Genomic DNA, 72,089 nt, shown 5'->3' with positions numbered 1-72,089 from the left:
ATACTAAAGATCATCTTGGTAAGTTTGATTCCAAAGCACAAAAATGTTTCCTTCTTGGATATTCTGAACGCTCTAAAGGCTACAGAGTATACAATACTGAAACATTGATTGTAGAAGAATCAATCAATATCAGGTTTGATGATAAGCTTGGTCTTGAAAAACCAAAGCAGTTTGAGAATTTTGCAGATTTTGATATTGATATATCAGAAGCAGTAGAACCAAGAAGCAAAGCTGCAGAAGCTGGCAGTCTCAGAAGCAATGAATCAGAAGATCAAGCTGCTGCATCTTTAGAGAATCTGAGAATCTCTGAAGAACCTACAATCAGAAGATCACCTAGACTTGCTTCAGCTCATTCAGAAGATGTGATCCTTGGAAAGAAAGATGATCCTATCAGAACCAGATCATTTCTTAAAAATGACAATCAGAAGCAGTGATCAGAATCAATAGGCGTAAAGTCTATTCATATTTTACAGTTGTCATCCATTATCTGATGGTGAACACGTGTCTGTACGGTTAGTACAAAGCGTGCAGTTGAAAAGACGCCGACCTAGGTAACTGTGTTAAATCATTTCATTTACCATGTTCTCTCTCCTAATGTCATTTCTCATTAAATGCATAATGATTTCTTTATTTTCAAATCATTTAAATAACCCGCTTCATCTTCATTCCTTCTTTTTCTCTCTTTCTCTCTCTCTTGTGCATCCCCTTCGTTGCATTTTTTTAACCCTAGTTTTTGATTTGATCTCAAAGCATAATCATCATGAACTCATCTTCTTGTTCATCGAACTCAAAAGAAAGGCCCACTTCTACACAGATCCTTCTACGCAAATATGAGTATGCTCCATTGAAAACATGCTTAATACCCACGAAAGAACTGGAAGTTCTATGTGAATCTGCTGTGGACATCAACAACTTAAAAGCAAATGGCTTTAAATGTGATGCAAGAATCTTTGAGCAAGGATGGTCTAAGTATCTTGATAGATTGGTTGGTCCAATTTATCCTGAACTTGTGAAGGATTTCTAGGTACATGCAACGGTTACCCCAACTGCCATCATTTCATTCGTGCTAGGGCATGAAGTGGTTATCACTGAAAAGCTCATCAGGAAGCTGTACAATCTGAATGATGAAGAAGGTTGGTCTGGTTTTCGACATGCATCAGTTGATTGGTCTAAAGTTGAACATCAAATCTCTCAGACTTTTGGAATTGACTCTAATAACACAGGCACCTTAAAGCCGTTTTATTAAGTATGGGCTGAGATTATTCTGGGTTCCCTTCACCATAGAAAAAGGATGCTCTCCTCCTCCTACATCAGTCCAGATCACAAGTACACTCTTTTCTGCATTGGCAAAAAGACTGAGATCAACATCTCTCATATTCTGTTTGAGAATCTGAAGACTTCTATCTTTGAGTCAAGAGAAGACGAAAGGGCGAAGTACCCTCATATTCCAAGAACGACTATTCCTTTTGGAAGAATGATTTCAGACATTCTGATTGAAAGCAAAGTGCTGGACTCCATCAGAAAACTCAATGCGTCCCATTTTCTTGGAGTAGTTCAAGGTCCCATTTTCAATGGCGTGGATTTGTTCAGACTGGAACTCATTCAAAATGTACCTTCTGTGTGCACAAGCTTTCCTGACATTCTGTCAAGAAGAGTTGCTGTTGAAGGTTTTGCCTCTTTGTTTCAAAAAGAATTGCATCAGGTTGTCAAGCTTTACCTGGAAGATTGTGTTAGGAAGCAATCAGATATTGATCCTGCTTGGATCCGTGGCAGAGTACTTCCGTCCAAGGCTGATCTTCTGAAGAAGGATCAGAAGGAACTAAAGGCTAGGCTAAAAAGAAAATCCCGAGAAGATGAGGCTGAGAAAGCCAAGAAGTTGAGGGTCACCTATGATCCTGACAAGGTGGACTCTGACAAACGAAGGGATAAAAGGATCAGAGATTCCTTTCGCAGAACCAGATCTTCTTCTTCTGTACAAATCTCCAGGCAGGTTTTTACCCCACCTCCTTCTATCCCTAAACCACCTTTCCAATCACCTCCATCTGAACCAAAAGTAAACTTCACTTTACCAAATCCTTCTCCATCATCCTTCTCCTCACCCATTCTAAACCCCACACCTCTAAGTATTCTTCCCCCAACTCCTTCTGATAAATCTTTCTCACCAATTCCCTTTACAAATACTTCATCCTCTTCTCAATCTATCCTTTCTGATATTCCATCCTCATCAATCATTCTCTCAGATATCCCTTCTTCCTCATCCACCGCACCTCCACCTTCTATATCCCATCCCTTACCTACCAAAAAATCCAAACCTTACTGTCTTCTCTACCCTGACTACAAATTCACCTTCAATCCACCTGAACCTGAACCCTATACCTACCTGGAACTTTTCAGACATGAGGTGATTAGCAGTCTAGACCTTCTGAAGGATGCATTTCTAAATGGTTTGGATGATGTTTCTACAAGAAATCTCTGGAGAAGCTTTCGCAAGGATTTTCAAGTAGAAGCAATGGGAGTACAGAAAAGACTAGTGGCTGCTGCCCCTGGTTACCTTCTGGAGGATGATAATGGTATATACTACCATCCTCTCAGAAATTGTGTTGCTGCTGAGGAGAAGCCCCTTGTGGATGAATTGGAAGTAGCAAGACTCGCTGCTGCATTGGAAGCCAATCCTTGCAGGGAGATTGTGGTCTGGATACCTCAATATCCTGTTCTACTTGGGGATTTCAAGACCCTCTTTGACTTTCTGAGGGAAAACCCTTCTAAGGAAGACCCAAGCTCGGTCATTCCAGAAGTTGTTGACCCACCAGAAGTTGAAGGTCCTTCTGCTCCCAGGAATCTTGCTGCCATTCTTCAGGCACTTGAGAATGGAGATTCTGAGATTCCAGCTGCAGATTATGGAGATGCTTCTATGCAAGAAGCAGATGTAGAAAATCATGTTGCTGAATCAGTTCCTGTTGAGGAAATCCCTGCAAATGATCTATCTATGGAAGCTACAGATCACAATGCTATTCCTGTGGTTAGAAGCGGTGAAGCTTCTTCTGATGAATCTTCTCGTCTTGCAAGGACTCTGGAAGATATTCAGAAGAAACAGGATGAGCAAAGCTCAGCCAATGCTGAGTTTAGAGCTTTCATGGAGAGGCAAGATGGATACAACAATGTGGTTCAAGAGATGCTAGCTAAGATCATGTCAAGGCTAGGGCCGTCTTAGATTGAGTCTATGTTGTTTTTTGCTTTTTTGCTTTTGCTGCATCTGTTTTTGTGCATCTTGTCTTCCTTCTCTTCGTGTACTTCTGTACCTTGAACTTCAATGAAATCATCCTTTTTCCTCCGTGTGTTTCTTTTTGTTTGTATCTGAATCTTTTCTGTTTTTTTGATGATATGACAAAAAGGGGGAGAAAATATGTGATAAATGATTTGATTTAATCAGTTGCTTTACTAACAGAACTTGCAAAGTTCTATGTTTTTAAGTTGTGTAGTTGCAGGAATCGAAGATTCAAGATCAACGAGATGAGCAACGAGATGATGAAGCAACTCTTTAGAGAATCAAGCTCTTGGATTCTTGAAGCAAGCTGAGTGCTATGAAGCTTCAGAATCAGAAGCAAGAAGGAAGAATGATCAGAAATTCTGATAATAAAATATGATCCAAATCATTGTCTATTTGCTCTGATACATTGTCTATTGGATCTGATATATTCTATATGTCTTATATGGCTCTGATACATATTTTGTGTTCTGATACACATTTTATGTTCTAACTCATTCATGCTGACTTTTGTCGTTTAGTTTTGTTTTGTAACATTTCAGGATGTAGAGATGCTCTGATGATGCTCTGGTACATTCAACAATGTTCTGATACAATCTAGCATGAAGTGATGTAAGAAGAAATTCAAAGCTCTGAAGCTATCCGAGGGAAGCAGAAATCAGAAGCTGTGAATGTTCTAAAGATCACGAAACTCAAGTTCTGAAGCTGTCCTAAATGGAAGCATGAATCAGAAGCTGTGAATGTTCTGAAGATCAAAGAAATTCAAGTTCTGAAGCTGTCCTAAATGGAAGCAGGAATCAGAAGCTGTGAATGTTCTGAAGATCAAAGAAATTCAAGTTCTGAAGCTGTCCTAAATGGAAGCAGGAATCAGAAGCTGTGAGTGTTCTAGGGATCTAAAGAAATTCAAGTTCTGAAGCTGTCCAATAGAAGCAGAAATCAGAAGCTATGAATTATCAGAAGACAGAAGCTTATGTGATCGTCTCTACCGAAATAATCAGGGAAGTCTTTTATTATTAAAGTTCTTCGAGTATTTATTTCAGGGGGAGATTATTCATCTCAGGGGGAGATTGTTAATCTCAGGGGGAGACATATTCACATGCTTATGCTATAGCTGTGTAATTTGTCTTTAGCCGTCTGCTCTTTCTGATCGCAAATTCATATCATTTATATATGTTTTTGTCATCATCAAAAAGGGGGAGATTGTTAGAACAAGATTTGTTCTGATCAATATTCTTAGTTTTGATGATAACAAGGATATGAATTTTGTGTGAGATAATGTGGTACTCTAATACATTGCAATTTCCCTTTCAGGAAATATATAAAGAGTATGCACAAATCAGCGCTCAGAAGCTTTGTCCCAGAAGGTTCAGCATGCAACATCAGAACATGGTCTGGCAAGACATCAGAAGATGGTCAAGGCAGAATCAGAACATGGGTCTATGGAAGCATCAGAAGAACTTGAGATCAGAAGCAGAAGCACTGAAGTTCTCATGGTATCACGCTCAGAAGCACTTCAAGGTCAGAAGACAAGAAGATGCTATGCACCAAGCTGTTTGACTATGATGATATTCAAATATTTTATTCACAAACATCAGATCAGAAGAAAGTACAGGTGGCAGGCTACGCTGACTGACAAAAGGAACGTTGGAAGCTATTAAAGGCAACGTCAGTAGACACAGCGTGAACAAGGCTCGAGGTAGTTGACAAAAGCGTGAAACATTAAATGCAATGCTGTACGGAACACGCAAAGCATTAAATGCGCCCAACGGTCATCTTCTCAAGCGCCTATAAATATGAAGTTCTGATGAGAAGCAAGGTTAACAACTCTGAACGAATTCTGAACGAAATTATTCTGAAAGACTTGCTGAAACGCTGTTCAAATTCAAAGCTCAGAAACTTCATCTTCATCAAAGCTCATTACATTGCTGTTGTAATATATTAGTGAGATTAAGCTTAAACGTTAAGAGAAATATCACTGTTGTGATTATAGCTTTTCAGAAGCATTTGTAATACTCTTAGAATTGATTACATTAATTTGTAAGTAACTAGAGTGATCAAGTGTTGATCAGGATACTCTAGGAAGTCTTAGCTTGTGTCTAAGCAGTTGTAATTAGAGTGATCACGTGGTGGTCAGGATACTCTAAGAAAGTCTTAGCTTGTGTCTAAGCATTTGTTCCTAGAGTGATCAGGTTGTGATCAGGATACTCTAGAAGACTTAGTCGCGGACTAAGTGGAAAACCATTGTAATCTGTTGCGATTAGTGGATTAAATCCTCAGGTGAGGTAAATCACTCCGTGGGGGTGGACTGGAGTAGTTTAGTTAACAACGAACCAGGATAAAAATAACTGTGCAAATTGTTTTTATCTTTCAAGTTTTTAAGACTACACTTATTCAAACCCCCCCTTTCTAAGTGTTTTTCTATCCTTCAATATATATATATATATATATATATATATATATATATATATATATATATATATATATATATATATATATATATATATATATATATATATATATATATATATATATATATATATAGAGTAAGTGTAGAAGACTTACTCCAAATCTTAACCATTGATTTTCATTAATTTAACGGTTTTAATTGATCATTTAATCTAATTATTTTTTGAAATATTTTTCTACATAAAAAATTAATTACAGCCATTAGATTAATGATAATCAATGGTTAAGATTTGGAGTAAGTGTTCATCACTTACTCTTGGAGTAAATATAGAGGAGGGTTATATTTACTCCAGGAGTAAGTTATTATAACTTACTCCAAATCTAGACCATTGATTCTTTTCAATCCAGTGGTTAAAAATAATAAGTAATTAAATGTGGAGAGAGAAAACTATTACTTATTATTTTTAACCATTAGATTCAGAAGAATCAATGGTCTAGATTTGGAGTAAGTTATAATAACTTACTCTTGGAGTAAATATAACTCTCTCTCTCTCTCTCTCTCTCTCTCTCTATATATATATATATATATATATATATATATATATATATATATATATATATATATATATATATATATATATATATATATATATATATATATATATATATATATATATATATATATGAGGAGGATTATATCCAGGAGTAAGTTATTATAACTTACTCCAAATCTAGATCATTGATTCTTCTCAATTTAATAGTGAAAAATAATAAGTAATAGTTTTCTCTCTCCACATTTAATTACTTATTATTTTTAAGCACTAGATTGAAAAGAATTAATGGTCTAGATTTGGAGTAAGTTATAATAACTTACTCTTGGAGTAAATATAACCCTCATATATATATATATATATATATATATATATATATATATATATATATATATATATATATATATATATATATATATATATATATATATATATATATATATATATATATATACTCGAATTGTTTCACCACGAGTTATACTCGCTTAATTACATCACATCGGATAAATATTTGTTAAAATTAGTCGTTGGATTAGGGATGTCAACGGGGCGGGGAATGTTTGGAGGATGCTTCCCCGCTCTCTGCCCCACCACCAGATTTTTTTTCCATCATCATCCCCAATCTCCGCCTCGGGAAAATATTTCCCCCCATCCTCATAGATCCCCGCAGAGATTCACAGATATCAAATCTTAAAAAAAAAATCTTTATCTTTTGATCAAAACTATAACACTAATATTTTGTTTTTTTTCCTTTTTTTAGAATTAAAAAAATGCAAAAGCTCTGGTTGTTTCTAATTTTTTTTCTATAACAAATATAGATTCAACCGAACTTGTTGCTACAATGCATGCCCGTGTACAACCATGATGTAATGCCACAATACATAAGGAAAAAACATAACAATAACCCCTTAGGAGATGATGAATGAGGAGTCAAAGAGTTGAGAAAATAAAAGGAGGACACGATATGTACATTGTAAGTATTGGATGCACTTTTCTAAGGTTTGGTAATTAAAGTAGTGAAATAATACATTATACAATAAAAAAAACAAAAATGATTCATCCACTAATGACTCTCTATTTTCGAATACATTAATATATCTTTTTTATAAAAAAAACATGTTAAATTATATATATATATATATATATATATATATATATATATATATATATATATATATATATAATATATATTAAATAATATATAAAATATAAAATTAAAATAATATGTTCGGGGTCGGAGAATTCGCGGAGTTGATGATACTTTTTCAATTCTCGCCCCAAAGTGTCATTAGAAATTTTTTGTATATAGCATACCTATAAATTTTGAGATTTATTTATAATGATTTACTATCATATATAGCATACCTATAAACATATGCAAATTGACATCCTTACGTTGGATTGAAACTTACTATCACATATAGCATACCTATAAATTTTGAGATTTATTTATAATAAATTTCAAAGAATCTGTTCTCAAATTCACTACCATGATCACTTCTGACTTTTATGATTTTGCATTCCTTTTCAGATTGGATCTGATTACAGAAGTAAAAGAACACAGAATGTGACTCATCCTTGTGTTTTAAGAACTTTACCCAAGTCCATCTGCTATAGTCGTCTACAATGACCAATCCATATTTCTTGCCTCTGATTGATGCTGTTTTGACTGGGCCAAAAAGATCAATGTGCAGAAGTTCTAAAGGCCTAGAGGAATTTGAATGCAGGTTTTGAAAACTTCTCTTTCTGACATGCTTCACAAAGAGCATCTGATTTATATTTCAGATTAGGGAGTCCTCTGACCAGATTAAGTTTGTTAATCTGAGAAATCTTTCTCAAACTAGCATGACCCAATCTTCTGTTCCAGACCCACTGATCTTCGTTAATAGACAGAAGGCAAGTAACCTTTTGATTCTTAAGATCTGAAAGATCAATCTAATAAATGTTGTTCTTTCTTTTGCCTGTAAATAGGATTGAGCCATCCTTCTAACTAATAGCTTTACAATACTTTTGATTAAAGATTATGTCATAACCATTGACACTTAATTGACTTATGGACAATAAGTTATGAGCTAATCCATCTACTAAAAGAACATTAGTTATAGAGGGAGAATTACCAATACATATGGTTCCTGAGCCAATGATTTTTCCTTTCTGATTCCCTCCAAAATTTACTTCTCCAGCAGATTTAAGTTCCAGACTTTGGAACATAGACCTTCTTCCCGTCATGTGACGTGAGCACCCAGAGTTCAGGTACCATGACATGTTTTTCTTTTGAGCTGTGAAGGAGATCTGCAACAGGAATTATCTTTTCCTTAGGTACCCACATTCTTTTGGGTACTTTGGGGTTAGTCCTTCTCAAGTTCTGATTGGACTGAGATTTCACATAAGGTTTACCAGGATGTGCAACAGCATATTTCTTTGTGTATGTGATGTGGAAACTCTTAGAGTGTGATGTGTGTTTAATATCATGAGAGTGACCATATAACGGCTTATATTCAATTATCATTTTATCAACAGGTTCAAATTTGTATGGGGTTTCTCCCTCAAAGCCAATACCTATTCTTTTGTTTCCACTTACACCATAAATCATAGAGGCTAGCTGACTTCTTCCTATACCTCTAGATAAGAATTTTCTGAAGCTCAAGTCATATTTTTTCAGAATATTGTTAGTGCTTGGAATAGACTTTTCTGAACTTGAAGATGTTTCAACATCTTTAGTTAATTTTAAAACTTTTTCTTTCAGTTCAGAGTTTTCTATTTCAAGTCTCTTAGTTTCAGATGCAAAAAACTTCTTGAGCTTTTTGTATTTGTTGCTAAGTTGACTCTTGACTTCCAGAAGTTCTGATAAGCTGGAAACTAAGTCTTCTCTAATGAGTTCAGAAAATACCTCATCAGAGTCTGAATCAGAAGTGGATTCTTCACCAGTATCAACTGTTGCCATGAGTGCTATGTTGGCTTGCTCATCTTCAGAGTCTGACTCTTGATCAGATGAATCAGAGGCATCCCATGTAGCCATCATGCCTTTCTTCTTTTCAAACTTCTTTCTGGGATTTTCCCTCTGAAGTCTAGGACATTCACTCTTGTAGTGTTCAGGTTCTTTGCATTCATAGCATGTTACCTTCTTTTTGCCAGATCTTTTGTGTTCAGAAGATTCTCCCCTTTCAGGCCTCTTGAAGTTCTTGAATCTTCTCTGCTTGCTCTTCCAGAGTTTATTTACTCTTATGGATAAGAGAGAGATAATTCATCTTCTTCTTCTTCTGACTCTGACTGGTCAGATTCTTCTTCTTCTGCCTGAAAAGCGTTAGCACATTGTTTATTTTTAGATTTTAAATCAATAGACTTACCTTTCTTCTGAGGCTCATTTGCATCTAGCTCAATCTCATGACTTCTCAGTGCACTTATAAGCTCCTCAAGAGATACTTCATTCAGATTCTTTGCAATCTTGAATGCTGTAACCATTGGTCTCCATCTTCTGGGAAGACTTCTGATTATCTTTTTAACATGATCAGCCTTTGTGTATCCCTTGTCTAGAACTCTTAATCCAGCAGTTAGAGTTTGGAATCTGGAGAACATTGCTTCAATGTTTTCATTATCTTCCATTCTGAAAGCTTCGTACTTCTGGATTAGAGCCAGAGCCTTTGTCTCCTTGACTTGTGCATTTCCTTCATGAGTCATCTTTAGAGATTCAAAGATGTCATGAGCAGTTTCTCTATTTGTGATCTTCTCATACTCAGCATGTGAGATAGCATTTAACAATATAGTTCTTGATTTGTGATGATTCTTGAATTATTTCTTTTGGTCATCACTCATAGCTTGTCTTGAAATCTTGACTCCACAAGCATTCACAGGATATGTGTAACCATCCAACACTAAGTCCCATAGATCACCATCTTGACATAGAAAGTAACTTTTAAGTCTATCTTTCCAGTATTCAAAGTTTTCACCATCAAAGACCGGTGGTCTATTGTAACCATTGAAGCTACTGCTTCCATTGTTGCTATTGTTGTTTTGCTCAGTAGGATTTGAAGTAGTTGTTTCAACCATTTTGTGTTTTTCTCCCTGAATCTTTTCTCTAACACGGTTAAGTGTTTGCACCTAGAACCGTCGCTCTGATGCCAATTGAAGGAGTGAAAAACACTTAGAAATGGGGGATTGAATAAGGGTTTCTTCTAAAAAATGGTAGATAAAAATAAATCACACAGATATTTTTATCCTGGTTCGTTGTTAACTAAACTACTCCAGTCCACCCCTGACAAGGTGATTTACCTCAACTGAGGATTTAATCCACTAATCAAACTGACTACAATGGTTTTCCACTTAGATACCCTCTAAGTCTTCTAGAGTCTCCTGATCACAACTTGGTCACTCTAGGAACTTCCTTTTACAATCAATGTAAAATAAATATTACAAGAGATTCAAATACTTCTTAATAAGCTATAATCACAAAGTGATTTTTCTCTAAAGCTTAAGTTCTAACACTCACTAAAATATTACAAATTTGTGAGGTTGAAGATGAAGTTCTTCTTTGCTTTTTGTGTGATTTCAGTTTGACAATGTTTTGGTTCTTTTGCGCAAGAGTTGTGTAGCTGCTTCTGAATCAAAACTTCTATATATAGGCGTTGAGGAAAAGTGACCGTTGGGAGCATTTAATGCTTTGCGTGAATAGTACACTGATGCATTTAATGTTTCACTCTTTTGTCAACTACCTCGAGCCATGCTTTAACTGCTTTTTCTGACTTTGCCTTTTGTAGCTTCTAACGTTCCTTTTGTCAGTCAGAGATTTGACGTTATAACCTTTTCATCTTGTACTTGCTTCTGGACTCAGAATATGTAGAATAAACATTTGAATATCAGAGTCTTCAGCTTTAGTGCAGATGCAACTTCTGTCTTCAGACTTTGGAAGTGCTTTGGAGCGTGATATCATCCGATCTTCAGAGCTTTGCTTCTGACTACCATCTTCTGATGCTTTTCTTGATCATGTTTTGAATTCTGCAGGACAATCTTCTGATGTCTGTCAGACCATGTTCTGATGAAGCCATCCAGATCTTCTGGGTCAGAGCTTCTGAACGTTGATTTTGTGCATACTCTTTAAGACTTTTCCTGAAATGGAAAACGTGAATAATTAGAGTACCACATTGTCTTATAAAAAATTCATATATAATGTTATCATCAAAACTAAGAATATTGATCAGAACATTTCTTGTTCTAACATCTGATATTATATTAGAATTAGAGTTTTGTTTAGCTATTTCTTACAAAAACCGACTTGTAAGGTGAAAATTGTCACTCTATATAAATTCTTTGTAGATTGTATATTTAATCAATGTGGAACTTAAGTTTTTCTGATATTAAATCTAAGTGATAAAGAAAATTCAGATATATAAGTTAGTTTAGCAATGAGAAGGGAGTGACAAATCTTGAACTTTCACGGGAAGAAAGTAAGGAAAGAGCTCTAAAGTTTCTTCAGTAAAAAATAAGAAATGAAGAATTTTCAAGTCGCTCCAACAAAAAAAATAAGTAAAAAGTATTGATATTTCTATTTACACATGTTCAAATATTTACGATAGTGAAACTAAAGGATTTATCGGTACTTTTTTTCAAAGAAAAGTAAAATGACACGTGTGTTTTTAATAACAAGATTCTCAATTTAGTAATATGTTGTTTAAAGAAATTATTCATGTATATAGATATTATCTTACAAATGCATGTCAAATGTTATGGACTTCCATCCAAAGCACTTTGCTCATACGCACCTCATATTTGGAGAGTTGTGTACTAGTAAACGAACATGTTAATTCCATTTACCCTTATCCTACAAAAGCTCGCAAAAATTAAGACAGGCGGGGCATACTTATTTAAAGGTGCATGCTTAAAATCTTGGTCCGCCCGTAAAAAATGTGGCGGGCGGGAAGAACTAGCGTGCATTACACCTTTAAGCATAAAAATTGCAAATTTTATGTTAACGTTTATTATAGGGTGTTGACCTAAAACCTTGATGTGCCCCCCAAAGAAGTGAAGGTAAAACAGGCATGCACGACGCATCGCACCCATTTTACCACCCCTACTAGTAAGAATATTTTGATATAATAACATTTGTGTCTATTGAGATAGACCCCACAGATAAGAGTATGTCAATATCTTGAAGAGGACCTTTAATACGTGTGCGGGCTCTGGGTTATAAAAACGAGGTCAGATGACCTCTTCATAAAGAGACAAAGGCAGAGCCCCTTAACTTTAAAACCAACTCACCCAAAATTGAAAGATTTGCTCGCCCAATTAACCTAGCACTGAAGGCCCATTCAAATAGTTCAAATATTTAGGCAACATATTGAAGGGGATTTAATGGCCATGCCTAAGGAAACAAAGACATTGATGATCATTAAGATAACTTATTCACAAATTTTCTTTAAGACTAATTTATATCTCTAACAAAGAAATAATGAATGCATCAATTTATATTACGACACAACTGATTTGATGTGGGACTTGAAATTTTCGCATTACACCTTTCTTACTCCCACCACTCTTTTGAACTTGGTGCGTGATATAAACGGTGGACGATCCATAGTCTGATTGATAAGTCATAATACTATATTAGAGTTTGTGGGCGACCCAACTCACCCTTATAAAATTGGCTTGTAGGTGACGATTGCCTCCATTTATAAGCACATATTTAAGTCATATATTATTCGATGTGAGACTCTTAATACACACTCCCACGCTCATAATTAAACATCTGAAGAGTGAAAATAAATAAAGAGAGATTCAATAGAAAAAACATAATAGTAAGTGGTCCACCAAATCTTAAATCTAACTCTAATATTGTATTAAAATTTGTGATTGATTCAAACTCAACCTTATATAACCTAAAGTACAAAGGAATCTAATTAATAATTTTTTGAAATGCAAATGAATTTGATTAATAATTTTTCTTCATTTCATATAAATTACCGGTGGCAATTGCCTCCACTTATAAACACATATTTAAGTCATATATTATTCTATGTGGGACATTTAACACACTCTCACACTCATGACTTAACATATGAAGAGTGAAAATAAATAGAGAAATATCTTATGGAAAAAAATATAATAGTAGATGGTCCACCAAATTTTAAACCTAACTCTAATATTGTATTAAAATTTGTGATTGATTTAAACTCAACCTTATATAACATAAAGTATAAAAAAATCTAATTAATAATTTTGTATTTGATAGATATAAAGTAGTTTTTTACTTTAAAAAATGTAATTGAATAGATTGCCTTAGTTTATTATCATTATTTTTTTAATTATTTAAATTTATTTAATTAGTTAAATTTATTTTTTTATATAATTAATAAAAGATACTAATATTGTAAAACTTTTATATAATGATTTTTTTAATACGTGTTAAAATTTTTGGAAAATATACGATAGCTTGAACTTTTAAAGTCAAATTTTTTGTTACCTTTGGAATTATATTTGCCATATAACAATTCAATTTTTAGCACTTATCTTCGCATGCTTTGAAATCAAGCACCGGTCAATAAATAATGGAACTCCTAAAAGTTAGGTTTCCATTAAAAAAAGTTATCATAAAACGACAGAAAATGATATCGATAGTTTATTCTACAGAAATATTGATAAATTAAAATCAGAATAATAAGATGAAAGCATTAAACCATGTCATTCTCCTCCCCCCACTAAGTTTTAAAATTCATAAACTCAAACAAAAGCAACAGAAAAAAGCAACAGCACGGGAGAAAAGGTGCAGCACAAAAAGGAAAGATAGATTATGTTGAAGACTGTACACAGTACAAACCCACCAACACAAATTTAAATTTCACCCACATCAACATCATCTTACATAAAGTTTGTTGAATTGTTACTGTTTCAGGCCTAATTTTTTTCTTTTCTTTAAACAAAACACTACTTTTTTCTCTCAACTTTGATTTTTAAATACCGTTATTTTCCATCTTTTACACTGGTCATTATATAGTTCCTCATTCAAGGCGGCATGAGTTTTGAAGGATCAAATAGTAGTACTTGTCTTAGTTTCTAATTTAACCGCCAATCTTGAATTTGAGTTTAAATCTCTAAATGCTACGGCATTAAATTAAAGCTAGTTTGATTCAATACAACATCAATCAATTTGAGTGTCTCAAATTTTGTTATGGGTCATTCTAATAATGAGTGTCTTAGGGACATTTTTTAAGTATTTTATATTAAAAAAATATTTTTTAAATAAATTATTTATTGTAATTTTTAATATATTGAATACAAGTAATTTTAATAAAACAAACTTTGTTATTCCTTAAAAAATTAATTATTTCAATTTTCAAAACATAATACAAGTATTGTTTATCTTTTTAAACTTTTAATGAGTGTTTCTGGAGTAGTCGTTAGCATTTCTCTTTTGTTATATATTTAATCATGTATTTTTTATTTTTCTTATAAAAAAAGTCAAAGTCTAAAGAAAAAAATTACTTTATCCGTTTTACAATAAGTGTTCTCTTTGTAATTTTTACACTGTTTAAGATAATGATTAATTATGTTGATTTCAATGATAAAACGAATATTATTTACTAAAATAATTTTATTAATAATAGATAGTATTAAAATACAATAAATAAGGATAAGTTAGTGGAAATAAATAATAAATATCACATTGGTATTTTAAAATGACAAATAATTTGAGACAAATAAAAATATGAAAGAGGATACATATTGTGAGATGGAGGGGATACATAGCAATCAACCTAAAAATAGACTTCATTATAATCAGTTAACAGAACAAGAAAAATTTAAGTAGGAATTCGCTTATAATCATGGAGTGTCATCAAATTAGAACTTAGATCACACTCCATGATGACAAGTGGATCTGCACGAGTATTCGACTTACGCTAAATATGACAAAATCGCACCTCCGAATCTAGTTTAAGCAACTGCTGAATTCTTTGTACCAATCGCATTACAATTATACTATTTTGTCTAGAATTCAAAATATTTAGAACAACTACTTTGATATCTATATGAAGCTTAATAACTCGAAACTCATGATCTTTTGTTAATCTTAATACTTTTAGTACAACCCAAAATTTAGCGATATATGCACTATAAGAACCCAAATATCTTGCAAAGTCTTCAAGCCACTCACTCGTACCACCTCTTAAAAAATCACTACATTCATCTATCAAGCCATTTTTATTAGTTTCATCTGTGTTCAATCTCACTCAACTAGGAGGAGGAGGAGGAGGAGGAGGAGTACACCTTACTTGCTTAGCCTCTCAAGCCAACTCCACCTTGCTACTATGCAGCTCCATTGTCGAAAAAAAATACTTATGAGCAACTTTAGTAACATATCACCATTGAATTCTAGGTCTTAAAATTATCATGTTGTTCCTTATTCCTCCATATCTAAAGTGCATGACAAGAAGTTGCTTAAAGTTTTTTACCACGACAAATCTCCACTTATACAAAAATTCAAACACAAATTAGTATACACTCATTCATTAATATTGCTAGTGAAAAAAGTCACTCATATCGAACTTAACCACATTAGTCTAAATAACGAAAGTCAACGAACGGTCACGTAAGACATGTATAATGAAAACAAATGCTTTAAAATATCCACATTCTATTGACTATGTTATCCAATAAGTTCTCTAAATGCTAATAGAAAGTTGTATTGACATCACTATATTAATATCAATCAACGTCATACATGGTTTAACCCAACGATGATAACAAACATCTATATTTGCACCATCTCTCATAAACCAATACACAAATTGCACAAACTTAAGCCACAAGCTACTCAAATTCTTCCACAACATTGTTCCTCATATATTTTGCACGCGTAATTTCAAAGTAAAGAGATTGTTCATTACTTTGAATGATCCAATCAAGCTTCAAAAGATATACGTTATTCATAACATCCAACCGTCTAATACCCAATCTTCCTAAAAACTTTTGCAATGTCATTACATCTCACTTTACCGAATGAACTCTTTTATGCTCACCACTATCACCCCAGATAAAAGAGCTTTCATAACAGCTTAATAGAGAGCTATTTGACCTGGAAAACAAAGGTCGAGTAGTTTTTCCACAAGCCTTACTCCACATTATGAGAAATAAGATGAGAGAATTTATCCATAAAAACAACAAAGAGGTATGAAGAAATAGGGTCTCCTTGTCTGATATTTCTTCGAGGTTTGAAATTTTTTGATATAGTTCCATTATATTTGACATTAATGATCCCAATTGTAATAGAGACTGTAATAATAGTAATTAACTCCATAGAAAATTTCACCTCCTTCGAGATATTTCCAATTGAAAGACCACTTTAACATATCTTATTCTTTAATTAAATTGATTTTAATCACAAAATATCTTATTTTCTCTTTCATATTTATATGGTATGAGTCATTTTTTGTGTCATCTCAATATTATCATGAATACTTCTCCGTGATACAAAATCCATTTTAAAAAGAGACCATTTGATGAATAATAATTATCACCCTATTTACAAGCACTTTTTATTATATTAAATTAATTATAGATACAATTAATTATGTATTATTTATATTTAGTAATCAATTCCATTCATCCTACCAAAACTTATATTAAATCAAAGTAATTATAAAGAAGAAAAGAGAAAAGAAAAAAAGAAATACAAAATGACATGGCCATTAACTAGGACATCTTTGGAATGTTCTTGGATCGTTACATTCACTCACTCCCACTATATAACCAAACGTCCTCCTCTATTCTTCATCATCACAATTCACCATTTTCAACAATACACAAATTCTCTTTCTCTCTCTAACTCTCTTTCTCACTCTACAAGAAGGAAAAAAAACATTCACTCGAATTGCAGAAATGGCGGCTCTGTCCACATCACAAATGAACTTCAACTTGAACTCAATTGACACCAACTTCGAAGTTGACAAACTCACCTACGAAATCTTCTCCATCTTGGAGAATAAATTCCTCTTCGGTTATACCGACACCGAGAATCCAAAGAATTCCCTCTCAAAAGACGTCAAACAAGCTAAACACGCCGCCGGCAGAGTCAGAATTCTTTGCATTGACGGCGCCGGTTACACCGACGGCATCCTCGCTGCAAAATCCCTCGCTCACCTCGAATCCTGCCTCAAACGAAAATCCGGCAATCCTAACGCTCATGTTGCAGGTTTCTTCGACGCCGTCGCTGGCTCCGGTGTCGGTGGAGTCCTCGCCGCGCTATTGTTCACTCGTGGCAAAGACGGTCTCCCAATGTTCACTGCCGAAGAGGCGTTAAAGTTCCTAATCAACAACCGCAGCAAAATCTCACGGCGATCGGGGATTCTCCGACGAGTTCTACAATCGGAAACAAAATCGGAGAAGCTTTTCCGTAAGACGTTCGGGGAATCCACGCTGAAGGATACACTGAAACCGGTTCTAATCCCCTGCTACGATCTCGTCACGCGCGCTCCGTTCGTTTTCTCCCGCGCCGACGCGCTCGAAACCGACGGTTACGATTACAAGATGCGCGACGTATGTGCTGCCACGTCAGCTGATCCAGCGGTTCCTATCGAAATGAAGTCCATCGACGGAAAAACAAAGATTACGGCCGTTGACGGAGGAATAGCGATGAACAATCCAACGGCTACCGCCGTCACGCACGTGCTAAACAACAAACACGAGTTTCCTTTCTGTAACGGCGTCTCTGACTTGTTGGTGCTTTCTCTCGGTAACGGGGAATTGGACTTTAACGCCGTTAAATCTCCGTCAGGTTTCGTGAGAATAGCTGGTGAAGGAGCTTCCGATATGGTAAGCAAACAAATCTTATATTATATTTATTAAAAAAATAATCAATTATTTACAAATAGTATTTAATTAAATCGAAAACGACAAAGAAAATAAAGTTCCGAATCTCTGAATTATTTTTCCTTGATTATTTAATTAAAATAATTGGAATTGAATTGGTGGTGGTTACTAATTAGGCTAAGAGTAATGAATGTTTCACCTAACAAACACATCACTTTGTATTTTTAGAAATAAAAAAATGTGTAATGAATAAGTTTAATTATTGGCATAGATATTATGATTATTCTAAAATCTAATTAATAATGTGACTGAAATAAATTATATAATAATAAAAATTATACAAAAATAGCAGACAAATGATTCAGCTGTGACTAATGAATGAATATTATAATGCAGGTTGATCAAGCTGTATCAATGGCATTTGGAGATTGCAGGGTAGACAATTATGTGCGGATTCAATCAAATGGAGTGATGGCAAAGGCAAACAAGGGAAAGACAGCAAAAACGGTGTCGGATTTATTGGCTGTTTCGGAGGAGATGTTAGCACAGAAGAATGTTGAATCTGTATTATTTAAAGGAAGAAAGATTGCCGAGAATACGAATTTGGATAAGTTAGAGTTTTTTGGAGGTGAATTGATAAAGGAACAAGAGAGAAGAAAAACTAGCATTTTACCAACTGTGGTGTTGAAGAATGCTTCTCCTTCTCCTAGAACTTCATCAGCTACTACTTTGTCAACATTGTCTTCAAACTCTTGAAACATTGAAGAAAAAAAAGAGGATTAGATGGAAGATAATTAAAATTAGATTTATTGTGAGGTTGATTAATTAAATTTATTACAAGTGAGTTATTAAAACAAGTCTTAAGTCTTGTGGTTTTGGGTTAGCTGCCGCTTAAGATTGATTAAGGAAAACTGGTCTCAGCTGTGCAGTGACAAATCCTTAATACTACTACTAGTAGTACCTAAATTATATTTCTTTTTTTTTTTATTTTTGGGTTTTTGGTATATATTACTTGTATTTTAGTGATAGTGATTTTGTTCATATGGTATTTGTTCATATGAATTTTGTACAAGGTTAGAGTTGGGTTGATTTGTGAGAATTAGATTGTATTTTTCACTCAAAATGAATGATCTTGTTGTTGTGACGAAATGCTGAAACATTGATTCTGGGTTGAAGCATTACTATCAAAGATAATTTTATTCCAAAAAAACAGTAAAGATGATTGGCAAAAACTATTTTATCTAGCAAGCAAGATGATTACAAGAATATTTATAAGTTTAAAAATAAAAATAGAAACAATGGTGTCTTAGGCTTGGCTTAGCTATTGGGCCATCTTTTACTTGGGCTAACCTAACATGAAAATGGCCATTTGTTAAACATGACACCCCCCAAACACAATGATAACCAAAATGTCCAAAATGTAAATTTTACAAAATATTTCCAAATTTACGTGACATCTCTGCATTTTTCAAATTTACAAGAGATACCGGAAATTTGGAGGCGTTACCAGAAATTTCACGAAAAACAGTAAGATTTACGGTATATTCAAATCGGGAATTTCAAAATTTCCGGTTAAACGCCACCGGGAATTTCAAAATTTCTGATAATTTTAGAAAATCATATACCGGAATTTTTGAAATTTACGGTAGTTATAAATGTTACGAAAAATACCGAAAATTTTTCTAATTTCCCCCCTTTTTTTACTTATTTCAGTGAGGACCAGAGGCAGAGACGGTACAGTAGCCGGCAGGACCGTTGATAAAGCAGCAACGACTCGTGCTAGAGATGAAGAGACACAGGCTTCAGAGCTTAGAGCTGGACGTCGTCCTCCGACCGGTTCTCATCTGAAACGGTTGGCAGAGCAGTCGGCACAGTTCCGCCCACCACGTCGTTAAAGACATGCAGCTACCCAAGAGCCTGCTGTTGAGGAACCTATAGTTGAGCAGTTGGTGGAGGCTCAGCCTGAGGAGGTTGTTGTTACTGAGGTCGTGGATGAGGTGTCTCCGACCGATACAGACACCACTACCAGGGCGTTTACTGAGCCATCAGTGCACACTGATTGAGGGTTTCCAGGAGGACCTAGAGACATGTCTGTGTTCACGAGATATGCTGACCATATTGCTCACCGGATATGGCAGGGGGAGGTATATATATATATATATATATATATATATATATATATATATATATATATATATATATATATATATGTGTGTGTGTGTGTGTGTGTGTGTGTGTGTGTGTGTGTGTGTGTGTGTGTGTGTGTGTCTGTGTGTGTGTGTGTAACTATTTAATTATTAATATTTTACTTTATGGTACTGTATGATAGTTTGCTTATAATATTTTAATTTTGCCTATTACAGGAGCGAGGAGCACTGAGGATCGTTTCACATTGGTCGAAGCTGAAGGACTTCCCAAGGGATCATATGCCTGAGGCGGTTAATCGTATTATTAGAGACTTTCGCTTGTTGGAGTTTTCTCAGTGCTCCCTTACCATGCCGGATGCCTCTCTGATGCCTGCTTTTGTTGAGAAGTGGCACCCAGAGACATCACCCTTTCACCTTCCATTTGAGGAGATGACGGTGACACTAGATGATGTAGATGCCCTCCTCCACATCCTCATTGCTGGTACGTTCTTCACACCTCCTTACATTAACCAAGAGGCGGCGTTGTGCTTGGTTATGGAGGACTTAGAGGTATCTCAGGAGACGGTGTATGATGAGTTCTGGTATAACCGTAGTTTACTTCTTTGGATGTCTTGGCTCAGGGACATATAACATGATCATGTGGCTGCTCAGAGGTATCAGACTGCCGCTAAGGCGTACATGCTACATCTTATGACATGTACTCTCTTTACAGACAAGTCAGGTAACTATATTGATGTGCGGTACTTGTGTTTGTTCAGCTCCTTAGACACTCCCACTTAGGCGTGGGGAGTGGCAGCTTTGACCATGTTGTACACTGCCCTGAATGTTACTACACATCCGGAAATGAAACAGCTGGCTAGTTATCTTAGTCTTCTGCAGGTATATTTTAATTTGTTTATTTTTTGTTTGTATTTATTTATTTGCAGTGTTGGATATACAAGCATTTCCCTCACTTATGTGATCGGAAGACTCACTGTGTCGCTGTTGACTCACCGTGTGCGAGGAGATGGAAGGCCAGGCATGCCATTCCTGGAGGTGTGGCTGAGTACAGGTGGAGGCTCGATGCACTTAGTGTGGACGATGTGGTATGGACACTATATGTATCTCACCGCCCTCATCGTCCATTTGATGACGCTTCTCTGTACTCGGGGCATATCAGGCGGGAGACCCATGTGACTAGACACTTACCTGCGATGTGTCTACGTCAGTATGGCTTTATTCAGACTATCCCTCGTCCTATTCCTGTGGTTCCAACTGGCGGTATCGACAGATGGTTTCAGAGCCACATCATCAGCTCTGCACGTGAGATCAAGGAGAACTCATCTATTGTTCAGCATGCTTCTTAGTGCAAGGATGGATACCTGGATTGGTAACTCAGTGTATCACACCATCGGATCATACCTCCGACCGCTGCTTCTGACGTTCCTGGGCCTTCACGTACTAGGGTTTCTGCTGAGCCACCACCACCACCTCCATCACCTGCAGGGGATCAGAACGCCCGGTTAAAGTATATTGCAGTTCATTTAGTAAACCCATATGGTGACGTCTATACTAGTTTAGCTTGGTTGGCTGATGTAGCCTGTGGAAGGCCTATGTAGATTTTTTTATTTATATGTATATTTTGTAAAACCAAACATATTATTTATTGCATAATTTTGTTGCGTTTACATGGTTCAATTAGATGATAAACATAAAATTAACATAAAAACCTAAGCACTACCGGAAGATTCAGGACGTTTCAGCATCTTCATTATATTGTCAACGAATCTTTGGATTTGAGCATCCAACTCGATCGGACCTTTCGTTATCCTACGGCGAAATGATTTCCACATGGCCTTCACATCTTCATCATTCTTAAACTCGATTAGGCTGTATTTCACCCTTCCATTTGTATTAATCCAGTCCTCCCGAAACTCAATCTTTGTCACCCTCCTGTTATCCGAATCAGGCAACAATTCGTTCATCTTTTCTTTCAACCTTGCAAGAGATGTGATGTCATCTGGAATTTTGAATTCCACTACAGTGTTTCTTCCATTGAAATACACGTTCACACCAATCAGAAATTCAGGAATAGAAATTTTTGAAAGATGTATTACTCAACACCACATGCCCTATTTATACACATGACAGAGAATCCTAGGCCACATAATTTGTAGGTGCAATCGTAGCCCTTCAAAAGTGTCGGTAAAATCCAGACCGTTTAAAAGAAAAACCCTAAAAATGAAACTACCGGAAATTTCAGTATATCAGAAATTCTCGTATCACGTAAATTTGAAATTTACGGTATCACGTGAATTTGAAATTTATGGTATTCCGTAAATTTAGCAGGAGGTACCAGAATTTTTGGTTCTACCGAAAATTTTGTCCAGATATTGTTTGTGTTTTATTAGGGACATTTCTGGAATAAAAAGAAATGGGGGGTGCCATGTATAATTTTAGGGGTGGTGTAACACCCCATATTTTCTAATTTTAATTTAATTGAAAATTAAATTATTATTTAGAATTATTTGGTATTTTGTTGAATTATTTGGAGAATTATGAGATGGACTATTGGGCCAAGTGTGGTGTTAGTAAAAAGGGGGTGCTATGTTAGTAAGCTCTTTTCCAAAATTATAATCTATTTTGATAAAATAAGAAAAAGAAGGAAATTAAAAAATAGAAGAGGAAAACCTAAGAGGAAGAAGGAGAGAGCTCATGGACAAAGACTCATTTTTCGTATTTATGGTGCAGCCCTCACAAAACGAGTCATAACTTTCTGCTCGTAGCTCCAAATCAGGTAACTCTTGAAGATTCGGATTCTACACGAAATTTCCTTCGATTTGATATATTAATTCGTGTCAGGGAAGTTCTTGATGAGGGAGATAAGCGAGTTTTAAGATTGGAGATTCTTGCTGAATTTGGAGAAAGAGGGCTTACGGGTTTGATGGAGAAGAAGGGAAAAAGTCCAGATTTTTGGCTAAGGTAAGGGGGGACTCTTCTGGTTCATTTCTATTATGCGATTATAGGTAATAAAATAGATTGATATATGATTCGATTCGATTGATTATATTGGGATTGGGATTGTTAGGTTTGGGAATGAAATAGTTTGGGGAAATTGATGATATTGCATGAAATTATGATTGGAAAAATGTGTTTTAATGATGTTTGATGAGGTGTGATAATGTCTGCGATGTTTTTATACCTTTATGTGATGTTTGGAATGCATTTTGGGTGGAGAATGGGTGAGATCGCAGGTCTGTTGCAGAGATGAAAATTCTGCATAATCGCACGTCCGCTAAGCGGAGGTCCCAATGTAGTTCGCTTCTGTCTCACGTCGCTGGTGGTCCGCTGAGCGGACCCTGCTGGGCAGAAAATTTTCTAAACTTAGAAATTGCGTATCTTTTGATCCGTCTATCCTTTCTTGGTGTCGTTTTGGGCGTTGTAAAGCAAATTAAATATTTTATATGATGAATTGGTGATTGGGCGGTGGCTCGACTTATTTTTAAAATTGATTTAATTGCTTTGTGAAATGAAATATTGTGCATATATATGAATGTGAAAATATGACAATGTTTCGGTGAGATAATAGATGAATTATGATTATTGTTATCGGGATTATGTGTGATATAATTGTGGATGGTGTTGAAACCGAATATATCATTCAGTGTTGCCTTGGGAGTTATTGGTGATGATATTGTTCATTTCGATCCAGTGGTGATGTTGTGACAACATGCTTATAATGTTGATAATGTGTGTGTAACGTGATCATGTGGTGATTGTTTTGATTGTATGATGATGGTTGATTTGTTTTGAATGATGCCTGATACATGTACATACTTGTTGGTGATAACTATGTTGAGTTATGTGAGACGATGTGGTTCATCGGATCGGTGACATTTTTTAGTATGTTATATGTGTGCATTCATTCATGTGCATTCGGTGATGGATCCCGATGAGGTATGGATTAATGGTGGACATAATTCCCATTGTGTGGAATTTGTGTCGGTTGGGCCGTATCTTGGTGATGTTTAGATCGGTCGGGTGGATTAAGTCCACAGTTTATTGGTATCACATGCATAGTGTCAGTTGGTCCATATGCATATTGATATAACATGATTGAATGAGTTTCATTGTTATATTTTGGTGATGTAATTGTTGGTATGGTTACTTGATGATTGTATGAAAATCTAAATATAATGCAATCTGGGTGAATGATATGTATGTTATGATATTTGGTTGCTTATGAATGCATAACATTGATTAATTATGAATGAGACTCACCCTTACTTGTTGACATTTTCAGATTGAGGAGTTTATCCATTTATGTTGGGTCGTGTCGGTCATGCTCTGATCTTGTAACACTAGGGAACAATAATTTTAGAGTTTTATGAGATTACTCTATTTTATTTGGTGTTGAATTATATTTCCATTGGTTGTATTGACGATGTTTTCTTATTCCGCTGTGATAAACATGATTATGTTTTGGTAAATCGTTTCCTAATGAAGCATGACTTTCGACCATAGTTGGTTTATTTGTTTTAAATAAGGGTTAATGAACTTTTTCGTCCCTTTAAATATTTTAAATTTCGTTTTTAGTCCCTCCAAAATTTTCCTTCAAGAAATCGTCCCTTCAAAATTTTTCTTTCGAACTATTGGTCCCTAACGTCAAATTTCGTAGCTAATCGGTGGCTAAAGTCGTAGCTAATCTCTAGCAAATTTGACGTTAGGGACCAATAGTTTAGACAAAAAAATTTTGAAGGGACGATTTCTTAAAGGAAAATTTTAGAGGGACTTAAAACGAAATCTGCAATATTTAAAGGGAGCAAAAAGTTCATTAACCCTTTAAATAATTGTGGCACCCTTGTGTTTATGTTTTTACTCTGATTATTTACTTAATTGCCGCGGGGTTTAGAAGGGTGTTACAGGTGGCATGTTAAATCCTCCAAGAAATTTATCGGATATTCTTTAACTTAAAAAAAAAAACTGGCACCCCACCCCTACATGTTACTACGTAACTATTCTCTCTTTAAGTCAAATAAGTAAAATACTGTCAAATTTATTTATTTTTTATGAACTTTTCAAAATCTTCTATAAATTTTTGGATTTTTCTATATTAAGACACATATTCGCTAGTAAGTCAAGCATTTTTTTTTCAATTTTATCAAAATTTTGAAAATTTCGTATAAATCTAGTACATTTTTATCGAATATTTAAAAAAATTTGGTGTAAATGCATATTTCCTCACAAAATTTATGCAGTTATACCGGATTTCCTATAAAAGCAGTACAAAATAAATAGATTGTCACCAGTTTTGCCATATTTTCGGTATATGAATTGAGTGTCACTGGATTTTGGCATATTTTTTTAATTTTGTAAGAGTCTGGTATGGGTTGGTGTTTAAGCCACTGGATTTCTTGGAAAGTCTAGTATGCTGTAAGGAGTAACATCAAATTTAATGAAAAATTGATGGGTATGGAGAGGGGTTGGCACCAAAATTTGTTATAGGTCTTAGTTGCATTAAGGGATACATAAAAATTCATATGGGTTCTTACCATACGAGGACATATTGTTAGAACAAGATTTGTTCTTATCAATTATCTTAGTTTTGATGATAACAATAATATGAATTTTGCTTAAGATAATATGGTACTCTAATCCAATGCAATTTCCCTTTCAGGAAATATATATAAAGAGTACGCATAATTCAGCGCTCAGAAGATGTGTCTCAAATGGTTCAGCATGCAACATCAGAACATGGTCTGGCAAGACATCAGAAGATGGTCGAAGCAGAATCAGAACATGGGTCTATGGAAGCATCAGAAGAACATGAGATCAGAAGCACTGAAGATCAGAAGATGGTATCACGCTCAGAAGCACTTCAAGGTCAGAAGATGCTGTGCACCAAGCTGTTTGACTCTGATGATATTCAAACGTCGTATTCACAAACATCAGATCAGAAGGAAGTACACGTGGCAGACTACGCTGACTGACAAAAGGAACGTTAAAGCTACTAAAGGCTACGTCAGTAGACACAGCGTGAACAAGGCTCGAGGTAGTTGACAAAAGCGTATAACATTAAATGCAAAGCTGTACGGAACACGCAAAGCATTAAATGCATTCAACGGTCACCTTCTCAACGCCTATAAATATGAAGTTCTGATGAGAAGCAAGTAGAACGATTCTGCACCAAAACAACTCATATCAAACTTGCTGAAACGCTGTTCAAATCAAAACTCAGAATCTTCATCTTCATCAAAGCTCACTACATTGCTGTTGTAATATCTTAGTGAGATTAAGCTTAAATTGTAAGAGAAATATCACAGTTGTGATTATCGCTTTTAAGAAGCATTTGTAAACTCTTGAATAGATTACATTAAGTTGTAAGGAACTAGAGTGATCAGTTGATCAGTATACTCTAGGAAGTCTTAGCAGTTAGCTGAGCAGGAAGTCTTAGCAGTTAGCTGAGCAGGAAGTCTTGGCAGTTGGCTGAGCAGGAAGTCTTGGCAGTTGGCTGAGCAGAAAGTCTTAGGAGTGAACTAAGCCTAGAGTGATCGTGTTGATCAGTAGACTCTAGAAAAGTCTTAGGAGTGAACTAAGCAGTTGTTCCTGGAGTGATCAGGTTGTGATCAGAAGACTCTGGAAGACTTAGTTGCGGCTAAGTGGAAAACCATTGTAATCCGTGCGATTAGTGGATTAAATCCTCAGTTGAGGTAAATCATCTCTGCGGGGGTGGACTGGAGTAGCTTCGTTAACAGCGAACCAGGATAAAAATAATTGTGCATTTTATTTTTATCGCTCAAGATTTTAAGTCACACTTATTCAATCCCCCCCTTTCTAAGTGTTTTTCTATCCTTCAATTGGCATCAGAGCGCCGGTTCTAAGGTGCAAGCACTTAACCGTGTTTAGAAAAGATTCAGGAAGAGAAAAACGCTTCATTTAAAAGATGGTTGATGAAAGTGAAAGGACTATACCTACACCTGCATCTACATCTGGCTCTGCTGAGCAATACAACGGTAACAATGGTTATACTAGACCGCCGGTATTTGATGGTGAAAACTTTGAATACTGGAAAGATAAACTGGAGAGTTATTTTCTGGGTCTAGATGGTGATCTATGGGATCTTCTGATGGATGGTTACAAACATCCAGTAAATGCCAGAGGCGTGAAGCTGTCAAGGCAAGAAATGAATGATGACCAAAAGAAGCTTTTCAGGAATCATCATAAATGTAGAACTGTTTTGCTGAATGCTATCTCTCATGCTGAGTATGAGAAGATATCTAACAGGGAAACGGCCTATGACATATATGAGTCCTTAAAAATGACTCATGAAGGAAATGCTCAAGTCAAAGAGACAAAAGCTCTTGCCTTAATCCAGAAGTATGAAGCCTTCAAGATGGAGGATGATGAAGACATTGAAAAGATGTTTTCGAGATTTCAAACTCTGACTGCTGGATTGAGAGTTCTTGACAAAGGATACACCAAGGCTGATCATGTAAAGAAGATCATCAGAAGCTTACCCAGAAGATGGGGTCCGATGGTGACTGCATTCAAGATTGCGAAGAATCTGAATGAAGTTTCTCTGGAAGAGCTTATCAGTGCCTTGAGAAGCCATGAGATTGAGCTGGACGCAAATGAGCCTCAAAAGAAAGGTAAGTCTATTGCATTAAAATCTAATATCAAGAAATGCACTAACGCTTTTCAGGCTAGAGAAGAAGATCCTGAAGAATCAGAATCTGAAGAAGAAGATGAACTGTCCATGATTTCCAGAAGGCTAAATCAACTCTGGAAGACCAAGCAAAGGAAGTTCAGAGGCTTCAGAAGTTCAAGGAAATTTGAACGTGGAGAATCTTCTGATGAAAGAAGATTTGATAAGAAGAAGGTCATGTGCTATGAATGCAATGAGCCTGGACACTACAAGAATGAATGTCCAAATCTTCAGAAGGAAAGTCCCAAGAAAAAGTTTCATAAGAAGAAAGGTCTTATGGCAACCTGGGATGAGTCAGAAGATGATTCAGAAGATGAGCAGGCCAACTGTGCGCTGATGGCGACAGAAGATGACGGATCAGAATCTACATCAGAATCAGATTCTGAAGAGGTATTTTCTGAACTTACTAGAGATGAGTTAGTTTCCGGTCTAACTGAACTTCTGGAACTCAAGTCTCAGATCAGTCTCAAATACAAAAAGCTGAAAAAGCAATTTGAATTTGAAACAAAGAAGCTTGAGTTGGAAAATTCTGAATTAAAGGAAAAACTTTTAAAATTATCCAATAATGTTGGATCTCCTTCTGATTCAGAAAAATCCACTCCCAGTCTGAACCATATTCTGAAAGAATATGATTTAAGTTTCAGGAAGTTCCTATCTAGAAGTATTGGCAGAAGTCAGCTAGCTTCTATGATATATGCTGTGTCTGGAAACAAAAGAGTTGGCATTGGTTATGAGGGTGAAACCCCATACAAACTTGAACCTGTTGATGAAATGAAAATTACATACAAGCCATTGTATGATCAGTTCAAGTATGGCCACTCACATGATATTAGGCACACTTCACATGCACAAAGTTTTCACAGTACACACACTAAGAAGCATGTGACACAACCTAGGAAATATCATGAAACTCACATTAAGAATTATCATGCTGTTCCTCCTATTGCTTACAATGTTAAACCCAAGTTCAATCAGAACTTGAGAAAATCTAACAAGAAAGGACCCAAAAAGATGTGGGTACCTAAGGATAAGATTATTCCTATTGCAGATATCCTTGGCTGCAAGAAGGACAAAGCACAACATGTCATGGTACCTGGACTCTGGATGCTCGCGACACATGACAGGAAGAAGGTCTATGTTCCAAGACCTGGTGCTTAAGTCTGGAGGAGAAGTCAAGTTCGGAGGAGATCAGAAGGGCAAGATAATTGGCTCTGGAACTATAAAATCTGGTAACTCTCCTTCCATCTCTAATGTACTTCTTGTAGAAGGATTAACACATAACCTTTTATCTATCAGTCAATTAAGTGACAATGGTTATGATATAATCTTTAATCAAGAGTCTTGCAAGGCTGTAAATCAGAAGGATGGCTCAATCCTATTTACAGGCAAGAGGAAGAACAACATTTATAAGACAGATCTGCAAGATCTTATGAGTCAGAAGGTGACTTGTCTTATGTCTGTTTCTGAAGAGCAGTGGGTCTGGCACAAGAGATTAGGTCATGCTAGTTTGAGAAAGATCTCTCAAATTAACAAACTGAATCTTGTCAGAGGACTCCCTAATCTGAAATTCCAATCAGATGCTCTTTGTGAAGCATGTCAGAAGGGCAAGTTCTCCAAACCTGCATTCAAGTCTAAGAATGTTGTTTCTACCTCAAGGCCATTAGAACTCTTGCACATTGATCTGTTTGGACCAGTCAAAACAGCATCTGTCAGAGGAAAGAAATATGGATTAGTCATCGTAGATGATTATAGCCGCTGGACATGGGTAAAATTCTTAAAACACAAGGATGAGACTCATTCAGTGTTCTTTGATTTCTGCATTCAGATTCAATCTGAAAAAGAGTGTAAAATCATAAAGGTCAGAAGTGATCATGGTGGTGAATTTGAGAACAAATCCTTTGAAGAATTCTTCAAAGAAAATGGTATTGCCCATGATTTCTCTTGTCCTAGAACTCCACAGCAAAATGGGGTTGTAGAACGAAAGAATAGGACTCTTCAAGAAATGGCCAGAACCATGATCAATGAAACCAATATGGCTAAGCATTTCTGGGCAGAAGCAATAAACACTGCATGTTATATTCAGAATAGAATCTCTATCAGACCTATTCTAAATAAGACTCCCTATGAATTGTGGAAGAATAGAAAGCCCAACATTTCATATTTCCATCCTTTTGGATGTGTATGCTTTATTCTGAACACTAAAGATCATCTTGGTAAGTTTGATTCCAAAGCTCAAAAGTGTTTCCTTCTTGGATATTCTGAACGCTCAAAAGGCTACAGGGTATACAATACTGAAACATTGGTTGTAGAAGAATCAATCAATATCAGGTTTGATGATAAGCTTGGTTCTGAAAAACCAAAGCAAGTTGATAATTTTGCAGGTTGTGATATTGACATATCAGAAGTTGTTGAGCCAAGAAGCAACGCATCAGAAGCAGAGCTCCTCAGAAGCAAAGAATCTGAAGATCAAGTAACAGCTTCTCTGGAGGATCTAAGTATTTCTGAAGAACCATCTGTCAGAAGATCATCCAGACTCATCTCTGGTCATTCAGAAGATGTCATTCTTGGAAAGAAGGATGATCCAATCAGAACAAGAGCATTCCTTAGGAACAATGCAGACTGTCAATTAGGTCTTGTATCTTTGATCGAGCCAACTTCTGTTGATCATGCTCTAGAAGATCCAGACTGGATAATTGCTATGCAAGAAGAACTAAATCAGTTTACAAGGAATGATGTTTGGGATCTTGTTCCTAGACCAGATGGATTCAACATAATTGGTACAAAATGGGTCTTCAGAAACAAGCTTAGTGAGAAAGGTGAAGTGGTAAGGAACAAAGCCAGACTGGTGGCTCAGGGTTATAGTCAGCAAGAAGGGATTGACTACACAGAAACCTTTGCACCAGTGGCCAGGTTAGAGTCTATTCGTCTATTAATTTCTTTTGCCACTCAACATAACATCACTCTCTATCAGATGGATGTTAAGAGTGCCTTCTTAAATGGTTATATAGATGAAGAAGTTTATGTCCATCAACCTCCTGGTTTTGAAGACTCTATGTCTCCTAATCATGTTTTTAAACTTAAGAAATCATTGTATGGATTGAAACAGGCTCCCAGAGCTTGGTATGAACGCTTAAGTTCTTTCCTTCTAGATAATGGTTTCACTAGAGGAAAAGTGGACACTACTCTCTTTTGTAAAACCTTTGAAAAGGATATTTTAATTTGTCAAATATATGTAGATGATATTATTTTTGGAACATCTAATTCTACACTTGGAAAGGAGTTTGCTAAGTCTATGCAGGCTGAGTTTGAAATGAGCATGATGGGAGAACTCAAGTATTTCCTTGGAATACAAATAAATCAAACATCAGAAGGAACGTATGTTCACCAAACCAAGTATGTGAAGGAACTTCTGAAGAAGTTCAATCTTCTAAACTGCAAAGAAGCCAAAACTCCTATGCATCCAACATGCATCCTAGGTAAGGATGAGGTAAGTAAGAAGGTAGATCAGAAGCTATACAGAGGTATGATTGGATCTCTTCTATATCTGACTGCTTCTAGACCTGACATTCTGTTCAGTGTTTGTTTGTGTGCTAGATTCCAATCGGATCCTAGAGAATCTCATTTAACTGCTGTTAAGAGGATTCTAAGGTATCTGAAAGGTACTACTGATGTTGGTTTAGTTTACAGAAAATCTAAAGAATACAACTTAGTAGGATTCTGCGATGCTGATTATGCTGGAGACAGAATTGAAAGAAAAAGTACTTCAGGAAGTTGCCAATTTCTTGGAAGTCACTTAATCTCCTGGTACAGCAAGAAGCAAGCAACCATTGCTCTATCAACCACAGAAGCAGAATATGTCGCAGCTGCTGGTTGTAGTACACAGATGCTCTGGATGAAGAGTCAGTTAGAAGATTATCAGATATTTGAGAGTAACATTCCTATATTCTGTGATAATACTTCTGCTATATGTTTATCTAAGAATCCTATTCTTCATTCAAAAGCTAAACATATTGAGATAAAACATCATTTCATAAGGGACTATGTTCAGAAGGGTGTTATATCTTTAAACTTTGTTGATACAGACCATCAATGGGCTGATATCTTTACAAAACCCCTGGCTGAAGATAGGTTTAAGTTCATTCTGAAGAACATCAGTATGGATTTATGCCCAGAATGAGAAGATGAGAATTTCTCATGTATGAGTATCTTCTGAAATGAATGTGGAACATTTTTTTTAATCAGAAGTTCTGATTGAATTCGTTTAGAAATTATGATTCGGTTATTACTAACGTTTCATTGTCTAAGTTGATTCAGAACATCTTGTAAAGCAAAACAGCTGTTACGCTTTATCTCGGGATGGTAAACCTGCCGTTACTATTCATGGATAAGCGCGCGTGCAGTTGAAGGGACGCCGACCATAGGTAACTGTGCTAGTCACCTCATTCGTCTTTATTATCTCTCCTCACGTCACGTAACATTAAATGCTTTTCATCATTCGTTTCATTTTATTTTTCCTTTAAATACTCTTCAAAATGGTTTTCGGTTTCCTATCTCTTTGTTTTCCTCTTAAAATTTTTTTTTCTCTCTCTCTCTCTCGTTTTTCTTTTCTTCTCTCAAAACCTAGCATTCACCTCAAGCCTGTTGAAGCTCCATGACTCAAAGGCGACAGATCTCTGTGCATCTCGGGATGGCTCTTCTAATACCGCTCAAGTCAGATCCTTCTTTGATGTTGTTATCAACTTTCATCCAAAGACAGAAGACTTTCTTGAGTTGTGGGAAGATATACTCAACTTCTATGTTGAGTTTCTTGACCGATTTGTGTATTTTTTAATTTTTGTAGTCATTTCCTCTTTGGAAATTCTACTTTGTAGTTTTCTTTTCCTTGCTGCTTCTGCTTGTTTTGTATTTGCTAGGAATGTTTTTCATCTTGTTAAACATAGGAACCTTTTGTAATATCTTTTGATTATCAATGAAAAAGTTTCTTTGTGTTTTTACATTCCAGTAAATGTTTTCTTTTGTCGTTTTATACATCTGAATCTTTTTATATATACTTTTTGATGTTATGACAAAAAGGGGGAGAAAGATAAATGATAAATGATTTGATTAAATCTATCAGTTGCTGGGTAAAGGCTCCCACACATTCACTAACAAGAACTGCAAGTTCTATATGGTTTAAGTGTTTTGCAGGTACAAAGAAGTGAAGTGAATCTTCAAAGCAAACACTAGAAGCAAAACCATTGAAACTGAAGCAAGCTGAGTGCTGTCAAGCTTCAGAGATCAGAAGCAAGAAAGAAGAATGAATCAGAAGCACTGATAATAGAATTTGAATATCATTGTCTATCCTGTTCTGACAAAATTCTATTTGCCCTGATACACATAATGTTATGGCTCTGATACATTATTTGCTCTGATACATGTTTTTAGCGTAAAATGCTCTGATACATTTGGCTCTGATACATATCATGTATTTGAATATACATTTTATGTTCTAACTCGTTCATGCTGACTTTTGTCGTTTAGTTTTTGTTCTGTAACATTTCAGGATGTAGAGATGCTCAGATGATGCTCTGGTACATTCAACAATGTTCTGATACAAATCTAGCATGAAGTGATGTTAGTAGACATTCAAAGTTCTGAAGCTATCCGAGGGAAGCAGAAATCAGAAGATGTGAATGTTCTAAAAGATCCAGAAATTCAAGTTCTGAAGCTGTCCTGAATGGAAGCAGAAGTCAGAAGCTGTGAATGTTCTAAAAGATCCAGAAATTCAAGTTCTGAAGCTGTCCTGAATGGAAGCAGAAGTCAGAAGCTGTGAATGTTCTGAAGATCAAAGAAATTCAAGTTCTGAAGCTGTCCAATGGAAGCAGAAGTCAGAAGCTATGGATTCTCTGAAGACAGAAGCTCATATGATCGTCTCTACCGAAATAATCAGGGAAGTCTTTTATTAAAGTTCTTCGAGTATTTATTTCAGGGGGAGATTATTTATCTCAGGGGGAGATTGTTAATCTCAGGGGGAGACATATTCATATGCTTATGCTATAGCTGTGTAATTTGTCTTTTGCCGTCTACTCTTTCTGATCGCAAATTCATATCATTTATATATGTTTTTGTCATCATCAAAAAGGGGGAGATTGTTAGAACAAGATTTGTTCTTATCAATTATCTTAGTTTTGATGATAACAATAATATGAATTTTGCTTAAGATAATATGGTACTCTAATCCAATGCAATTTCCCTTTCAGGAAATATATATAAAGAGTACGCATAATTCAGCGCTCAGAAGATGTGTCTCAAATGGTTCAGCATGCAACATCAGAACATGGTCTGGCAAGACATCAGAAGATGGTCGAAGCAGAATCAGAACATGGGTCTATGGAAGCATCAGAAGAACATGAGATCAGAAGCACTGAAGATCAGAAGATGGTATCACGCTCAGAAGCACTTCAAGGTCAGAAGATGCTGTGCACCAAGCTGTTTGACTCTGATGATATTCAAACGTCGTATTCACAAACATCAGATCAGAAGGAAGTACACGTGGCAGACTACGCTGACTGACAAAAGGAACGTTAAAGCTACTAAAGGCTACGTCAGTAGACACAGCGTGAACAAGGCTCGAGGTAGTTGACAAAAGCGTATAACATTAAATGCAAAGCTGTACGGAACACGCAAAGCATTAAATGCATTCAACGGTCACCTTCTCAACGCCTATAAATATGAAGTTCTGATGAGAAGCAAGTAGAACGATTCTGCACCAAAACAACTCATATCAAACTTGCTGAAACGCTGTTCAAATCAAAACTCAGAATCTTCATCTTCATCAAAGCTCACTACATTGCTGTTGTAATATCTTAGTGAGATTAAGCTTAAATTGTAAGAGAAATATCACAGTTGTGATTATCGCTTTTAAGAAGCATTTGTAAACTCTTGAATAGATTACATTAAGTTGTAAGGAACTAGAGTGATCAGTTGATCAGTATACTCTAGGAAGTCTTAGCAGTTAGCTGAGCAGGAAGTCTTAGCAGTTAGCTGAGCAGGAAGTCTTGGCAGTTGGCTGAGCAGGAAGTCTTGGCAGTTGGCTGAGCAGAAAGTCTTAGGAGTGAACTAAGCCTAGAGTGATCGTGTTGATCAGTAGACTCTAGAAAAGTCTTAGGAGTGAACTAAGCAGTTGTTCCTGGAGTGATCAGGTTGTGATCAGAAGACTCTGGAAGACTTAGTTGCGGCTAAGTGGAAAACCATTGTAATCCGTGCGATTAGTGGATTAAATCCTCAGTTGAGGTAAATCATCTCTGCGGGGGTGGACTGGAGTAGCTTCGTTAACAGCGAACCAGGATAAAAATAATTGTGCATTTTATTTTTATCGCTCAAGATTTTAAGTCACACTTATTCAATCCCCCCCTTTCTAAGTGTTTTTCTATCCTTCACATATGACGTTTGTGGACCACATATTATATGTCATAGCGGCAATAAGAGAACCTCGTAAAGGTGACGTGGACTAGGCATGCACTGAGGTGCCTAATCATATTGATATACAAATACATGTTGAGGTATTTGGTTGAGGATGATCATCTACTTTCTTTTCGGGCTTCGTCAACCCATTGGTTGAGGCTGATTATTCAAGTCCATTGTCAATCAACCTGTCAGCATAAGAGGCTGACTATCCGGTGTGATTTCCGGATGTGTCTTTTTATTCTAATGTGATTTCCAGAACTTACCTTTGTTTTTTCACTAGCGGGCCCTTTTACCTTATCTCATTTTAATCTCAAGTGAGTCCATCTTGCATTTTTCTTCACCAATAAAAGCAATCCCTCTAGATTTATTGCATTCCATTTTAAATCCTCAGCATCCCTTTTACATTTGAAGGACAAAATTTAGGTCATTTGTATTAACTATCTTTCACCAAGAATACATGAAAACTATTGTCACTCATGTCCTCGATTTAAAGGTAATTAAATAAGGACAATTATCATACCCCAAATTTTTTTGGGATTTTAAATTTTTTGTTTTAAAAAAAATGATTACCATGTTTTACTACAAAAGAAAAGTAAAAAAAAATTGTTTTTTTTAATTTATTTCATTTTTGCATTTTTATTTCTTAAAATATTAAAATTACAAAAAAAAAAAAAGATGTCACATATTTATTTGTTTTATATTTTAATTTTATTTGTGTTTCAAATCTTAACAAACAAGAAATATTTGAGAAAATATGAGCAAATATTTTGATTGATTTTTTTTATTGCATTTGATTTATTTTCTTCCTAACACAGACGCCCTTTGTTTTAGTAACGACTTCGGGACCTCATAATTATGTTGTTAAGTGAGGTTGCTTCTACTATAGTTGACTACAATATGACTCTGTGGTCGCTGCATGAAACTACCTCACGCATGGTGATGGTTCTCGAAGGAACACGTTGTAGGATCTCTTTTATTACGAGTATCATGTCCACCAATGCTTAAGAGTTTTGTTGTTGTACCAAGTTATAGGTCAACTCCTTGAATGCATATGTTAGCTTGCAATTGTTGAATATTCGTGAGCATCTCTTGTCGAGGTATGGGCGGTTGTGACGAAAATTGCTGCGGAGGTTGGCCTTGGCAAAGTTGTTGCAAAGATTGGAAAAAATGGGGGATTTGGAACGTTCCCCGATCAACTTTTGGGGGAATAAGATCTTGTTAGCTTCAACAACCGCAAAATCGACGTGACGTTAAGCAGAGGATCTAGTAATCTTCGATGTCACCATGACTCACTGAGTTTGATATCTAATTTGTTTGAGAAAGAGATCGATGTTTCATGAGAAGGAGGTTAGTGATCCATGTTCTGGTGAAGAGACAGTGGTTTTCGTGGAAAAATGATAGGAATTAACAGTTGATTTCCATAGAGTTCAAATACATTAGATCTGACTTTCGGTGCACTGGATCGGACTTCTAGAGTGGACGAGAGCGGATGGACCTACAAGGTTAGCACTCCAATGTCCAAACTAGTGACTAAGTGAAACATAATTTTAGAATGAGAGTGAATTAAAAACCTGAAATGACATGTTCTAGTCTTTATATCTTATGCGCGATTAAAGCCGTTTGCATGTGACTCGACGCCTTGTGCGAATTACCGTTTAATTAAATCCAACAGGAAGAGATGTGATAGAAAGTGTGATCTTATACCCTCGACAAAGATGAAGGACTATCTATTTCTTACGCTTTTTTTTAACACTTGTTGTTGTCATTGAGACTTCTTCGTGAACATGGTTGACCGTGTATATATATATATATATATATATATATATATATATATATATATATATATATATATATATATATATATATATATATATAGATCATTTATAATAATAAAGCAAAATGAGTTTTTGGGCAATTTTGACAAGTGTCATGCTCTCATCAATTCTGATGTTTTACACTTTCTAAAAAAGGAAATATTTTATTTAAAAAATAATTTTCTTTTTATTAATTATTTAGATTAATTTTTTATTTTATTTATTAATTGAATGATATGGAGGAATTCTTGATACACGTAAAAAAATAATTACTTTTTTATATGGAAGGATATGGAGAAGACAAAAAAGTCGACTTTTAATAAAATTTATTTTTAATTAATATAATAAAATAGATTACCACCAAATTTACATCACTAATTAAATTTAATCTCCATACTTGATTATCTCTTGATTATCTTTATAACTTAATTATTTGAATTTTTATAATTATCTTAATATTTTATTTAGGCGTGTCATTAATATTGTGGTTGTTTATCACATTCTTCTAAACTAAATGCAATAATGGGGTATGTTTCCAATTAGTCTAATTTACATGTTGAATTCAAATTCATTTGAATGCTTTTAATATTTTAATCATTTCATGTATCATAATCATAATTATTATATTGACAGTTATACTCTATGTTTCCAATAAAATGATGTTACGGCTATACTCTATGTTCCCAATAAAATGATGTTAATCTCTTCATATGGCTATAAAAAAGAAGCAAATCATACTGTCACGGATGGTCATGAACGAGAAGAAAACGCAGTTACAATATTTTACTTTTTAAACCACCTATACCAATTCATTACTCCTTCATTAGCAACCTCTCCATAATCACTATTAATAATTACCTCCAAGATTACATAAGAACACAATATCAGAAAAATATATACAGCAACAAATTTGAAACAAAATTAGAGGAGAGAAATCCAAAATACGAAGAGGAAGAAAGTTGCGCTTTTTTTCAAAATTGCAAAATGTCGGCGCAGCCTCCTTCTCTGGCTAGATCAGACGACTACCACTGTGAACCAAAATCGTCGGCTGTCGCGAAAACACAACATAAACCCATCTGCCACTGCCATCAGAAATGCATACGCAACAACCATTGTAGTAATTTTCCGTCCTCATCGTGAAACTTGCCAGAAATCACAATCTCTATACTCAATCATTGTTGCGTTTCTTTTGATCGCTAGATCCGTCTTCGGTAGCTTTTCATTTTCTTTTCTTCAATTATGTCTTTTGATTGTTTCAGATTTAAAAAGTGAAAGTCTGGATTTGTGTAGTATTTTTATTTGTTTTAATTGTTAAATAGAGGTAGAAGATTTGTTTTGATATATAGAGTGTGATTATTGCATTTTTTTGGTAACAAAGGGAAGAAGATTTGATTTGTTTTTCTATAATGAGAAAAAGAGATGAACGTTGATCTTGCTGGGAGAGATGTGAACGTTGGTCTTCTTCTTCCTATGTCACAATTTTTTTATTTTTCTTTTATTGTCTTTTCTTTAAAACATTATATTATTGGTACTTTAATGGTTACGTTTATTTTATTTCTCACATTTGTTCTTTTGACAGTGTAATAACATATGTTTTTTTTATTAAATAATAACATATGTTTTAGTAGTTAGCTTTTGTAATTCATTTTGAATATTATTTATTTTCAATGTTTCGTATATAAACTATACCATGTAATCTGATCAAATATTTTGTTTACCCTTTTCGTGCATTTTATATCAGCACTTCAATTTTCTTTATATTCTTTTTCAAATTAAAATACTATTATTACACTATGAGAGAATTACTCAACTCAACACATAATATTACAAAAATTATTTAATATTTTAAATATTATTTAATGTTTTGTAAAGATTTATTATATTAGAATGCACATTTCAAGTTAACACCAATTATTACTAAACGTATCAATTTATTTTTATTTTCATTTTTATTTTAAGATTATTAAAATTTTGAGACTAATTAAACAATATAAAGTGTTAGTTATATATTGATCGATTAAATTCAGTTAACTATGCATTGATTAATTCAGTTTTATAAATTAAAAATATTTTTAATTTAATTAATAATGTTTTTGAAATTGTAAATTGACCTTCCTTAATCAATTTTCATCTTCTTTTCCACTTTTATTTTAATCTTTATATTTAATTAATTATAATTAATTATAATAAATGTACTATTAATGTATTTTATTTTTCTGTAATTTTAGTTTTATTATAAATTGTAAATTTTTTGTATTATTTTTAATAATAAATTGAAATAACCTTTAATATTAAATATTCTATTTTGATTTTATAATTTAGATTTAAAAAACCATTTTATAATAAATTAAAAATAAATAATTGAAAAATTCAAATACTATAATGTAAAAATAACTAATGAAAAATTAAATTTTATTTCTATCATTATAATTAAATAAAAAATAAAATGTAATTAAATGGTAATCATGAAGAAAAAAATGATGATTAGAAAAATTTATGTACCTTGAACAGTCAGATTGAAAATAGGAAAAATTCAACTATTGATATAAATACTTTTATAAATGATAATAAATTACAAATATTTTTATAAAAGGACACATGTTAATTGTGTTTTTATAAGTCAGAGTGTTTATTTAGTTGATTGAATTTAATTGTTTGATTGGTTAAGAAAGAAAGTGTATCGTGTAATTAGAGTACATGCATATTTATTGTGAATGTTTATGGAAGATTTAGATATTCCTAGAAATATCAAGAATTGAAATGTTTAGGGTGGTGGTCTTAATAAATTAATTAATTCATTATCAAAATGTGCAAATTGATTTTTGGTTATACATTTTAACATTAGCTCAGTCTACAAATTATAAATATGTATTATTTATTTCTTTTACCATTTACTATAAAATTTTCAATTTCTGTTTATTATACTTCATTAATATATTTTATTATGACTTAAATATTTTTAAAAAAAAATGATAAATTAATCAATTCCCTCTACAAAAATGGAAAACGTATTTTAAGTTGTTTTCTTATTTGAAAAAGGGGTTTTTGGATTGGAATTTTGTTTTATTTTTATATATAATGGAATTTATTTTATTAAATTAGATTTTTAAACATAGAATGATGATATAAAATTTGAATGTTAATTAATTAATATGATTTATTTTTATTTTGTTTTATAAAATTTATTTTGACTTAATGAGACAATTATTTTTTCTGTTCATTTTATGAGCGCATCAGAAAAAAAAATTATTATCATTTAGTCCCATTAAAAAATGATTCGGATAATGCTTATAATTATTGTGTAATTGATACAAATCCAAAACATAGACGAGAGTAAAAGATACAAATCCTTACATAAAAATACATTAAATTTTAAATTTGTGATAAATTAATTATTTTGTACTATTTTATTGAAGATTACCATTACAATCATCATTATTTTTGTTATCTTTATAAATGTAGTTATATTTAACATTATATTTTTAGAAAGTATAAGGAATTATTATTGATTTTAGAATCATTAGAAATAATTATACATTATTTAAAAATCGTAATACTACTATACGTATGTTAGGGATTTTTATTCTTTATAACTATTTTTTATTAAAAAATAATTTAATTTAGTTTTATACCTCACTCAATCTTATTGAATAAATCCATATTTATACTGGTTTTAGTTTATAATGAATTTTAGTTTATAACTAAAAGAGGATTTAATATTTATAATATATTTTAATTAATATTAAGATTATGCAAATTGAAACTACACATAATTGTATTTTTTTAAATGTGCAAACGGGTTTTAAGTTATGCAATCTTAATTTTTTATTATTTTAATATTAGCGAACTAATAAGATTAAACGGTCGAAGTTAGTCTGTTTGTAATTACTAACGGTTTGTGATACGCCATAACTTATATTTTAAATTACAAATGCAACCTATATCAAAATTATTTATATCAATATATTTATAATTTTTTTTAAATTATAATATGATTTACCTTGGATAATTTGTATATGATTAACTTATTAATAAACTAAATGATTTTATATGTTTTTGTGTTATTTTTTATTTAATGAGTTAATTTTTTTTAAAAATTTACACAAATTATTAATAAATTATAAATACCCAGATTTTTTTATAATTTACAAAAATATTAGTTAAATTAATTTTTATGACATTTTGTCTATATAATAGTAATCTTAATATATGCAAAATTTCTAAATTATAAGTATTTTTAAAATATTTTTTTTTAAAAAAATATTTAACCCGTGGCTCGCACGGGTCTAAGTATTAGGATTTACTCATTTTAATACTTTTACAAGTAACGTGGCATCGAATCATGTATTGAGTTCTTGCCGGCCCAAAACTCCATCTTCCTCATCATCTCAATCACAACAATTCCACAGCACACAGCTCCGCGAGATTCCGTCAGTTGCTTCCAATGGCAGAACCAATCAACGGCGATAAAACACTCCATCAAATTGCAGACGCATTCAAAAACCTCGCAAACACCGTCTCCGATTCGCAATCCTCAGAGGTTGAAGTTGCTCCCTTCTCCCGTGCCTGCTCTCTCATCTCCCCTCTCTTTGGTTCCTTAGGCATCGCCTTCAAGTTTGCTGAAATGGATTACGTTGCCAAAGTATGTTTTTTTTTTTAATCTAATCGAGATTCCTCATCATGGGTTTGTTCTATTGGTTAACTTTTCAATTGGGTTTATTGTGATTCTTAAAAGGGTAATGTAAAGTTTTGATTTTTATGTATTTCTTTGTAGTAGTGTAGTGTAGTGTTTTCATGTATAATTTATAGTTATAGTGATCTCAAGAAATCGAGTGTTTATGTATATGTGTAGTTTGAATGCTTTCTCCTTGGTGCTTAGTGTTATATACTTCTAGTTCATGTCATTTGTTAATTTGTTAAGTTGAGGCTTTGAGGATATTGATTGATTGTTTGATGGTGTATTAGGTTAATGATCTAGCTGAGGCATCGAAATCCATTCAGACGTTGAATTCGTTGATTGATCGGGATGTACAAGCAAATTCTGTTAGGAATTCAGGCAGCCGGACGAGAAATCTATTGAGAGTAAAACGCGGGCTCGACATGGTCAGAGTACTTTTTCAGCAAATGATAGTTACTGAGTATGTACATTGGTTTCTGCTTTGCGATTTTTTTCTTGCTAGTTTCTTCTATCTTTAAATTGCTGTGTATGCTATGCTTTGAACAATTTTAAGATTATACTAGGCATGGAAAAGTGGGGATGCAAATTCAGATGGAAGGAATAGGTAGCTTCCACTTTTCATCCACGAGTGCCGGGTAGTCAAGGTGGAAAGAGGAGGCTGAGAATTTGCTTCTTCCCCTATTGCTCGTGGTTTGAATAAAACCATGAGAAATCAAAACATTTCAAATTTTCCACATCAAATTTTATTTAATTATTTTTTGCTAGCATTGAGGTAGGGGTGGAAAATAGGCAGCGCAATGGTGAGTAGAGCTTTTAAGTTTTAACATTTTTAGGTTTCGATCTCAAAGACCGAAGTTAGTACTAGTGGTGAAGACTTGGGTCCTGAGAATGTGCTCCATATAATGTTTTGCTCTTGCTTTAAACGGGACCCCCACAAGTGGATGCTGGGATTGGTTCCCTTTGATTAGTCGTCGCAAGGCCGGATATCAAGATTTAAAAAAACAAACTCATTGGCTTCGTGTTTCGTGTGTTTTTTCTTCAAAAACTAGTTGAACTATGTGTTCTTTTGAAGTTGTTTATTATACTGTGTTATGTTTTCAATTTTCATTGGTGACTGTTTCAATTATCTCCCTTTGTTATTTCATTTATACCCCGATAGCAACTAGTTACTAATATAATTCACTCGTCAGTTGTCAGTCCTCCCACTGTAGCCCATTGTTCCGAGTTCAATTCAATCTTCTGGTCAGTTTCATTGTCAATCTAGTATGACCTAGAAACGTTAATAGAATTTATATAAGATGTTTTCCTTTTTTATAATGCGTACTGATTATAATGTTGTGATGCCAAGATTAATGGTTTTTGAAAAAAGTTATTTTTTCAAAGAAAATGTCAAGATGCAATTGGTTTTTTCATAACATTTCGCTTTCGTTATTGTTGTCTGATATTTTGTTTTTCCTTCTACTTTTATTGAACAGTAGTTTATGGCACCTTTTATGTTAGATAATGTGAATTTTTACTTCCAATAATCTTAGAATTTAGGATAGGACGAACTCACTCTTACAAAACCGGCTTGTATGTGAGGGTTGTCCAAGTTCAACACTACACAAATCATATCTCTAGGCAATATGAGACAAAATCCACCCCTTCACACCCTACATAATACCCAACACAATGAAAGTGTTGGAGGCCGCAATGAAGGCAACCGAAATGCCACAATTAGGCGGCTAAGGGTGGACTGCAGTGAAGGCAGAATTCCCAACAAGTAATTTTCTGGAAAATTTTCCAGACTAAACACACCCTAGGTTTAGCTTGTCCAAAGGTACTTTCTTTCACAGAAAAAAATTTCTTTCCTTATATCAAAAAGTGATTATCCCCAACCCATACCCTTCTTCTGTTTGTTGGGATCTCATGTTGATTAGAGCCAAAGTAGTTGTTATAAGACTTTATCAATTCTCACTTTTTTATTAGCTTCTGGGATTGAGTTAGACCTAGTATAAATTCTAAGATGGTATCCCTTATCAAAGTCTATCTTAGATTTGTTTGCAATCCAGACGTACAGTCTTAGATGTGAAGGGATCGACTATATATATGATCAAAGAAATCTTTATACCTGGACAATCCTCACCCACCCCATGTTCTAGCTTTTTTAGAGTGTTAACTAATGCGTGTTACATGTATTGATGTACATATATATTTGAATTAAATGAGTTGATTCTTATATTTTTTACATTAAGCTTATGGCATCATAGCATAACGAATGCCGTAAATGAGTTGAGTTCTTGTATATCTTCTTTCAGGGGAAACTCCCTTAAGGATCCAGCTTCAAAGGCTTACGAACAAGCGCTTGCGCCTTATCATGGTTGGGCCATCAGGAAGGCTGTTTCTGCTGGGATGTATGTTCTTCCTACAAAGGAACAGCTTTTGAAGAAACTCAACGAGGATGGTAAATCTATAATTAACTTTGCTTCCTCATTTACTGAACTTGTATGATAAATTATGAATTCATGATACTCATTTTTCTTTTTCTCATCCTTTTGTTGTTGGCGACTTTTGTTCAGAGGCATCCGCGAAAATCCAAATGCAAATATATGCGTCAGCATCCGAAGCTCTAATCCAATACATTGATAAACTCTTTGTTTCCAGAAACTTAGGAACAGATTGGTGAACCTTGGACTGTATTCAGATTGTGTACAATATGATTTTCTATTAGGAAGTTGTATGAGGTTATTAATGTATTTATTTGTAGTCATTTCTTATAGAATTTGTCTATATAGCAATATAGAATAAACTTTTCTTGCAGTCTTTGAAGGATAACATTACTTGCTTTCATTTCTCTTCTCTCTCTACTTCATTGTCTTCTTACATTGAATCTGTTGATGTTTCAATTTAATCCAGTCAGATATGTATGATCTTCACGCGCACACGAAGTTTTGCGTGCACACAGACACATTCGGTCAGATATGTATGATGTTCACACGCTCGCACGCACACGAAGTTTTGCGTGCACACACACATTCAGTCAGATACGTATGATGTTCACACGCTTGCTCACGCACACAGACAATGAATATGAATATTTTATTATAAATGTGTCAAATTTTGCTTATATTTTATTAAGGAAAACTACTAATTAGTAATTGTTATTCAAGCTATTTCTCATTTCTTTTTTTATCATCTTTTGTTCGCTCAAACTAGATCTTCTCAACTGAGATTGGTGAAAGATGTGTTACGAGAGTTTTTACCTTAGACCAGGTCTTAAAATCAACATTCAGTTCTCTAAACATATCAAGAAATGAAGTGGATATGTTTTCCTCCATTGTTAGCTTTATTCACCATACTCATCTAGGAATGAAGTGGATTTTCATAAGTTTTATGGTAGAATTAATAATTCCAACTTTTCTTGTATTATGAATCATATTAACGGTAGATTTGATGGTTTAAAGAACAAAGTTCTTAGAGTAACTACAATGGGAGATTTTTCTCCATTTTTCTCTAGTTCTCCATTGGAGTTGACCAACAACCTAGCCGACGGTTGCAATGCAACGCATCTTTATAATATAATAATAATAAAATTAATATTATCATTATTAAATAACTCTTTTTTTCTTCGTAATATAATAATAATAAAATTAATATTATCATTGTTAAATTTTTTTTTTATAAATATTTTAGTTGATTATAAATAAGTCTATTTGATAAATTTCACACAAAATTTCTCACATAATTATTTTCTCTTAAATTTTTAATTTAAATAATTTAAATAATTATTTTAAATAAAATAAAATTTAATATAAATAAAATATTAATATATAGAGGAAAATTGTGGAATCCAATACGAGTTCTTTAGAGTTGCATAATTGAAGTGAAAATTGAATTAGTTGCTTTAAGATGATGTGTCTAAATAACTCCCATAAAAAACCAAAAAATAAATTGTTCATTGGAGAAGTTCTTAGTAGACATGTATTAAAGTTTGACCTAACTCATCCTTACAAAATCGGTTTGTAAGGTGGGGAGTGTTCCTCTATATATACTCTTTGAATGCTCTATCTCAACTAATATGGGACTTTAGGATCTTCCTAATACACTCCCTCACGTCCAACACTCTTTTAGGCTTGGTGTGTGGATATTAACGATGGGAGGCTCATGGTCCGATCGATAGGCTTTTATACCATATTAGAGTTTGACCTAACTCAACCTTACAAAACCGGTTTGTAAGGTGAGGAGTGTCCCTCTATGTATACTCTTTTAATGCTCTATCTCCAACCAATGTGGGACTTTAGGATCCTCCTAATAACATGGAAGGTGACTTTGGTTCAATTTGTGATTTCAGCTCTTCATCCTTACTCGAAGTCGCCATACATGTTGATTCCTTACCATGTATGTAATTTGGTCCATTATGAAATTTATTTGGACAAAAAGCATTATCATTGTGTAAAGGCTATGTGAAGGCAATTTCTCAATATACCATTCTATTTCTTTTAGGCTTTGGACGAAATTTCTAAAATGCCTTCTGTTTTCAAAGATATATCTCTGGACGTACTAAATCTCCATTTTAAGTTTTAATGACGGGTTAATTCAGATATGTATCTTCAAAGGGCTTTGTAGGGTGTATTCGGAGATACATCTCCGAATACTTTTTTTTAATTTCAAAAACTAATTCGGAGATGCATCTCCGAACTAGGTGAGCATATTTAAAGCTCGCGTCAGACCCTCCCTATTCTCCTTCTTCATTTTTTCAGAAAATCAAAAGTTTCTCTCTACCTCACTCTACCCATTTTCAGTTCTCACTCAAGGTCAAATTTTAAAGCAACATTTACTTGTATATTTCCATTCTCAACTCCCTCTAACTACTGCATTCAACAGCAGAGCACTTTACACCCTCATCAACTCATTTTTGAATAAGTTTCTCATTTAGCTTAATTTGATTTTTGATTAATGTATTAGCTCAAATGAGTTCGTTTTAAAGAATTAGATATCATTAGCATTTCAAATATTTCATGTATAAACTCTGTTTATATGATTTGTATGAGTTTAGATGGCTATGGCAGTATTGTCCGAAGAGAGTTGGATGACATTCAGGCAGATTTTGAGAGTCGTCTGGTACCAGAGGATTATCGAAGTCAGGAAGCCACAACTGAGTGGCATTATGTCGTGAGTTACATGACTTGGTTTTATTATGTATCACACCCTTACATGAACCAGACGTTCCTGGGCGTCCACCTAGGCATGCTCATGAGAAGATTTTGGAGAATGAGCATGCCATGGATGACCATTTTGTTGATTTGTTACTGGTCTGTCAAAATATTATGCAGATTACAAGACAGGGCATAGAGTCTGGGCAGTTTGAGAGAGGCGGTGGTGAAGCGTTTTCTCTAGCACATTCCATTCTTACCAAGGCACATTATGCTTTGGGTTACAATAGGCAAAGGAGGAGTCGAGGTATTAGAATTAGACATACTCAATAGACTATGCTTTTGATTGCATTTTGTTTATTTTTCGTCGACTTGGAGAACATGTTGTACTATTATATTCGATTTCTATAATATTCAGTTTTATTAACGAATTACTCAATTCTATAATATTCGTTTTTATTAATTGTTGAAACAAATAACGTCAATTTTAATCGAATTAAAATTAGTTTGCATTGAAAACAACAAAATCTTAGTAAACTGGTTCTGAAATAAATACACAGGCAATAATTTAGAGATGCATCTTTGAATTAACTCCACATGTAACACCCTTCTAAACCTCGCGAAAATAAATAGAATAATTTAGAGTAAACATGAAATACAAGGGTATCACAACTAATCCAAAATAAACACCAATGCCAATTGTCATGCCACACGAGGAACAATTCAACATAAAACACCATTCATGTTCAACACAACGGATTATAATTCATAACGTTGCATATTCATCATCCATGCAATTAATCTAAACCAAGTCTAAAACAACAAAATCAAAATAGAGTAATTCGTCTCTAAACTAGCGTTCCCCAGTGTTACAATCAGAGCATGACCGACACGACTCATGGATGAACTCTAAGAGCTATCCGCACCAAATCAGCTAAGCCGCTACTCCTCAATCTGAAAAACAACATGTAAAGGTGAGTCTCATTCACAATTAACAAGTATTATATAGTCGTAAGCAATAAAACGTCAAGAAATTATTAATCACTCAACCTACATGTATACAATCATTCCAATACTTCACATTCGTCAAACATACCAGGATACATTATCAATCACAACACAATTCATTCAAGCCATAACATCTTATAATGCATATGAATGAACCAAAGCTAATGCATGTGGTACCAAATCATGGGCTGAACCCATCCAACTGATCTACTCATCATCGAGATATAGTCCACCGACACAAATTCCGCACAATGGGAATTATGTCCTATAAAGAATCCACTCATCATCGGGATATATCATAAAATGCAAATGATTCATGAATGAATGCACACATATCACATACTTATATCATCATCAATATGATGCTTAACATCGTCTATTTTCCTCTTATCTCATCAACACCGTAAGCATGTACATGTCTAAGCATCATTCAATCATTCGTACATATTCACCACAATCGTCATATTAATATTAATCACATATTAATACAATCACAATCATCAAACCATCATACAAACACATAGTCATATGTATAAACACATTTATACATATACAATATTTCAATCCACCAAAGCAATTTAATCGAGTTTTTAAAATAAAATCGGCCACCGCCCATTTTATCACTTTATCATGTAAAACATCTAATTAGCTTTGCAACACCCAAAACGGCACATAAATCGGACAAACGGATCAAAAGTTATGACCTTCAGAATATTTTTCAAAAATTGCATGCTGTGCGTCGACGCATAGCCTCCTTCAGGTCGACGCATAGAACTCCTACCACTCTCGGGTAAGCGCACGCTGACACTATAGGTTGACGCAAATTCCTGAATGTGTCGACGCAACTGACACTCAGGTCGACGCCTGCTGCGTTTTATGTAGAATTTTGCTGCGATTCTGACATCCTTCCCCTCTCAATTTCAGTCCAATCACACCATAATCATAGCCACATCAAAACATCATCAAGTGACATAATATACTACAATTATAACACATTCTAGAGGTCATCTAACATCAAAACTATTCATCAATTCATCAAAACCTAACATTCCTATTCATTCATCATACATCTAATTGACCCAACTAATAATCCTAAACAATTTTATCACTATCGGTTACATAATAATCATTAACCGAAACAAATCCCCCCTTACCTTAGGTTTGATCTTCGGTCTTCCCCTTTCCAAAGCTCTTCAGGTTTTCACGTTCTTTCTCTTCTCCCAAATGCTGCAATCCCTCTTTTCACAATATTCCTTCTATTTTATGAAAAATAGAATAATTGTGGTTTGTGGGCTTAGTAATTTAACACCTCCTACTTACTAACCATAACGCAAGCCCAATAACTATATTTTCCAATATTTCTCAATAATCCTCACAATATCACTTATTCAAATTAAATAATTTATCCTCATTTAAATTAAATAATAAGAAATAATCATGGGGTGTTACACCACACACATATTTCGAAGACGTATATGCGAATTTACCCTTAGGTTGTATTCAGAGATGTATCTCCGAACTAAATTTAGGAAAAACTGGTATTTTCCGCGTCCGGAGATGTATCTCCGAATACGCCTAAGGGCATTTTGGGATTTTTAGAGGTGTCCACCATTATACAAGGGTGCAGTGAGAAATTTCCTTAAGTGAATTTGTTTTGGGGTGGCCATTAGCTCAAAGGAGGAAGTTCAATCATCAGTATTGGGGTCAGTCCATTAAACACAAAAGTTCAATGCAACCTTAGTCTAAAGTTCCACACTGGATTCATGCTAGAGGTTTATGTTCACTGTTGGATGTTATCAGATGGTCTCTCACGTTCCATGCTGAAATGGTAGGGAATATCCTTAATCATCATTCATATAGAAATCATCTCAATGGAGACTTGAGGTACTCTCCCAAACCCATAACTCGCTCTAATATCCAATCTCTAATAACTTAGGCGTTAGAGTGTTAACCTTGCAGGTCCACCCCCTTCGTCGCACAGGAGATCCACTCTACTGCATTAAGACTCTATTTCATCATTTCACCGAGCATTCCTGGTTCCCTGGCAGAACAGTGACGTTGTGTATGGGATCAACTTCTAATTCCTACAATTAGATTCCTTTTAATCCAAATTCATGAATCACGACAACATTTACTTCTGATTAAAGAAGATGACTTCCGATCCAACCGCAAAAAACATCACAGCTCCCTCGCTATCCAGATCTTTAAGTACCTTCATTGTCAATTTAATTGGTACAATATCTTCTGGAAATTCCTTCAAATCACTAGTAACATGATCGCGACTTTACGTGTCTATAAATCGGGAGACTGCAAGTGCACAGTTGTGACGTGTAGTTTTAAAAGAGATCGAATTCACAGGGACCAATGTCAACCTAGTGTATTCTATCGTTGCTTTGTAAAGCTAAGGCTAGCGATATTTTAATTATGTTTTAGGGGGAAAATAATACTAAATCTAAATAAAATATTAATAAACGGATACCGGTATGTAATTCTTCTAACTTAGGAAATCCGAAGTTCCATTGGCCAAGTTTTTAATCAAAAAAAAATCCTTTATTAACTATGTCAGTTTAAAAGCCCTCCTCTCAAACTCTCGCCCTATTGATTTAGACTACGATCCTAACTCATAATGTACGCTCTCGCTGTCCCATCGAATTTAGAAACGCTTTTTGAATACAACATAATTAATAAAATGCCCTTTTCATGTAAATATTATTTACTTAAAAACCCTTGTCTCAAACTCTCGCTCTATTGACTTAGATTATGCTAATATTCCCTAACATACGCTCTCGCTGTCCCGCCGAGTTTAAAAACACTTTTTGAAAATAAATAAATATCTAATTAGTTCTAATACGCTCTCGCTGTCCTTAAAACTAAGTTTAAATATCTCAAACTCTCGTTCTGTTGATTTTAAACCTTAGTCAGTTTTTAGATCTCAAACTTTCGCTCTGTTGATTTAATAAACTTTAATATATTCAATTAGACACTAAACCAGAAAAAGGTGATTTTTAATAAAACAATATTTAGGACAATTTATTTCGGATCCCTTGGTTAGATTTATTTACATACCGATATCTAGGAAATTTAGCCAGACATATTAATTAAATTAAACATGCATAAATGATTTAGTTTTATAATTTCAGGCATATTCATTGACATACAATAACGATCATATAACAATAAGAATATAAATTAAAAGCTATAAATAAGAAACCTGAAATACTGAATTTAAACTTGAATCTTCGAAATACTTGAATACAAATGCTTGAACGGAGAAGATAGATCAAGGAAAATAAAAACCGGAATCTAACGTAAGGTTAGATCTAGTATAAAATACACAATAGTCTCCGGTGTAAAGGCTATTGTGAGAAAAGAACCGGAAAAGAATTAAGACAAAAAAATAAAGCTAGAAAAGTAAATTACTGGAATGTAGAAAATAATGCTCAAAAACTATGGTTGGGACAAAGCATGGTCCAACCCCTTTTCGTTGGCCTCAAACATCCTTTTTATAATGGTTCATGCTAACTGCCTCTTTCTCTCCTTTTCCCCTCGTTCCTCCTTTTTCTCCTCAAAAATAGGAAGGCTTGACTTGACTTGGTTCGTGGAGTGTAAAACGGAGACGTGGGTCTTCAACTTAAAATATCCTTGAAAGAGTCTTGAGACGGGCGTCTCAACTGCATATTATTTGGTCCATTGATTAATGACGTGGCAAAGAAGGAACAAGGAAAAGAGAGACGGTCGTCTCAATCCATCAAGGCCCAAGACATGCATGTCGTTCGTCAAGGTCAAGGGGGTGCCGTTCGTCATGCTTCTTCAAGTGGGCCACGTGTGAGCCTCCATTGGGCTTGGGCTTGGTTTCTTCTTTTATTCTCTTTTTGTTCCCTTTTTCTATTTTGTACCCCCATTTCTTCATTTTCTCATAAAGTCTTCAAATAAATAGATACCTGCAAAATAAACAAATACTAGTGTAATACCAATACAAAGCAATTAAATTTAGACTAAAAATGGGAAATAATTTAAGTAAATCGAGCTACAAATGCAATACATTTACGTGTTATCAAACTCCCCATACTTGAACTTTGCTTGTCCTCAAGCAAATGCTCAATACGATGTTTTTCTAAACATTGGTCAGATGCACCCACAAGACCCAAATCAACTTATACATGGTTGCATGGTGTTTTTGTTAGAGAATAAAAAGCTCAATTTATACTCCAGCACTACAGTAATGACACTAGACAATTCCATCTTACGTAAACCAGTTTCAGATGCTACTATAGCTCACCCCAAGTATTCGTCTTGTTTCACCCATTTCATTATAGCGCAATCACGTTAAGCCATTTATCTTTACACGCACATAGCAGAACAATCGGTTAGTGGTTATGATCTTTTAAACTCCATGGTTTCTGGCACAATAATGTGGCAACCTTCTCTATCCAATTGCAAGATACAACGGATCAGGCCGTAGTCTGCCCTACCAAGTTCAGTACCAGACGCTTCTGAACCACGTAACAATGGATTTTTATGTTACTTTATAAGGCTTGCATCTGTTGGATTAAACGATCGGGTGAGGGTCACCTAATTTAATTGGTACATTTCCTATTTTCATAAAGCGTGTAACATTTTTCTAATACTAGGCCCGTTGGTAAGAAGAAGTTGTTGCATTGAGTGAGTGAGCGACACACTTCGATTGCCCCTCCACGACCACCTGACCAACCTCACACTTAGGTCTCTTTGAGGACAATTCAAGTGTTGGGGCCTTGCTATGATCTCTCTTCAAGGAGTCTTTACTGACAACCTTTGATCAATCCATAACACAATTTTCCAGCTAATCTTGAATTTATGCTACGAGTCTCAAATGACATTTGATTGTGTCCCGTCATTCCTCCGCGCTCAGGTCACTATTATGCTTGTTTAGGGTTTGAAATATTTCTTTCTTCCCAATCCTCATCTTTTTACAGTGCAGTCATATCTGCCTTCGGGCTTGGAGGAGAGAAGAGAGATGTATTCTTTATCAATGCCTTCTTCCTTTTGATTAGTCATGGGTTACACCCATGGTATATGCAAAACAAAATGAACACAATAATTAGGGCATATAGTAAGGCAACTGCAAAGACATTGATAAAATTGACTATGAGTCCTCACTAAAGATATCCTTTTTTTTGTTTGCCAACCGCCTCCTCTAACAACCGTGTTTCAATGTATTGTCTTTTTTGCCAAGACACCGGTGCATATAAAGGACCAACTCCTTCCGCAAAATCCGAGCTCTCCTAGAAAGCAACAAGGTCATCCTTCGATCCATCTTCTTTCAGTGTCAATTTCTCCAGAGAAAATATATACATGTTTGAAGCCTCCAGGAAATTATTACGACTCCAATACTTAGGTAATTGGTTCTCACATCTAGGTAGCTCCAACGTAAGGGGGAAAGGTAGATAACACACTGGAAGAACACATAAACTTAAGTGTGCCTAAAAACTTTGAGCAACAACTAAAAATACCAATCTTTGAAGTGCTTGAAGGTGTCAACAAAAATCTCAAACATCTTCTTCACTTGAAGGAACAAAAACAAACCTTGCCCTCGCTCTGCCTTAGCAAAAGCACACTGCACGTTGAATAATTGGAAGAACAAATTCATATTTGGTGCACCATTTCTATACTTACAAAAGTATTGGAATATCTTTACATATGTTTAGCTCATTCAATGCATTTGAGAAAGGTTAATCTTGAGGTGATTTAAACCCCCCTCACTTAGAAGTTGTTGAAGGGAAGTCTGAACCTCATCCTGGAGAACTCGCACTTGTGAAAAAGAAGCAAACATTTGTCGAATGAGATGCATAACCTCTTATCAGGCTCTATGGGAGAGCTTGGGCAGTCTTAAGACAGACCTATATCTCGATGAGAATTTTCCAACCTACATGCCTCATTAAAAATGGATGTTGTCCCCAATACCTACCTTTCCATCTAAAAATCACACCCATGAGTTCTAAAGCATGCACGAGATTCAAGATACCTCATAACCTCATCATTACTAAATTACTGGCTGTTCAGAGTCCTAAAAGCTTTAACGAGACGTGATCCCTCAAGGTACTCTGGTAATCTTTAATCTTTTACGAGTTCAACATAAGTACTTAAGAGAAAACAAAGCTACAACCAACTTCCCTAATGTCAAACCTAAATGGGTTAGCCCCCTGATTCTTCCTCCACGAGATCCTCTAGATCCTTGTCGTCTCAGGATCCCTATATTAATTACCACAATCTTCATAACTCTTTATAGAATAAGAACTATCACTAATTTTTAAATGTTCACAAGGAAATGTATCGCCGCTAGAGAAACCACATCCAACACCTCTGGATTAATCAATTTAGTGCCCGGGGAAGCATCACTTATCTCACCCCATTGGATAAATCCATAAAATTCATGTTTGAGTTTCTTAATATGGCCATGGATAAAGAGATAATAAGCACAACAATTGTGGGATAAAAAGAGAGAAATATTACCTCATATAAATTGCAAAGATGGAAGGGAACAAGACGCTGAGAAAATCACTTAAAAACTTAAAAACAACGAGGGAATTCGAAATTGGGGAAGTAGAGATAAATGAACATATAAAAATGTCGCCTTGATTCAAGGAATAGCAGAAGGAAACTTGTTACAGACAACACATTTTGGAAAAAAAGATGAAAAAATCATTCGTAAAAAAGGACCACCTTTATATAAGAAGACGAAGGGGACAAATTTATGATCCAAAATAGAGAGAGAATTAGAAGATGAAATTAATCATGAAAATCAACCTCGAGATCACAATGACACTCGAGTGCACTTAAGTATTTTAAATGTTAGTGCCATTTTCTACCCGAGAGGCCAAAAGCCACGTGTAGGAATACCATTAAGAAACATTTTAGTGACGAGACAAACATTTAATGCGCATATTCCCAATGTCACATGCTCCCGCTCATCAGAAATTCCCACTTGCACCTCCATAAAGCAAATACTTTTCCAAAAAACACAAGACGACAATAGAGAAAGACCCAACAATCTCAATCTTTACTTCACTAAATAACACCAAGGACTTGAGGGGGCAACTATTCCGGGCTAGCAAAAATCCTAAACTGCACGCCCAATCCAAAACTCCACGAAGTAGGAAAAAAAGGTAAGGTAGAACTTTCTCAAAAAGTCGAACACTTGATCCTAATCACTTGAGTATCACCTATCGTTAGATATGATTAGAAGGCTCCCACATCACACACTAGATTAGGCGGAGGCAATTTCAATTGCAAGACATATGTAAATCATACCATGTGTTGATTTCATGTATCATCTCATTCTCGCTCACTAACTACATCTTTTTGACTTTACTGACTTAGGCGTTGACATGCTAATCTCGCAGGTCCTCCTTATTACTTCATACCAAAAATCTCACCGCCGCACCTGAAGAACCCATTTCTTCCGCATTACATATTTCTTGTTCCACCTCGAAAGATCATAATTATAAACTTTTTCAAAGGGATTGATTTCTTTAAATATTTTATAGTCAAGATTTCTCTACGTTTTACCAACATAAAAAAAAGAATATCTTACCTCACCCCCATGGGGTTCTCACACGCTATGTGTGTTGTCAAATTTGCCCTTATGCTTTCGGAAGTGTATTTCCGGAAGCACATTTTTTAATTTTACGTTGATTTGTTCCGTAGATGCATCTACATAACTTTTTTTAATTGAATTATTTGAGAGTTTTCTTAAATGTTTCCCAATTTAAATTACTTTCATAGATGCATCTTCGTAAAAACTCAAATTTTAGGAAAAAATTTACCTCCGGAGGTGTATCTACCAAAACAGAGGATATAAATATAATTGTGCCGGATGCCTAAGAGTATTATGGGGTGAATTGAGACATTTTTTAAAAAAAAAATTAATAATAAAATAATGGAATTAAAAAAATATAAATAAAAAGTAAAAGTAAAACTGGAAAACACAAACAGGTGTTTCCTCTTTCAGTTTTGGTTATGTACCTTCACTCTGTGAGAGTCCCGCCGTTAACCTTTTTCTGTTCCTCTTCAAATTCAACATTTAGGTTACATTTCAAATTCAATCAAAACAATTTTTCAAATCCCTAATCCACTTCAACCCTTTCTCTTCCACCCAAATGGAGGATCCCGAGGGAGTCCTCAGCTTCGATTTCGAGGGCGGTCTCGACGCTCCTCCTTCCGCCGCCACCGCATCCGCCTCCGTTGCCGCCGCACCTTCTGGCCCTATTGTCCAGCCTGATTCCTACTTACCACCTTCCGCGGCCTCCAATGGCGCCGCCGCTCCTTCCGTTGCTGAGCCTGTTTCTGGTAACGTTCCTGGACGACGGAGCTTCCGGCAAACGGTTTGTAGGCACTGGCTTCGGAGTTTGTGTATGAAAGGAGATGCTTGCGGGTTTTTGCATCAGTATGATAAGGCTCGGATGCCGGTGTGCAGGTTTTTTAGATTGTATGGAGAGTGTCGTGAGCAGGATTGTGTTTATAAGCATACTAATGAAGATATCAAGGAGTGTAACATGTATGTATTTTTGTATATTGTATCTATATATGTATGTATATTGTTTATAGTGCACAGATTGAGGTTTTTTTGATTGTGTTTTGTGTGTGTGTCTGAAATGTGTTGTTGAAGATTGTTTATTTGATCTGTTGTTGCTTTTGATTGAGAGTTTAAATTTTAATTGGTGAATTAGTGATTGGTTGTCATGTATTTAGGTTATGTGATAAAGGATTCTATGCTCTTAAGGCATATGTGCAATGATGTTTCATACTTTTATAATGTATTTTTTCGTGTGTGCACATTTTGACATTGCTTGTTATATACACTAGGGTTTTTTGATTAAATGAAAAGATGGTATTCGATGTTATCGAATTTTATAGTTGGTCGCTGTTCTTTTTATTGGTTATGGGAATTGGTAAATTTTAAGCATACATTACTCTTTAAGGTAGACCAACCAGGGGCGTGTCTCACTTAACTCAATGATAAATCAGACTACACTTTGATGAGTATTAAATGTTGTAGAGAAAGTACAGCGCTCTATAAACTTCCAAAAAGAAAAGAAAAAGAATAACATATAGTCTTCAAGGAGTCTGTATGGTGAAATAATAGATCTAGTGCCACTATTTGGGTGTTTTGGTTGTCGTATCTATCAAATAATTATCAATAATATGTTGTACTGAACCTGCTCATCTGGCTAGCAAAGTAACCTTTTTATATCCATTCGTTTTGTCTATATTCCCCCCAACCTGTTGAGAATTTGATCACCAGATGGCCATCACCATTCTCTGTATAATTACAATCAACTAATTTTGAGAAAATATTTTATGTTGCAATTGAATTTTACAAACCAGGTTTTACTTTTAAGATTTAGCATGTATTGAATTTTGAACAGAGATTGGAAGTTTTATAGGGAGCTGCCTTTTTTGTTGATATTCCAAGAGATTGGAAGGACTTATTGGTTTAATGTGCTTTGATTATATACCATGTCATCTTTTATGCTTGTCAGTGTAGTCTACTAATAAGGTTTTCCTTTCTACCGCTGTCATTTATTTTATTTACACTCCACTCTTTGATAAACATTTTTCTTTTCTTTTCTTTTTTAACAAAGAAAAAAAAATCCTCTTGTTCCATGTTTGATCAGTTATATTTTTGTCTTTAATTTCTTCACTATATATAAAATGAGATTATCAAACTATTATGATTTTGACATTTCTACTTCTGCAGGTACAAGCTAGGATTTTGTCCTAACGGACCTGATTGTCGATACAGGCATGCGAAGTCTCCTGGACCTCCGCCTCCAATTGAAGAGGTCCTTCAGAAGATCCAACACTTGTATTCTTACAATTATAACAATTCTCATAAGTTTGCCCAACAAAGGGGTTCTAGCTATACTCAACAAGTTGAAAAGTCTCAGTTTCCTCAAGGAATCAATTCTGCAAACCAAGGCGTGGCTGTAAAACCATTAGCTGCAGAGTCAGGAAATGTCCAGCAGCAGCAACAAGTTCAACAGCCTCAGCCGCAAGTCAGCCAGAACCAAGCGCAAAATCTTGCTAATGGCCAGCCCAATCAAGCCAATCGAACATCAACTCCTTTACCTCAAGGAATATCTAGGTTTGTTAGAGTCTTGTAGTTCACAGTTGGCTTTGGTAAAATATGCTTATACTTACATAAATATTAAATATTACAAGCAAGGAATACATTTAAGTATTATTTTGTTTGGGATATCATACCAACATTTGCCTTATGCAGTTGGATTCTCCTAAGAATGCTGCTATCACTTGGCCGTCTACACATTTATATCATGTTGTATGCTATTGGCTGTTAAATTACATGTCTAGTTGATAATTTTTGCATATTCTGTATCACTAATTTTAACTTTAAAACCTTTAACCTGTTTTTGTAATCAAAATCTCAAAACCCATCGATCGTGTGACCAAGTCGTAGCACCAAGACCTAGCTTGTTATGATAAAGTCCTAGGGACATAGTTTTTTCCATGCAAACAAATACATGCTTAAAGAGCATTTAAGCTTAATTAGAAAAACTGTACAAAATCCAGACTCTGGTTTCTAATTCATCTTAGAAATATGATATTTGGATAAACTAAGGATTAAGTTCTTCACTAATTATTATTAAAAAATGCCAGGCTGCTTTTGCAGTTCATAACTTACAAATGAAGATTAAAAGTTCGATTTGGAGCACGTGAGAAGGATTTTTTAATCAAATAATAACTTTTTGGACTCTAAAAGAAAAAAAGTTCAAAGTATCTTCTTAACTTTTATATTATAAATATAATTATTTTCTGTTATTATAGTTTTCGCCGTTTTCTTGTTTATCGTTAAGTTGTCTTCTATTTCTCACAAATAAAGACTTGGTGTTGCTCTTATGCTAGACTTTGAATTAGTTTTACCTAGTGCATTATTCTAATAAGGTGACCATTATCGAATGAGATTAATAGGCGGCAATGAGGTCTATAATTTTAAAAGATGGATAGGTTGTCATAAGTGGTTTGTGTTCAAATTTTAATCAATTATCCTATGGATATTGCTTTGGTTGAATCACAATTTTCTTACCCATATTGATTAAACGTATAAAATTTTCTAAAAACCTTAGGTATTTTATTGTTAAGAGTTGCAATCGTGAAAATTTGGAGTTATCTGTACAACAAGGAGTATGGGCAACTCAAAGGAGCAATGAATCAAAACTAAATGAAGCATTTGACTCTGTAGAAAATGTGATATTGGTTTTCTCAGTCAACCGTACTCGACATTTCCAGGTATGTTTGCAATTTTGCCTCCCACATGGCTACATTTGTTAAATTATATGGATTTAAGCTAATGATCTCTTTGCTTTCCAATGGAATGTGGAAATGAAAATATTCAACACCTTTTTGAAAAGTTGGATGCATTTAAATTTATTTGATTATTAAGATGATAATCAAAGGATATGGTTGTGTTAGACCGTCGACAACCAACGTAAAATTTGGTTGAATCTTTAGGACATAGATCAAATATGTAATAATGTGAATGTTAGGTCGTTGCCCGAAAGCAACATGCTATATAGCTCGAGTACAATGTTAAGTGAGTAAGGGCCACTGCATTGCTGCCTGAATGCAGTGAAAAATAGAAAGGATTTCTGACATTTTCATGAAGTGTAAGTAAAGAAGTTAGTCGACGAGAGAAGGATTTGTTTTAGAACATGGAACTTAGGCGTTTTGACAAAAACATCCATGGAAATAGTGGACACTTTGGTTAAGAGGAAGATCAACTTCATGTGCCTACAAGAAACTAAGTTTGTGAGTGAAAAGGGATTTTAATAGAACATTATGGCATCGTTGATTCTTGTAGCCGACCCCACTTAGTGGTATATGACTTTGTTGTTGTTGTATTAAGATGATAAATTAATAGATATTCCCTCCGTCTCAAATTATTTGTTCCCTTTGAGTTTTGTAAATTTTTAAAGATAATGATTAGTTGTATTGATTTTAATGATAAAATGAGTTTCACTTACTAAAATACCCTTATTAATAGTAGTTAGTGAAGTAGTTAGATGAATTAAAGTACAATAAATAAGAGTATGTTAATGGAAAAAGTTAATAAATGTTGCATTGATATTCTTAAACTATGCTGCCTTTCTGAAGCTCATATATTTAGATCTCTGCACAGCCTCTTAGCGTAATATACATCAACGAAAGCTAGTTTGATACTGCTTATTATTAGTGTTCAGAAACCTCAAATATTCGATATTACTCATGGGTTCTTTTGCATTCTTCACTAAGACTTGTTATTGTCCATTTAATATTTTTTTCCTCTCTTAAACTTTCAGTGGCATGTCAAGGTCCCTCTGCTGTTAGAACATGCAATAATTCTAAAAATTGCTTTTGTTTAGATTTGAAGGCTTTAAGAAGCAAATTAGTGATTTGTTTTTTTTAGCTGCTAACACAAGTAGTATATTGTCTATTTAAATCCTGAGTATTTTACTTTGCTTATGTTAGGAACCAGACATAGAATTGAAGAATTAAACTGATATATCATTTAAATCCTGAGTGTTTTACCTTGCTCTTTTTTGCTCTTCCTGCCTAATAGGCATTTCCGTCTACAATGAAATATAAATTTCCTTGATGTTTCAGTGACCTGTATTGCTGTTTCAAGTAGTGTCTTTTAACATTTCATTGACCACAAATGTTCACGTAGCTTTCTTTATTATTGCTGCTGTTTTAAATTGAAGCTTTTCAGAACAGTTCCATATAAGAATTGGAACTTAATGTGTTAAGCTTATATTTTAGATGCTTGAGTTAAGTTTAATCATAATGGTTAGTGGGAGAATCGGAAGTAATTGATTTTGTTTGCTTCTTTCATTTTGTTTTGATATTTAAACTGGATGTTTTATTATACAAGAGAAGAAATGCATAGACCGAATTAATCATGTATTGTTGCTTGTTAAATGGTCTTTTGCTAATAGTTTGAAAAGACAAGAGGGATGACATCAAATTTTCAAATATGCATTATAATTATATGTACTAAATAGATTACATGAATCATTTAGCAACATCTTATGTTTCACTATGATGCTCTTCCCCACTGGCAAATACTTCTAACTTTATGATTTGAGGACTTGATATTTTTCCAGTGAAAAAAGAACCATCGGACGACTTTCTTTGATTGTGGCAAAGCCACTGGATCTAAACCTTTCTATATTTTGGCAGGGTTGTGCAAAGATGACTTCCAGAATTGGTGGTTCTGTTCCTGGAGGGAACTGGAAATATGCTCATGGGACGGCACATTATGGGCGGAATTTCTCTGTTAAATGGTTGAAGGTACAAAACTCTTCCATCAACTTCCCCAATTAATTCATCTGAGGGATGGCAATAATCCCCATATTGAAACCAAACATTCTGGAAACATACATAATAAAACTGTAGCAGCAAAAGGAAATCTAAAATTACAAATTGCTATGCTACAGAAACTTTTAAAGTCCTTGTCCTTTTCATTTTGGTTCACAATGTAATATGTAAAGGAGCACCTTTGTCTTTTACTGCGAGCAGTTGTCGGTATGATTTGGAGAGGCTCATGCTGACTTTTCTTGAAGCTTTTGAGGTGCAAAGTAGATAGTTGTGGAGTGGTACCTGCTGTATTTGTTGCACCCGAATTCTACTACTTAAATCAAAATTGTCATTTTGTCACCATGAGCACTCAATTCTCTCCAACTTAATACACCTGAGAACTGTGTGGATTTACACGATTACAATTACAATGTCATACAGTTTTAGCCTCCTTGATTTTTCCAATATATATAACACATGGAAATTGCTCAAAGGTGAAAGGAGAAATCTAAAGTTCAAGAACCAAATATGTGTGTCATTAAGCATGAACGAAATTTGAGCTAGAATTTTGGTCCAAATATGTTGGACCTGAATTCAAGAACTTAAACCAAATTCTTTAGTGTTGAAGTTATGGATTTTAGATAAAATATGGAGAAAGAATTAATAAAGACTCTGAATATTAAAGTGGTGTTGTATGGTTTTTAATAACTTGATACAGAAGAATAAACAACTAACCCTTGTTCATAGGGATACAATAGCATGTTTTTTCTTAATGGATCGGCGAAAGAAGAAAAAAACATTATTCTAATATCTCATCCAACCCAAACAGCTGTCTAAGCAATAACATTTTTAAATGGTTTTGTTAAAGTGGTTTTATTGATGCATTTGTCTTAGTGTTGTAACTCGGAAATTATTTTCTCAATGAACCCGTATTGGAAACTGCATAATGATATTTTGTGTATAAACAGTCTATCTAATTGCATTTCTTATTTGCAGTTATGTGAACTGTCATTCCACAAAACTCGCCATTTGAGAAATCCATACAATGAGAACTTACCAGTGAAGGTATTATCTTTTTCATCTCTATGATCCACTTTGAAGCCTTAATAAGAGCTGTTTTCTCGTGTTCTTGATTTACTCTCTCAGTCTCTCTTCACCGTTTTTTCTTTTAGTGGTTCTTATACACGAAAGTTGTGATTTGATCTCCCTTCCACGCTGAATATAGAAAGGATTGAATCCATCTATTTGTTGATGTGATCCTTATAAAGATGATGTTGGGTTGGGTCCTCCTGACCCTATAGCTGTAGTTTGAACTTTACCTAACTTGGTAATGCTCTATCTGTTACTGCTTGGTTATTTTGGGTAGTTTTTTTGCGTCACCACTAAGTAAGGAATCCTACATCTTACTAAAATATAACATAAAAACAGGTGTTGTCTTTTGTCATTTGTGAGTTGAGTTGTGTCCATTGGTAGTGTTCAGTACTAACTGGTTGACTTTTAACCAGTAAGAGTTGATATGGGTCTGGCCACAACTGTTAGTAAGGCTTTGTTTAGAAGTTTGGAGGGGAGGGTTTTGAAAAACGATTTTTTAGAAAAATATAGTAAAATCTTTAATAATTTTTGAAAAAAAGTTTTTTATAGAATGATAAAATAGTGGTTATCAATGTCATATTTTTAATTTTTGGAATACTATAAGTATAACAATGTAAATTATATTTGAACAATTTGTCTAAGCTCTCCAAAACCCTCCAATACAATTTTTTAGTCCCCCAAATTAGGGGGATTTTGGTTTGTGAATAAAACTAAATCCCCAAAACTCTCCTCATTTAAATTCTTCTATTCTTTTCACTCTATTCTTCCATTTTTCCAAAGCATTCCCCTCCTTTCTCTTCCAAATTCACACACAAAGCCTAAGTGAAATCAACTGGTATGGTACTCTTAGAAATTGAGTTGGCTTAACCCAACCTTATAAAATCGACTTGTAAGATATCATCTTTCAGACTTGTAAGATATCATCTTTCATCCAATGTAAGACTCTTAACACCTCTTACCCACACGTCTAAGAACAGATATATATATAGAACGTGGAAATGTGCTTATAAGTCTTCGTCAATGAAAAAACTTAAATTAGAAGACATTAAGGCACATTTCCACTTATAAGCACATTTCCACACCCAAATTAGACATCTGAAGCGCACATCTGGAGCGTGGAAATAAATGGTGGATGATTCAATAGCGGAAACCTGATAGCATGTGGTCCAACGGATCTTAAACTGTGCTCTTGATGCCATGTTAAGAAATGTGGTTGAGCCTATCTCGATCCTACAAAATCATTTTGCAGGGATGAGATAGTCCCAACCCACATACTCTAAGTATTATTAGGATTGATAGTCTTTATATTAGTATAAATAGAGCTTAGTGCTTTGTCTTTTATATCACATTCAATTACAGAAGAGAAAATTGTTCTAGCTCTTTTATTTTTATCTTTTCCTCCTTTATAATTTAACATGGTATCAGTTATAGTTTTAACATGGTATGAGAATGGTACTGTTTTCTGTCTATTTTAAAGTTCCCTAAAATTAAGAGCTCCTATTTATTTCCAATATTATTTTCTTCCTTTGATTAGCCATCTCTCTTGCCAAATAACCGCTCAAGAAACTTTTCCTTTTCACTTCATGTTTATTAGTGGGCTATTTGGTTCACTACTGCCACAATCTTCTTCGGATCAATACTGTTAGTGATGTTTCTCGTTTCTCTCTTCTCAGTGAGCTTCTTTCTCGATTCCACCACCATCCTCTGAGGGGGTTAATATTTTTTGCTAATAACCTAAAAAAGTGGTTAGAGTGGGACTGGCTTACCACACCTAACCCATGTTGACAGATCTTAATTATTTGGCTATTTTTTGGTTGGGAAAGTGGTCCATTTTTAACAAGCTTAATAAGCTATACTATGAAAAGTGGTTAATTGAAAGAAAAATATCATGGGTAATTTTTTTTAGTTTGCAACTTTTCATGAAAGGTATACCTTGAAAAATAAACAAACTTATAAGCCATACTTTCTAAATGCTCCGTGGAATACTGTGAATTGCATTTTAAGGTATAAAGAGTGCACTAGATAAAAAATTACTTTATCAAAACAAGGGTAACACTCAAGTTGTTGGCTATTCTGATGATGATTGGGTAGGTTCACTAGCAAATAGAAATCCCACTTCAGGGTATTATCTTTTCATTGGTGAAAATTTGATCTCGTGGCGGAGCAAGAAGCATAACATAGTTGCTAGTTCTAGTGCCGAAGCATAGCGTGCTATGGCTGCAACAACTTGTGAACTCACATGACTAAGACATTTACTCCAACAGCTCAAATTAGAAGATGTTAAGGCAATGAAACTAATGTGTGACAACTAAGTTGCACTACATATTGCTTCCAAGTCAGTTTTTGTTAAAGAACTAAGCTCATAGAGACAGTTTGCCACTTTGTAAGAGATAAAAATCTCATCGTTTGTACAAATGATCAACTAGATGACAAGTTACCACCCTTAGAGGACTTGGGATTGAATCTATTTGTAACAATCTTGGTACATATGACATGTATGCTCCAACTTGATGAAGAGTATTAGAGTTAAGGAAAGCTGCCAATATTGGTGGACCGTACAACTTCCTAGATTACTTTCAATATTCCTATTCCTATACTGTAAAACTTTCTAGGTTAGTGTTAATTATTGAGTGTAAATATATTTTGTATTTCATATTTGATTTACTTGATAGGATCCTAGATTTCTTAGATAGTAGCTCATTCGGTTTTCATATTCCTCAATTTAAAAAAAAATATTGTTCAAGGGTATAAATGTCAATTAAAACCCTTTTATGGGTAATGTTCAATTCTTCATCCAGTTATGTTGTTGCTAACAATCGTTTTGTTCTTCCTATTTTAATGCTTATGTTACTCTTCTTTTAAGCTTTGTTGCCATGTACTTTGGGTTCTTTAATTATAAGTATAATATTCTCTTATTTTTGTATATAAGATTGCATCAAAGTTCAACTCTAAGTCCCTATCTTTTTATATTTTAATTTTGGATGTCTTCACGGAACACATCCAAGAGCTAGCACCGAGATGTATGTTTTTTTTAAATAAGTCCTATCTGAAGAGTCGAAGGAGAATTTAAATGAGAGATTGGAGACGAGCCTTAGAAACACATGACTTTTGCCTAAGTAGAAGTAAGACAAAGTATATGGAATGTAAACTCAGCAAAAGGATAAGCGTTTCTAACCTAGAGGTGAAAGTTGAAATTATATCATCTCACATGTCACACAATTTAAATATCTTGGGTTTGTAATATAAAGTAATGGAGAAATAAAAGGGGATGTAAACCATAGAATCAAGCTGAGTGGTTCAAATGGAAGATGAGAGTCTCAGAGATTTTATGTGATACAAAAGTACCGCTCAAGGTGAAGGAAACTTTTTATTGGACTATGATAAGATCTGCGATGTTGTATGAGGCAGAATGTTGAGAGGTAAAAAATCAACACGAGAATAAAGTAAGTGTAGAAGAGGTGAGGATGCTATGTTGGGTGTGTGGTAAGATTTGACATGATAAGATTAGAAATGACAATAATTGAGAGAGTGTTGAGGTAAAACCTATAGTAGAAAAGATGGTGAAAAATAAACTTGAATGGTTAGGGCATGTAGAGAGAAAGGTTGTAGATTCTGTTATAAGAAGAGTAAATTAGATGGAGAGGAGTCAAACAATTAGAGGTAGAGAAAGATCTAGAAAAACTATAAGAGAAACCATTAAAAAAGATCTCGAGATTAACGAATTGGATAAAATCATGGTCTTGGATAGAATATTATGGCGGAATTTGATCCATGTAACCGACCTCACTTAGTGGGGTAGGACTTGGTTGTTGTTGATCTATATTTACATTGTACACTAATTCATAGTCTTTACAATAGCGGCTATCCTGCTATCCCCTAGTATTTGATTATTGGGGGCTCTGCTCCTCCTCTTTTGATTCATTTTCTTTGCTGAGTTCTGCTTTTGCCTCTAGTTTTTCCTCCCCTTAATCTTGAAAATGAATCCCTGGTTTGAATTTTATGTGCAAAGCCTGTAAAACTCCAAATTCTGATTAATTTTCCTCCAAGAAAGCCACCAACAGCCAAACCCATGATAACCATTTTTCCTCATGAATTGGATCAACTACCAATAAGCATTACTGCATCAGTCAAATCTTGACATCACTGCTTCCTTTTTATCCAACACGCCCTCCATGCTAAGCAATACTGGCACTCCTCGACGATTCGACATGTCGGATATTCTCAGAAACCCAAGAAGTGACTGGAAAAGAAAGAAACAAATGTATTAAGAAAATATTAAAGAATAGGAGAGAAAACTCCCCTACAACAGCAGAGTCACTACTCTATTCACAAAAGATACAATATTTAATGATACTCCTCTTTCTATGCATTCTCCTATTTATACAAGACTTACTAATTTCCTTATTAACTTCTCAGTATCCTATATTGTTGCTAACTCCTCATATCTCATATCTTAACAAACACTCATTATTATATCAAACAATTCAAATTCTAATAAACTCCTTATCCTAAATCCTAACAATGACAATTAGTAATCACTAAATATTCCGTTGGTTATGTAATTGCAGATTAGTAGAGATTGTCAGGAGCTGGAACCCTCTATCGGTGAGCAGTTGGCATCCTTGCTTTATGTTGAACCAGATAGCGAACTTATGGTATGTTCTCCTCTGATTGGTCATCATTATTATTATGAGAAGCGTTATTTTGAAAAAAAGGGACAACAAATTTCAACTACAATTTAGACGATTAATACAATTCAAGTACATGGTTAATTAGGTTAAGTAGATGATTAATGAATATAACAAGGCATTACAACTCATTAACCATCAACATTAGGTTTAGTAGATGATTAATGAATATAACAAGGCATTGCAACTCATTAACCATCAACATAGCACATTTAATCACAATTTTGAATGCCATTGACTGTTGGAGTTTTCACCTTCATCGTGGTCCGCTCCTAGTCGCCTAAATTGCAGCATTTGACTTGCCTTCATTGCAGCCTCCAACATATTCATTGTGTTGTGTTTGAAGGGGTAGATTTAGCCCCACATTACTTAAAGATATGACCTGTGTTGTGTTTAAAAGTGAGAGCAATCCTCACTTTATAAGTCAGTTTTGTAGGGATGAGTTTGGCCCAACCTAAATTCTTAGATTAACCATGATTTTCGAGTGTATATCTGAATACAAATTGTGGTTAATAAATATGATGTATAATTGAAAACCTCAAAATCATGTTTATTTGAATATGATTTTGATGGTTTTAATGAATGTCATATATATTTGAGCAACTAAAAATTATGGTTAATATCGCTCAAAGTCGTGGTTACTTACTATCAGTGGATGGTTAATAATTAATGAGTTGTTACAACTTGTTATATGCTTTAACCATCTACTAACGTAGTTAACGACATATTTGAATGAGTTGACCATTCAATTTTTTTTCCGATTTTTGTCGTTATACTTAATGTCAAAACATCATTTCTCTATTTTTTTGGGTGCATAGGAATTATTTTAGATTTGTTATGTACAAATTGGGAAAAATAAAATTGATTAAGTTAAGTTTCTTGCTAAGAAACTTTTCAAACAGGATTATGAGGTTGGTATCAAATATCAGCATTTTTTATCTTGTTCTAAGTCTTTGTAATAAATGCACAAGACCGAATTATCATTTATTTCTTTTTGGTAGACTTTACGACTGGTTCAAATATGCTACAAATAGCATACTGCTGGAATCGTCAGCCATAAGTAGTGAAGGGAGAAAGAGACCGAAAATAACAACAAAAATATAACTCAGTATCTTTGTATAGTGACCTTGTGACTCTGAAATCTATGGAACCCTGATTAGGGTGCTGTATGAGATGTCGAGAGCATTTTTCTGAACCTTGTACGAATTTATGGGTAGAAGAACTTATAGCGTAATTTTGTGTGCTTGGTCAAGGGCATGGTCTTTAGTGGCTATAGCCAACTATGAAGCACGGACACCTCTAAGAGTAGGCGTATCGCGGTGTTCGACACTTGTATGACACTCGTACGACACGTGTCGGAAAAGTCTGAGAAGTGTCTCCCAAAAAAATAGACTTTTTTATTGTTTCGACACTCTTTAAATCGGTGTCGGACACTCGTGTGACATTCATATAACATGTGTCGATCAATTCAGACAAGTTTTTTTAAACAAAATAATTTTCATTATACCTTACACATCTGTTGGACATGTATAGAAACAATATTATCAATGAAAAATTAAAGCTATTAATTTTCATTAGAATTTTTTAACTCTTCTAATAATAAATAGATAAATGAAGCTTAAATATTATAATACATGTAGCGGTGTCAGTGTCCTATGTTTTTTATATAATCGGTGTCGGAGTGTCCGTGTTGTGTCGTGTTGCGCTGTCCGTGTCAAAGTCCCTGCTTCATAGATAGCCAATCTCTCATATGAGGGTTAGAACTGACATGCCTGAATATGAAGTACCAATATAAGAGCTTCAATTCTCAAAGTTTGTGAATACATATTAAAGGTCTTTTCTTTGATAATCACCAATGCTAAAGTTTTAGGGAATGCAACTAGTTTAGAAGAAAGGAAAAGCTGAAAGGGGTAGGATCTACAATAAATTTACCGGTTAGACTAAAATAAGTACTCTATAGACTAGTTATACCAATCATTTGGTTTAATTTCAAATAGGTTTTATAATTTAAAAGTTTTTAACTAGGCCATATACATCTCATTTTTTATACAGTTCCTTACTGGCCGAGGGCTATTTTAGGGACTAAATAATAAAATTTAATAAGTAGTAACTAGTAATCTACTTGAAAACTTTGTTAACCCATATGGTCTCTATTTAAAGTTTTAAGAAGTATAGGTCCTCGCTAAAACTTTTACACTTGAGTTTGTGCAGCAGGCCTTGCCACATCCTAGATATCTTTAACAAATTTTTCAACTTCAATCTTGATGATTCAATCTCCTTTAACGACTAGACTTGTCTAATGTTTTTCTTTAAGTATCTTTTGTTTACTGTTTCATTGGATTATTTGTTTCAAAAGAAGCTCTAATCAACAATTCATACTTGATTTCATGCCAAGTGTTTGTTATCTGTAAAGAGTTGCCTATCTTAATGAATGGGTTTCAGATGCATAAAACCAATGACTTGTTATGCTTTAAGAATTGATTTAATCTCGTTTTCTTTGCCATTTTTACAGGCTATCTCGGTTGCAGCTGAGTCTAAACGAGAAGAGGAGAAGGCAAAGGGAGTGAATCCAGAAAATGAAGGAGAAAATCCAGATATTGTCCCATTTGAAGACAATGAAGAAGAGGAAGAGGAGGAAAGTGATGAAGAGGAGGAGAGCTTTGGTAATGGTGTAGGGCCAGTTGTTCAAGGCAGAGGTAGGGGCAGAGGTATGATGTGGCCCCCTCACATGCATCTCGGACGCGGAGCCAGACCCATGCCTGGAATGCAAGGTTTTAACCCTGTAATGATGGGTGACGGATTACCCTACGGGCCTCCTGGACCTGATGGTTTTGGTATGCCAGATCTTTTTGGCATGGGTCCCCGAGGTTTTGGTCCATATGGTCCTAGGTTCTCTGGTGATTTTGGAGGCCCCCCAGCTGCCATGATGTTCCGAGGGCGACCATCACAACCTGGCATGTTTCCTGGTGGTGGGTTTGGGATGATGATGAATCATGGACGCGGTCCCTTTATGGGGGGAATGGGGGTTCCAGGTCCAAATCCCCCAAGAGGTGGTAGGCCAGTAAATATGCCTCCGATGTTTCCACCACCTCCGCCTCCACCACAAAATATGAACCGCATTGCCAAGAGAGATCAAAGAACAAGTGATCGAAATGATAGGTACAGTTCAGGACCAGAGCAAGGTAGGAGTCAAGACATGCTCAGTCAAAGTGGAGGTCCTGATGATGACATGCAGTATCAGCAAGGATACAAGTCGCAGCAGGATGACAAGAATGACGATAGTGAAAGCGAAGACGAGGCACCTAGGCGGTCAAGACACGGAGAGGGTAAAAAAAGAAAAGGCGAAGCTTAGAAGACGTTAACACATTCTAATCACACTAGCATCTGCTTTCACCTAGCACTACATGTTGATTATCCACTAACCAGTATGGCCCATTTTGAATGCTTTCTTATTTCCTCTGAAATTGATAATAAGATGATCATATTGCTTTGTTTGAGTTCCTTCTTTTTCTTTTATAAGAGACCTGGGGATTAGGTGCTCCATGAAAGGAAATTGAGATTCTGTTCATTAGTATTGTAATTTACCAAATGGTTCATTGAACATTTGATTTAATGTGTTGGGATAACAATGATAATTAGTAGGCTCGACGAATGTATACTAGTATATTTGTAAAGGGATTGTAACATTAGATTCCTAAATGATAAAGTGAGTTGATTTTTATTTTACAGTGCATTTTGTTTATGGCACTGGTTAGGGTCTAATTCTTGTTTTGGTAGTTGTCAACTGTTAACTAATATTCTATATATCTTTAATCCATTTATAATACTTTTAGGAGTCTTTAGTCCATTACTTATCAAAGCACTAGAAATATATTTACCAACTTGAAGTAAAAGATTGTTCAGTAAACCATAATAATGCATAGAAATATATTTTTACCAACTTGAAGTAAAAGAGTGTTTAGTAAACCACAATTATACATAGGCAATCTCTCCTTATTTATGTCATGTACTACAACGGAAGTCGTGTCTCTACTAAGATGATCTGTTGGAGGTGTCGCAGCGGGAAGATTGAGATTAAGCTATTGTTTAACTTAATTGCAAATAAGCAATAGTCGTCATCGATCTTTATTGTTTCCAAAAAAATGGGAAAAGAACGAATAAAATCCACAGAAATTTTAAAACAAAACTAATAAAATAAAGAGATAAGGGTACGAGAGTTGGTTATGCAAGGAGAAGTTGTTAGCACCCCTCACATCTATGAGAACCTTTGAAAAACCTGTGTTAAGATTAAAGTTGGTTGTTTGCAAAGATTGATGGGATGAGAAAAGAATATTTTTTATTTTTATCATGCTCGACAAGACGTCGCATCTTGTGCCTACATACCTCTTATGTGCAATAGGGAAGTCATAGCATATGTAGTTCCGCTTAAAAAGAAATAAAGAAAGTTTGTTTTTTGGTTTTAATGAAGAGATATGTTGTCTTATCTGAGTGAAAAACGCAACGTACTATCTACAATTATGGAAAAGTGAGCATTTGCATCATCTTTAATATGGAGAATTTACAGCTTGGATAACATCAACAAGCATATCTCAACATATAAGTGGAAAATGTCAATCACTTTGCCATGTTTGTAGAAGTAAGAGGGTTTGCAATCACTTCTAAAACAAGATTAATATCTAATCTTTTGGAAAAAAGTTTTAAAAGAAAAAGTGCTCAAAGACACAAAAGAAGTTCGATGATGTTTGTATCTTTTATGTTTTTAAAAGGGTTTGAGTATGCATCTTGTGAAAGGTTTAGAGTTTGAAAACAAGAAGGTTTTAAAAAAGGGAGAAGATTTTGAAAATTAAAGAAGGGGAGAAGATGAAGAGAATATCCTAAAGCATAAAGTAAAAGCTAAAGAATAGAAAGATCTAACCAAACAAATAAGCAAGCATTTGCCAATAAGTCAAAATGAGCTTTCCCTTTCCTTTGGATTAACCCAAAAGTGAAAACATCAGAGGAAACTATCTCATAAGCAGATGAAAGTCCAATTGCATCAGATAAACTC

At 34.6% G+C, this 72,089-nt stretch overlaps 4 protein-coding genes across 4 annotated transcripts; all 4 read left to right on the top strand.

The window, feature by feature from the left end:
- The first annotated feature begins 16,971 nt into the window (after positions 1–16,971).
- Positions 16,972–19,186, top strand: LOC131622426 (patatin-like protein 7). Its single transcript, XM_058893455.1, has 2 exons — positions 16,972–18,021; positions 18,415–19,186. The coding sequence occupies exons 1-2, from the start codon at positions 17,089–17,091 to the stop codon at positions 18,772–18,774; spliced, it is 1,293 nt and encodes a 430-aa protein (XP_058749438.1). The 5' UTR covers positions 16,972–17,088; the 3' UTR covers positions 18,775–19,186.
- A 919-nt stretch (positions 19,187–20,105) lies between these two features.
- On the top strand, positions 20,106–21,511 carry LOC131622513 (uncharacterized). The gene is made up of 4 exons (XM_058893549.1): positions 20,106–20,162; positions 20,382–20,714; positions 20,878–20,886; positions 21,092–21,511. Exons 1-4 carry the CDS (start codon positions 20,106–20,108, stop codon positions 21,509–21,511), a joined length of 819 nt encoding a protein of 272 aa, XP_058749532.1.
- Positions 21,512–41,419: 19,908 nt separating this feature from the next.
- LOC131622425 (accelerated cell death 11-like) lies at positions 41,420–44,616 on the top strand. Its single transcript, XM_058893454.1, has 4 exons — positions 41,420–41,751; positions 42,075–42,247; positions 44,085–44,230; positions 44,346–44,616. Exons 1-4 carry the CDS (start codon positions 41,554–41,556, stop codon positions 44,450–44,452), a joined length of 624 nt encoding a protein of 207 aa, XP_058749437.1. The 5' UTR covers positions 41,420–41,553; the 3' UTR covers positions 44,453–44,616.
- An 11,282-nt stretch (positions 44,617–55,898) lies between these two features.
- On the top strand, positions 55,899–70,768 carry LOC131622479 (30-kDa cleavage and polyadenylation specificity factor 30-like). Its single transcript, XM_058893513.1, has 7 exons — positions 55,899–56,463; positions 57,667–58,053; positions 59,054–59,216; positions 61,146–61,256; positions 62,259–62,327; positions 66,923–67,009; positions 69,555–70,768. The coding sequence occupies exons 1-7, from the start codon at positions 56,066–56,068 to the stop codon at positions 70,392–70,394; spliced, it is 2,055 nt and encodes a 684-aa protein (XP_058749496.1). The 5' UTR covers positions 55,899–56,065; the 3' UTR covers positions 70,395–70,768.
- The last annotated feature ends 1,321 nt before the right edge of the window (positions 70,769–72,089 follow it).

This window comes from Vicia villosa, unplaced genomic scaffold, assembly GCF_029867415.1.
Source record: "Vicia villosa cultivar HV-30 ecotype Madison, WI unplaced genomic scaffold, Vvil1.0 ctg.000030F_1_1, whole genome shotgun sequence".
Classification (NCBI taxonomy): domain Eukaryota; kingdom Viridiplantae; phylum Streptophyta; class Magnoliopsida; order Fabales; family Fabaceae; genus Vicia; species Vicia villosa.
Note: the sequence above shows the minus strand (reverse complement) of the source record. Positions and strands in the feature narration are given on the sequence as shown.

Bases quoted from the DNA above. Each gene is read 5' to 3' on its own strand.
- LOC131622426 (XM_058893455.1), top strand. From the start codon at position 17,089: ATGGCGGCTCTGTCCACATCACAAATGAACTTCAACTTGAACTCAATT. The intron at 18,022-18,414 runs GTAAGCAAACAA...ATTATAATGCAG, and splicing joins GTGAAGGAGCTTCCGATATG to GTTGATCAAGCTGTATCAAT.
- LOC131622513 (XM_058893549.1), top strand. From the start codon at position 20,106: ATGTCTGTGTTCACGAGATATGCTGACCATATTGCTCACCGGATATGG. The intron at 20,163-20,381 runs GTATATATATAT...TGCCTATTACAG, and splicing joins ACCGGATATGGCAGGGGGAG to GAGCGAGGAGCACTGAGGAT.
- LOC131622425 (XM_058893454.1), top strand. From the start codon at position 41,554: ATGGCAGAACCAATCAACGGCGATAAAACACTCCATCAAATTGCAGAC. The intron at 41,752-42,074 runs GTATGTTTTTTT...ATGGTGTATTAG, and splicing joins AAATGGATTACGTTGCCAAA to GTTAATGATCTAGCTGAGGC. The intron at 42,248-44,084 runs GTATGTACATTG...ATCTTCTTTCAG, and splicing joins CAGCAAATGATAGTTACTGA to GGGAAACTCCCTTAAGGATC.
- LOC131622479 (XM_058893513.1), top strand. From the start codon at position 56,066: ATGGAGGATCCCGAGGGAGTCCTCAGCTTCGATTTCGAGGGCGGTCTC. The intron at 56,464-57,666 runs GTATGTATTTTT...CTACTTCTGCAG, and splicing joins GATATCAAGGAGTGTAACAT to GTACAAGCTAGGATTTTGTC. The intron at 67,010-69,554 runs GTATGTTCTCCT...CCATTTTTACAG, and splicing joins AACCAGATAGCGAACTTATG to GCTATCTCGGTTGCAGCTGA.